Raw genomic sequence first — 61,351 nt, forward strand, 5'->3', positions numbered from 1 at the left:
AGATTTTCACCTCACATAGTACTGCAGATGTAATGCAGCAGTATGCTGCATTGTATACCTTAAGCCACAGCTCTGTGAATCAACCTCCCTTCAGTTCTCTCAGAACATGTTACTTTTTACGTCATGCTTATAATATTTTTGCTCAGCTTGATCAGTTGATAAAGAATAGTAATGTAGTGATCACTGATGATTGCTGCTCTGTAATATGCTGGCTGTTATAATAGTCAAGAAAGAAACTCAAGCCCAGTGTAAAAGAACAACTGTGCAATCTAAAATAATCATCATCTTCAGTATTGCATTGCTGTGTTTTTACACACCACTGCTATACATGGCTACCTGAACGTTGAAAAAGTAACTTTGAACTAGTTTAATTTAATGGGTGTATTGTATAGCGACCCTCTTTTACACTGATTTAGACAAGCTGTAGGAATATTAAATTATATTATTGGTTTAAGATGCAAAAACCACATTAAATCACATAAATTGCAAACCCAAAGACCAAGTTCAAGTCCCTTGCTTAATATCGGTGTATATGTAACACTGCAGCATACAGAAAGGCCTATAGAGGGAGGGAATGGGAAAGAAATGGTTGATGCCTTCAAGTGCAATCCAATAAAGTTGGACTTCTGCGGTTAAAAGGAATCATTTAGTAATAGCTAGTCATTGAAAAAAAGAATAGCCAAATTGAATGTATCCTATAAAGTAGTATTCTGATGATATTGTTGTGTTTTAGAATCAGAGCATCCTAGCTCCTTTGAGCTGTAGAGAAAGGAAAATGTGCAGCCTTGTTGTCATTAATGTTAAAAAAAAAAATGCATGACAGCTCCACCAGCTACCACACATCAAACCTGGGGTCAGGTAGCGTTCCAGCATAGAAAGACTGTGAGGAACATGGAGGTAATAGGGGCCCAGCAGCTCGGGTTGCAACAAACAATTATTTCAATTATCAGTACATCTGTTGATATCTGTTATTAATTGATTTATCATTTAGTCTATAAGAAGTCAAAAAGTAGTGAGATAATAGTTAATGCCTGTCAAAATCTCTCAACATGACATCTTCAGTAGGCTTATTTTTTCAGACCAATGGCACAAAAAAGATATTTAACTGACATTGATATAGAACTAATTAAAATCAATCATCAAAACTGTTGGCGATTATTTTTTTGTTGATGAATCAATTACTCAACTTTTTTGTTTTTATCACTTTAGTACTTTCAACTTCAGAGAAGCTAAATAATCAGAATGAATTTAAACTACATAGAGATCGATTGGGATGAAAACCTGTACACTAGTGGCGGTGGATTCAAAGGACTGACACCCAGAAAATGTTCACTTACACAATTTCATCGTAGTTATGATTTTTTCGGAGGTGCCATGAAGGCAGCATGAATGGGGATTCTCAAATGTCTCGTACGTAAACATCGTTGCGCACCCTACCTACCCACGATGCAGCGCGGTTACATACAACATAGCCATCTTGTCAAGAGTGACTGAGTGAGGGAGGTAACTGTAGGCGCTGTTTAGATTCTCATTTGTTTTAAAGCGTGAAAATTAAGAGCGTTTTCCTCCCTCGGCCGCAATTTGCTACCAAGTAAGTGTCGCCACCGATTGACTTTAAGCTGGTGAAGTGAGAGGGTACAAAGGACTGCTTTCGGGAAGATGTCTCACATACTTGTTCCGACGTAGGGGGAGTGTGCAGCAGCCAGTTGGCTTGACTTGCTAGCTAGCTCGGTGAGTGGAGGGCTGCGGGCCCTCCTCAGCCTAAAGTAGCTCCTGCAGCTGGGCAGCACATTGTGCGAAAACGGCCGTTTGACAACTGCACAACCGGGATATTAGCAGGCCGGTCCGGACTGACCGAAAGCTCTGGATCGATCCTCGGACTGGCGGCTGGTATCCGTGTCTAAAGCCGCATTGCTGGACAAGACGACACGAAGTGTGGCGTTGCGTTATGAGCTCATGAAACGCAACAGGAGAGAGGAAGAGGGATGGCGCAGATTCATCTTGATTACACAGTTAGCTAGGCTAAGTAAATTGATGCAAGTGTGCTGTTTAATATGATCTAATCTTTTAAAAGCTGCAACCAGCTCGTCCTTTTTTGACGGAGGATAAACATAGCCATACGGGACTTGGAATCAGGCAGGCAATATGTCGAAAATGCCGGCCAAGAAAAAGAGCTGTTTTCAGATCACAAGTGTGACTCAGGCCCAGGTGGCAGCTATAGGTGCCACCGACGACACGGAGAGTCTGGACGACCCAGACGAGTCACGGACTGAAGACGTGTCATCGGAAATATACGACATGTCGCGGGCTGAGTACGAGCCTGCGTGTGACAAAAGTTCATCTGAAGAAGCCCTGAATAATGTTGGAGAGCCAGAGGCAATCAGTGTTATGGCCCCATCACACATACCTCAAGCCGGTCAGTTGTCTTCGCTGTCAAGCAATCCCATTGTGGAGTTTCGAAAAGTGGGAGTGTTGGGCTCAGCTCAAGGCGGCCAGCAGCCGCCGGGGATCGGCGTTACAACTGGTTTACCCCTCATCACTCAGCCCGGGGCAATCCAGCAACAGCCTGCTCCAGCAACCAGCGCTGGGCCATCCAATGTGTCAGTAAACACATCCCAACCTGCTGCAGTGACAAGTTCAGCTCCTCCTGCCACCTCCACGGTGAGTTGCACTTCACGCTTCAGGGTCATTAAACTCGATCATGGTACTGGAGAACCCTTCAGAAGAGGCAGGTGGACGTGTACAGAGTTTTATGAGAAAGACTCTGAGGGCTCTGTTGTGAGTAGGACTGTAGATAGCATTAGGCACGCCAGTGCAACACTGGACCCTGCTGCTGACAGAGACAGTGGGCTCGGGCTTACAGGATGCTCTGTGGTTGCCCCGGCAACACACTCAGGTCAGGGCTTGGGCTCCATGGCGGATGCTTCTCTCTCTTCATCCCGCATGCATTCAGTGGAGACACTACCACAGCAGCAGCAACAAATTCACCATCAAAACTTCAGCGCCCGTCAACAGGGTGTTAGTGGGTCGGCCACGCACAGTGCTTTCTCTAGCAGCAAGCCGACAGCTGTCCCGGCTCAGCCAACAGTGGGAGGTCTACAGCCTTCTGCTCCCCAGAGCGTGCTGCCTGCTGGACAAAATGGCTTGCCCCAATCTGGTGTCCACATACAAAAGACCTCCATCATGCCTCCCCCAGCCCAGCCCATCCCTTACCCTCCTCAGCAGCAGCAGCAGCAGCTTGCTATGGGCCACCCCTTGACCAGCCAGTCATCTGGATTGATGCAGAACCAGACAGAGTACTATCAGCAGCAACAGCCTGCTTCCATGCAGCCAGGGCTGTCCAGCCTCTCTGCAGGGCTGCAGCCTGTGGGACAAGGACCCGCTTCGGTCATTCCTCCAACCTCTGGAGGGGTTTCTGTGCCAAGTCAGGTTGGAGATATTTCTGGAGCAGGAGGGGGCTCTGTACCTACTGGACAACCAGCTCCGGGCCTCTTGCAGCAGCAGACTATTGGAATGGGAGGTGTTGGAAGCTCCATACTGGTTGGTGGATCCACTCTGCAGCAACAGACTGTGGGCCAGTATGCAGCCGCTGGACAGCCTCAACCCCACGGCCTCCACCCTACATCGTCCGGTGTACAAAATGTGCCTGCCATCGCAGTTAGCTCCAGTGTTCCCACCACTGTGCCCACTGCCGTGCCCAGTGCCTCCAGTACAGCCTTGCCAAATGTGACAGCTTCCAGTTTGCCTCTGGGTCAGATACCCCACAGCAAGACTCCGGTGGCTTTGGGGGTGCAGGGCTTCCCAGTAATTGGATTTGGACAGGTGGAGGGTGGTGCTGGAAGGAAGTTGGAGGGTCTCGTCAACGCACAGTCTCCTGTTGTCTCTGGGAAGGAACCGGTGAAGCCCCTCATGCCTGAGAGCCTGCAGCTCACAACTCCAGCTGTCAACAGCCTGTTTGGAATCCACATACCTGTCGACGGGGAGGAGGACAGGTAATTAGTTTCTAGGTCTTAAATATTAAGTGTTAGAAAAGTATCATCTCTGCATCTCAATGCCTGTATGTATGTGTTATCGACAGTACACACAATTTGAACATTCACATGTAGACAGTTTAAGGAAGGGCATATTTCAGTGTACAGCTGTGCGGCCGATTGCTGTGATCACAAGAAGGTGGAAAGCCAAAGCCAAGGCGATGACTGTTTTAGTGTTGGTCATTGAACTTTTCAGATGGACAGCATTTCCCCCTTTGTTTCCGGGACATATGGAGAGAAGGAAGAGTGAGGCTCACAAGAAGGATATATAATATTTGTTGTTTCTCATTAGTGGCTAAAGAAGTAAGTGGAGTGTAGCACACTTGAGGAAAAACACCCATGGCTTCCCTAGCACAGGCAACAACTTGTTAAACATACACATGACTTGTGTAACATTGTGATTTCTTGCATGTAAGGGTGTGTATTTGTGTTATGTGTGTGGAAACATTTTGTCGCAGGTCTAATGATTCCAACCTTGTTGTTCTCCCACTTTAACAATCCACTACTGTCAGGGTTCGCTCTGCTTTCTATTAGCCTGAGGCCACTCATGGCCACTCTGTGAATGTGCTGCATGCCTGACCTTTCAATAAGTTAGTTCCTGCTTCGGGAAAGACTTTGTAATACAAACATAATGGAGAGTGTTTGATTTTGTGTTGCCACTTTTATGATATCATGGTTTCTACTTGCAGCCCCATCAGGCTCCCCTCAAGAAAGTGTGAACAGGATTTTAGAGGACTGGCTGAAAAAACTTCTGATTAGCAGACATGGTAGAGGTTCTAAAATTGGGCATTTTTAAAAAAAAAAAGAAGTTAATATTTCTGATTGTTGTTGTATTCTGTATGTAAATGGAAAGATATAACTATACAGATGTGTACATGTGACTCGTCATTATGTCGTTGTCAGTTAGGTGTTGGGACATTTGAGAAAAGTTTTCTCAATTCCAGTTTTAGCTCTTTGTTTCACTTGTAGCAGATGGCACTCATGAGCGGAAATGATACAGTGCCTGAAATCTCTCAGTGGTTTCCATTTACAGTCTCAAAGATATACCAGGATGTAGACCAGACTAGATACGCAGACTGCAGAACACTGGCACTACTTTTCTTCACATGTATTTAAACAGTATTTAGGTTTGTCTCAGCTTGTCATGTGCAACTTTGACACTTTAGACAAAATTTGAGACAACTGAGCCCCCATGAACAATTAATACTAATGAATTTGTCACTTCTATTATTATTATTTGTCTTACTTCTTTTTGGGAGATAATCAAGTTGTAGAACTACTGTTCACATAATGCTTTGGGGATATAAACGGGAAGTTTAAAATTGCTGCGAATTAAGTGAGTTACACTATTTTTTTTCTTGGCACATATTTGTTTACGCTTTGATAAACTGGCACCATTGAAAGTATGCCAAATTAGTTATTAGCATAGCATTTTCTGCTTGCAGTGTATCCATGGATGTATAGAAAAAAATCACTGGTTTGCCTTTAAACCAAAGAAAACATCATGATTTTCAGGCAAGTTGAACTGTGTATCAAAATTGTTGACATTAAATTGTTGATAAGTAGGTAAGTCAACAGGCTAAATTCAATAATGAACATTTTATTGTTTTTAGAACACCAGCATGCACTTGTCCTATTCACCTCACATAGTTTCTTTATCCCCTTTTACGCAGCAATGTTGCACCTTTAGTAAAGCCAAATTTGACCAGCTGACCATTTGTAACTTACTTGACCAGCAGAGTTAGCTACGAGCTGATTGGCTGTTGAAACAGATTGTGTGCCTTTTGAAAACCATCCCTGGTGACTGGACAAGCTGAGTTGCAGGCAATTTACACCACTACAACTTTTCTCTGATTGTTTCAAACTGTTTCGTCTCCAGGTGAATCTTTGGTCTAAACTCGGCATGTGATCCGGGGCAGCTGTATGCCAGGTTTGTTTGGTTCAGTGTACACAAGCAAAGCTGGCATAATGAAGGGTCTTCTTAGCGGCAATCTTGCAGGATCTCTGTTTAAAGGCAGAGGCATTTCACATCTCTCCTTCTGCGCTCATCCCAGGGAGGTGTGCCTCTTAGTCTTTGGAAAAGTTATTTTGTTCCTTAAAAAATGCCAAAGTTTTTATTTTGACAGTATTTATTATTATTATTATTATTATTATTATTATTATTATTATTATTGTTTTATTGTTATTATTGATGCTCTTGGAGCACACAATTTAAGCTTTTGTTAAATCACATACTCCTAATGTGATTGCTTAATTCATTTGTAATAACAGGCCAAATTAGTTGAGGCATACTTTTATGAGAGTTGTGCCATTTAAAACATTATTTAGGTGTGTGACAATGATCCGTGATATTTCTATTTATTTATTTATTTATTTATTCATTCATTCATTCATTCATTCTTTCATTCATTTTTTTCATAGTACCTATGTATTGCTTGTGAGAAGACCCGGCTCCCAGGCTGATAAGAGCAGGGGTCTCTTACGACAGCCAAGCACTATCAGACATTGAGCAGTAGTCTTTCCACTGTGCCCCCATTATGCCGATAAGAGACCTGACAGTGGGGTGTGTCAGCCAACTGTGCTTGTTGTCACGTTGTGACCCTTTTCTTTTGCAATGCAAGCATAGGTTAAATTACTGTACATAGTTTATGGCCTTTGGACGTGGTTAAACACATACCCTAATGTATAGTAGCCATTCACACTCCCTGTGTAAGTCACTCAGAGCCCTAGCTGACTGGAGTGTTCAGCTGGTGTTGTTTTCATAGTATTTGTTTTTTTGTTGTTTTGTTTTTTTTTTTTTGCACTGGTGCAGCATCAGTGCAGTCAGTGCTTTGTACCTACTACCCCATTGAGTGACTGACAGACATGGCATGACAGTTGTTCGTGTACAGATGAAGTGCTGAATGACATTCTTTTGCAGCAGCAACTGTGGTGTGCTCAGAAGAGGTGGAGGAAACTGCAGAGTGAAACTCAGCAGGCATTTTAGCTATGCTCAATACCCCCCCCCCCCCTCCCTCTCGACAGCTTTTTTTGTCTCTTGCTTAATTTCTACATTTACACTGCACTGTTTATTTTGTCTCTTGCTGCCCCACACACCACACAAAAAAACACTTCCATTTTCTCCTCAAGAGGACTACTTCAGTAGCTGATATCTACAATCTGCACAACACAGAAAGATATTATATGTACACGAATGCACCCACTCTTATACACACTATTGACTCCATATTTAAGAGGGTTGGAGACTTAACACACATTGCACAACTTGGCCATTTGGTAGGCCCTAATTTCTGTCCCTATCTTCCTCCAACCAGCAGTTTTCCCTGCAAGTAATTAAAGAAAAAGTAGATAAAGATCGAAGATTGAAGATGTTTTTCTCAATCTTAGACTATTATTTGCTCAGCTTAATGTTTCCCAGATTGCTTCAACAACTGTAGGCGTAAAATAATATTGGTGGATTGTCATAATGTCTTTATTGTACTCACTAAGGAGTTGCTTCTGTTTTGCAGGATCATTTGCATAAATGTATTGCATCTGCAGTCTGTGTGGAATTTAAATCATGCTGGGGAGGTATGGTTTATTGTGGTTTATTGTACATAATGGGAGCTTATGTAAAATCATACTTCTTAAGAGGTAGGAGAAGTGGAGGGGAGTTCAGGTCTGCAATGTAGTGCAGCAGGTATGCCACTGTGAATTGAGAGACTGTCTCTATGTGGGTGGATGAGGGGTGTGTCTCAGCATGTGCTTATGTATGTGTGCACAGCTATATAAGATGGGGGTGGAGGGTTGCTCACTGAGGAGAGTCGCATGGTCAGGCAATACTTTTGGATAGATTCACCACAGACACTAACAGCTTCTTAATTTTAAGTCAAGGTGGAATTGTGTAGGCGTATGTGAGAGAGAGAGAGACACACACAGAGAGACAACATGTACCGCAGGGTTTTTCCCTCCTCTGTGACCTCTGCTTTACTGCCGTATCCTGTTTTCAGTCAGTCCCTCACACTGCTCTCCACCTTCTATTCATTTAATATTCCTTAGCTCATTCCCTGCTTCCGCACTGGGGCTCACTGGTCATATCATATGACATTTTGTGGGCACATTTTATCCTCACAGTGCCTCACAGAGGTAGAAGCACACACATTTTTTTGTTGAATATCTTTGCCCTCAATAGTAATCACAGTTCTAAACCTGGCTGCCACCATTAGTGCTGTAATTGTACCAGATCTAAGATCTCTGCAGATGTAATATAGTTGACTGTCACTGCATTTACCAATAGTGTAGTAAGTAATCTTCTGCTCCTGCCCTGAACTCTTTAACCACTAACTGTGTGTGGTATGTGTTTTTGTGTACACAAGTCAAGTTGTTCCTCCTCTGTGACGCCGGCCTTCTCTCAACCCTAAAGCTATTTTAAAAAGAAAGATGTATTGTCGGTAGGCTTCGCTTCAGTCATCACCTCCACCCCAGGTATGGAGGCCCACCATTGTTCTGTCAAGCAGAAGAACGTCACCATCTCAGTCCAAGAGGGGTGTGGGGTGGTGTACTGTGCTGTATATGAGCTTAGCTGAGAATATCTTTGTTATGTTGATTTTGGAAAGTGGTACCTCTGGGACTTGAAGGACACACTTCTCAGCTGTTTTGTACTTTTGGCTTTTCACCAGCTTGTTCTTATAATTTCTGACTAATTAATTTATTTCATTAATTAATTGACTACTCTATAAAATCTTATAGAATAAAAAAATAATGTTACAGAGGTTATTACAGTTTAAATTTCTAACAATACTTACAATTCTTCTTACAGTAATCCAAAGATAAATCCTGTTATTTGCATGGGCATGTTTGGAGACTTGTATGCCCTTAAACCAAATAATCACAGCGTCTAAACTCAGGGACCAAAACTCCTGGCATCTCAAGTAGTGCAGCGATTAGGCAAATTGGACAAATAACAACGACAGATTAAAAAGCAACTGCTTGGTTTAAGACATCATTTTTGCTTGTGATGAGCCAACAGAGGGATTAGTCTGTGTCTTGCTTTATAAACCGCCAGGATTTTTGAATCATTGTTGCAAAGGGAGGTTGAAAACAGAACGTCAAGATGTCCATTTCAATTTTTTTTTCTTCTCTGACTTCTTCACTGATTTAACGTTGCACTAGTTTAACACTTTGACTCACGATGGACAGTGAAAGGAAAAAAAAAAAGGAACAGAGATATTGTCTTTCTTTCATTCCACACTTGCTTCTTCTTTGTCTAAACCTGGCATCTGCATTACCCATAATGCAACTGAGTAGTCAACAGTCAGGTTGGAGATTTGGTGTGTATTATGCTAGCAGTAGCTAAAGTAGCCAGGAGCCTCAAGCATATATGAGGTCTGGTAAACTCACTTTTTTCTAACTCCACATGCCCAGATTATTTTTTTCATTTTCATATTTGTAGTCTTCAGCGCCAACCGACACTCCACGCCGCTCCCTCTGCGCCAACAAAAGGCCTTATACAACTTGTTTTACATGTGCAGAAGTATTCCCCAACACCTGTAAACGGACGTTGATGTGTGAAAGTGTTGGAGTTCCCCTTTAATTCATCACGACAAAGAAAGAATTGACAAATGGAGTCTAAGTTTCACTTTAGTTTATCTCAATTCCTGTATGGTTTTCCCAGTTTCTCCCCTTCTCACTCTAGTTTTTTAGTTTGGGGAAGTTGACTGTATAACTTGTTTCAGTTAAAAAAAACAAAAGAAAAAAACATTTCTGGTGTTTATATTTTGATACAAGAAACAGTGCTTGCTTTTAACCTGATGGCATTCTGTACACAATAAAATAGCTTGTGTTTGCCAGTTTAAACCGTGCACCCTGTAAACGCCCTGGAAAAAGCGACTTTTTAGGGGAAGTATAGCCCAGGATCAAAAAGTTGAATTAGGCTCCGGGGGTCGTCATGGGGGTAAAGATCCTGGGTCCCCTGCACTAATCTAGGCTAATCTCCTCCAGTGGCTATGCTGTAATCATGCAGTGGCTCAAGGTGCTCCCTGTCCTCCATCTCCCTCGCCTACAACCCATAACCTGCTGAAAGAAACTCCCACAGGGCAGCTGAAATCTAAATAATTTTGACCTACTTCTGCTCTGTGGCAGATGGATGGATGGTGCTGAGAACCTGAAGCGTCATGCGCACCAACAGTAAGAGTTTTCAACGCGCTCTTTCAGCCTCTCCCTTTTTCCCTCGGCACCCCCCCCTGCCAACCGATTACTCTACCTGTCAGTCTGCTGCCAACCCCACTTTGTTGGTTACCCCTCAGCCCTCATTCCTGTACCAACAGCCCCAACACACGAAAGCAGAGTAGAATGAGAGGGTGTGCACTTGAAATGGAAGCTCACTGTCGACGACTGGAAACCTACACAAGCGGCCCAAGTCGGCCAATCATGATAGTTGTGGTTTTTAGGTGGTATCTCTGTTGCTTGCATAGCAACAAGCAGTAGTTAAGTTTTGAAGTCACAGCTTTGGTGGGATGTCTGCATGACGCCTCCACAACACCTTAACACAGAATTAAAAATGTATTTTGACACATTTTGTTTTCTGTGTATTTTCCTCTTTGTACCCTTTTCTTTTCTATTCTTGCACTTCCTTTTGGCAACAGTGGGCTTTCACATGCTCAATGAGTGTGCAAGGTTATTAAGAAGTTCAGCATCGTGAAACTGAACCTTTGACACGGCCACTGGTTTGTAGCACAGGCACACTGAAGGAAAAACCATGTGTCATGCTGCGAGAAGATGTGTGACAGGAACCAGCAAAAATGCACCAAAAGGTTATTTTTGTCTGCTGCCAGGTCATACGTTTGCTTAGGGGCAGCATCGGGTAAAGCCTGAGCATGTGCAGCCATGGTTTTTGTGTCAAGATAGTTTATGTGCTTCGAGAGAGCGGTTTATAAAAAGAAAAGGGGGTTTTTCTTATTTGCACTTTTCTCCTGGGTTATGTGTTTCCTCTTTCTTTCCTCCTCACCCTCCAGACTCTGGGGTTTTTGGGGTAGATGGCACTTTTCAGCACTGCTGAAACACACTGACTATTCTGTTTACAAAGAGGCGCTTTCATAAATGGATATTGACATGTTACATTTTAGACTCACAAAGAGAGCCATTGAGAGCTGAGTGTTTGCTACTTGAAAACAGGGAATGATGACTCCTCCAGTTCTTACCTCATACATGAAGAGGTTTCTGGACTCCAAGTCATCTGACCTCGACAATCTCAGCTGATAGCTCGGTTGTACACTGCTCTGAGTTCCAGTCTCTGTGAGAAAGGGAGGTTTTCTGTGGAGGTGTGCGCTTGCCACGCGTGTGCGGAGGTTTTTCTTGCGCTGTTGCCTGCAAAGTAAAATGAAGCAGGAGGCATGGGAGGAGGTTTGTGAGAGTGTTTAGTCATGAGGTAATGTGACAAAGCGAGTTTGTGCCAAAGATTTCTAGGAAAAGAGCCTTGGCTGCTATAATATTCACACACAAGCTGTAAATCAACTTCCCCTGTGTGTGTGTGTGTGTGTGTGTGTGTGTGTGTGTGTGTGTGTGTGTGTGTGTGTGTGTGGCTGCCTGCGTTGGCTTGCTCCTCTGTGTGCATATGCTCATGTCAGTGTGCATGTACATTTGTGTGAACGTGGGAGAGAAGCGGTTAGTTATGAAAGGCACGAGCTGGGAGCAGATAAAATGAGTGTGTGTGTGTAGGGGTCAGAGCGGGGGGTTTCCTTTCCCCTTCCCGACTTACATCCCTCGGCGTAGAACACCATGTACTTGTAGTTAATCACCAGCAGGAATATAGGAGGTAATGTTAAATTCTATAACGTGACGTTAATTGAACCAAAAGAGTCAAGAAATGTCAACAACTACAAAGAGCTAACGAGTTTCTCGCTGAAAACTGGAGGCTATGGCTTTTTTCTTTTTCATACTGTGTGTTTAGTTGTGAGGAAAACAACCTAAGCATGAGTGATGGCCAGCATACTGTAGGTGAATGGCCTGCGGGAGGCCCTTAAAGTTTATGAAGCTGTCCCCACCTTTGAACATACATTCCTGTGTTTAGGTCAAGTCTCCCTTTCCCCAGCCCCTTTGCTTTGCTCTGTTTGAATGTCCCAAATGTTATAGTGAAAGCTAAGAGCCTTTTCTCCAGCCAAGTTAACCACACAACACAAGCGAAGGTGTTCTCTGAGGTGGAAAGAAGTTGCGTGAGGAAACATTTCTAGGAACTTTAGTCTGCTTTCACTGTTTCAACTCTTCCCTATCTCTGTCTCTTCTCTCTCTTCCCTGAATGTGACACAGGAACCCCTCCAAGGCTTTCTACCAGGCCTTCCAGTCTGGCAGCAGATTAAGGGACTCAAAGGCCCACAGTGATAGGTACCGTACTATACTGGATTGGACTGGACAGGCCTGCAAGAGTGTAACAACATGTGTGCCGTGTTCAGTAGCAGTGAGCTTTGCTTTCTCCACGTGCATGGACTGAGTTTGGAAACAAAGCCTGGCAGCAAACACAGGATTGGCCAATAGATGTTTTCTTTGACCCTCTTTCTGTAACAATATATACTGTTTGTGTCACTTCAAAAGTCTGGTTTGAAAGTTAAAGATATTGTTAACAAGTTTAACCCACCTAGAGCAGCTAATAATTATCATCATCAGTTAATCTGATGAATATTTTATGAATTAATTGATCAATCATCCATCCATTTTCTACTGATTATCCGGGGGCTGGGTCGCAGTGGCTGCAAGCTAAGAAAAATAGTCCAAAGTAGGTGTTGCTCTACACAGCAATGTGTTATAGTTCCTCCTGGAGGATTGACAAATCATTTTGTCTATAAAATGTCAGAAATTTTCAAAAAATGTCCATCACAGTTTTCTAATTTTTCAATGTCTTGTTTTAATCGACCAACAGTTCTAAACCCAAAGATACTCAGTTTACAGTGATATAAAACGGGGTTAGTCTAATAAGTCCCTAAGGCCGATATATTGACTGATATTAGCTAATTACAGATATATCAGTACAGAAGATTTTAACTGAATTTTAAGAAAATCAAAAGAAAATGCAAATAAATATGTACTGATATGAGATAGGATTCGGTTCATCGAGTCAAACAGCTGGTGGAACTTATTCTCCAGTCGATGCCATGAAGCCATGCACAGCAAGAGGGTGGTGCAACAAGATGACATATTAAATGCGTGCTTGTCAAAACTCAAATGGTGAAAAACAATGTAGAAAACGTGTTGGAAATATGAGAATTATGTTTGTTTCATGCATTAATGTGAGGATGGTTATAGTCTTCACACAGATCTCATATTTTTGTCTGCTGCTATTTTTCTGTCTCTCCAGTGGAGCAGAACCTTCAGTCTGTTTCCATCGCACTTTGAAGATGTGCATGGAAACAGGTTGATGGAAACGCACCTAGTTTCTCCATTACAAAGTTGTGTGTGTCTTCCAAAGAGAACTGACAAGTTGATTTTTCAACAGTAAATATCTGGGTCCCAGTTTAAAAAAGAAAATCAAAGGAATCTTTATAAAAATTGTTTGCATATATCAGGTGTTTACATTTAAAAAAACGACTATTGGCTGATATATCGTTATTGGAAAGTTCAAATTCTCAAATAATGAAATCAATATCAGCCTAAAAAATCCAGTATCAATTAGGGTATTACATAAAAATAGAAGCAGGGAATGAGTGGAGTTTTTGACTGATAAACGACTCAAGCAATCATATAATTAATTTTCTGTCGATCGACTTATCTACTCATTAAGTCATTACCCGTTTCAGCTCTTAATTCAATTATCTAATCTAACCTTATTTAGAAGAGAAAACAAAGAACGTGCCCAAAGTGCCCATCCCAACTGGTCTTTGCCTAGTAAAACTTGAAACAAAGTTAAACGTAAGAAAAGCACAAGCGACATGATCAAAGTTGAAGCAGGAAGTAGCGCTTCATACCAATAGACATTTTGAACAGGCACTTTTGATCATAATTGTATCATTCATGCAATGTCTGGTCATGTGATAGCTCATGTCGCTTTAAGTACAGGGCTCCTTCTAGTGATGTTTCTCCTGCATCACTCTCCCCACTGAGTTACTGAGTTCCTGTCAAACCACTATTATTTGGTTACATTTTAAAGTTAAGTCACTGTAGTATGTGAAATCATACAGACACTTACTGACATAGAAAAGCTCCCACCCTGTTGCTGTATTATGAGAAAGTGCATTCAAAAGAGCTGACCATAGATAAATAATGTGTTTTACAAAGGTGAAAAGGGAAGCACAAAAAACCGTATTTGAGTGACAGGAAATGAAACTGTTTTTAGAGAAATATACAGCTGACACACCATCACCAGCCGCTGAGAACACACGCACACACTTAACACACGCCACTTCAGCAGTTAACAGGTAAATCTATATTGAGATGGCATTATCTAAACCAAGATGTTGTGTTATTACTTCAAGACACAATATCTGTTTTACTTTTACTCACTCTAAATGTTTTGCCTGTTCAATTTGCCCAATTCCGCTCACCAATATAGTAAGATGGCACAAATAGTGCTGATATGAGCCCCATGATTCACTTTTTTTTTTTTTTTTTTTTATGCTGTTGTGGATACACTGATCTGCCAAGGGCTGCTTTTGTTTCCATGGCAGCAAAGATAATCAGGGCTTTGTTTAAATCTCTGTGTTTGGTAGATCTTGGAGATGACCTTTGGTCTTGACCCTTAATAAGTCTATTTTATTCAAGTTTATTTGGGATCATGCCTGAAGCAAAAAGATGAAGTCAGAAGACGTGAAAGTGAAAATGTGCTTTAGCATATGTGACATTTTGAGAAAAGAAGACACTGACTTTAAATTTCCTACAGATCATTTTTACTATAATGTAGTTGTTCATAAGGCCCTACATGGAAATGATGTTCTTGATGACACCGCTCCGTGATGGTCAGCTATATAACAGCACCTCTCCTGCAATGTTGAGGAAATGACATGTATAGGAAAGTATGTATATGAAGAAAACCTACATTTAATCAATGTTCCCTTCTCATCTATACCTCCCTAAAGCCCCTTTTCCACACTGATCAAAAACCCGATGAGACCCTCTAACATCTGGCTTTTGTCGTCAAATGGGAAAGGATACAATGGGCATTCACTCCCGGGTCAAATGACTCGCAGTAGTCACTGGTATTTATCGGCTCCGATCGGCAGTGACATTAACACAACACTGGGGTGAACGCGCTAATTTTCTCCCCTTTTCCTGCTGTGACGTCTTCCAGAGCACACAAACACTGTAAACAGACCTGTAACCATCCCAGCACAGTGCTGTTAAACCAGAAACACTGCAGCTACACTGTGGATGAAAGAGGAAGGTGCCACCCTGAAATAAGTTTAAAAAACATGCAATCACCAATCAAAGCGTCTCACACGGAGGCTCTGACACTTGCAGGAGCACCAACCCCGGGGGTAAGATACAATGGGTCCATTTTACGAATCTGCACAGCAGCTCACTCTTTCTCCTGTGTGTGTGTGCGTGCGTGCGTGCGTGCGTGTGCGCTCTGTAAGTGCATGATGACATTGCTCTCTGCAGTTGTCTGTGTCCTCTCTGTCCAAACAAAAAGGCAAACTCGTCTGGCAGTGTAAAAGGAGTCAATCACCTTTTTTTAACAGGTTTACCCGATATTCAAGTCTCCAAGCTCTGCAGGTGCGCAGTACTAGGACCATACTTATGTTTACACTTTTATTTTATATGCAACTAGTGGAGACTCCAGGAAGTTATTGCACCCGACCAAGAAATAGTTCAGTACATGATATATAACTGTAGTTGAATTGTGGTTTCTGCACTTCTGTTTTTAGACAAAGATTAAACAAATGAGATATAAAGTGATCATTAGTGAGCTTTAGAGGTGCTGGCATGTGTATTTTGTTATCTTTAGACAGAGCCCAGCTAGCTGTTTCTGCCTATTTCAAGTCTTTCTTATTTTTAGCCAAATGCTAGTGCTAGCTTCATATTTAGTGTACAGACTTGAGTGGCATCAATCTTCTCATCTAACTTTTGGCAAGAAAGCCAGTAAGTGTATTTGCCAAAATTTCAACTTCAGTTGAGCCACAGATTGACAAAATTTTTAATCTCAAAATAGAAATCTCTAAATGTTCAAAATGTAGGCTAGACTAAACAAACAAGATTTGCACAGACTATCATTGTAAGTAGATCAGCAACAGAAAACATTAAAAACCCCATTATTTTTGCTTTGGATCCCATTTCGTCCATTATCTTTTCCGCCATACTTGCTATGACCACACTGTTATCAATTGCTTCACATAGATTTTCTTATATCTTGTTCGCACAGATCCAAAGAACCTATTAGACCGTCTCAATTAATAATGTATACTGCTCCCTGATTATGCCCAAGTCATGCCCACAGAGAGTTTTGATGCTTTCTTGGTTGTAATTTTAGCACTTCCTCATTTTAGTCACTGCTGGGTAACTGCCTGTGCCTTTCTGCATGCACAGCTGCATAATGTAACATAGACAGTGGAAGTTGTCAGGTCTTGGATGAAATGAAAGTAGATTTATGCTCATCTGAGTGTGAAGATGATATGCTCCGTATACTTTCAGTGTAGATTTTACTGCACTTATGCAATGCAAAGCCACATGCCCAGGTAGAACGATAAGACCCGAGTTTACACTTGAGAGATATCTGTGCATCTCAGATGTCTTGGTATGACTGACTTGTGCACCTGTCATTCTTGGGCATATGATCAGGCCCTCCCTCTTAAGCTCTGAACTTGTTTCATCATGTCTCAGGTCGAATTAAATAGACTTAGCTTTGTTCTTCCTGTGTTGCTGAAGGAAATCTACTGTTCTTGAACATGCCAGCAGTTCTGCCAGAGGCAAGGAATGACAACTATTCGATGCTCAGATGAGTTATTCACCCTCACTGCTCCGCTTGCCCACACTGTGTGAGAGTAAACTTTTCTGCCTCTAATGGACTTTTCATTGACATTCCTATTTTACTGCTAACACTGTATGGGAAATGCCAAACTCTACCCGGAGCTTATAAACGTCAGTCCTTTTAATGTAGAGGGTGAAGTTTACAGAAGTGCTGGTTGCATAATCAGAGAAAGAGTAAGTTCAAGCCCTCATTAGCAGTCTGTTTCTTCTCAGCCCAGTCCTTAGGCCTGTGGGTCTTGACCTTACTTACATCAGTAGATATATAGTGTTTGCTTTGTAACACTGCTAAAACAGAGCAGTTGACTTTATCATCTGTTCAACAGTTTTGTTTTGAAGTCAGGCGCTCAAACAAGTTCTTGACTTCGACTTGAGCTCTAGAGGCTTAAACAAGATCATGTGTGTCAGGAGCCAGGCACACTCGTTCTATTGAGCTCCAAAACACTACTCACTCATGATGTGGTTTGCAAAATCCCCCCCCCAGTGCCAGTTGTTCTTGGAAGTCCTATTTTGAATACCAGATGTTGTCCTAATATGGTTTTGACTTGATTGTTGTTCCTGCTTGCTTCAGTGTAACTTGTACATTTTGCAGCTAAAGTAAAGAGTAGCCACTCAAAACATCATGATTTAACAAAATCATCTTACCCACTTTGACTCCAGGATGCAGAACTACAGTTTATCATCCAAGCCTTGGCTCCAGGTGAAAATTTGTCTTGACTCTTTGAGAAGTATTATTTTGCATTGATGATTTCCAGTCTCCGTAGTTACAAATGTATCACTGGCCGGTCACATGTCCTGACACTGACAGTACAGGGGTGTTTCCTCTCCTTTTATTCTCTTGTTTCATCTCATCTCATTGTGGCCTCCACTGAAGCCAGCTGTTGGAAAACCGCAAGAGAAAATATATCATGGCAGTGAGGTAATTCGAAGTCATTAGGACACGGAGCTCCAACGCAGTATCATTCAAGATTAGATGTCGATAGAGCTGAAACAAAACTTACTCTGCAACAATTTTGATCATTTATTGTTTTAGTCAATTACTGGTTCCAGGTTTTATGTGTTGATTTCCTTTGTTTTCTATTATAGCAAACAGAATATCTTTGGGTTTTGGAGTCTTTGGTCAGACAAAACAAGCAAGATGAATATGTTGAATTGCATCCTAGAAATAGGTGTTTTTTTTGTACCAATCCAATAATACCAGTACTAATAATATCCAAACGATTGAGAAATTAATTGAGACAATCAACGGATTAATCTGTAATGAAAAACTTTAGATGTCATGTACATGGTGGGAGGTTTGGGCCCAAATCTCCCTCCTCAGGTGTACTTTTTTCAACAAAATGGCAACTTTGTTCTGTTGCTCTTATAATCTTAGGAGTGTCTGGCCTTTGTTGCCAACATCCAAAAACAGCCTTGTGTGAGTCCTCTCACAATTTGTGTCTTCAGAACAGCTGCCTTTTATAATGTCTTAACTACTGCACTCATTCTTAATCTGGTTTATCTCTGACCATGACAGCACTTGGACCGAATTAGTTGAAAATAATAATTATTGTGCATTTATTTAAATTTATTTAGTAGCACGATTTCTCCAAAAGTCTACAAAGACTACAAATATATAAAATATAAGACTGCAAATATACAACTCTGAATTGCCATCTCTTATTTATTGTGATTGGTTGGTCTTTTAATTCTTATTATTTCTAACTGGTTGGCTTTAAAAAAAAAAAAAAAATCATGTCATTTCTGTTTCTGAAAACAAGTTGAACATGTGTAAATCTGTAGAAAATATGTCATATGCAGTGTATTTACAAAGTTACCACTCTCCTTTCTAGAAGTATGTAGGTGTGAATCGGCCTTAAGTAGGTTAGTACAACAGATTATAACAGGCCTGTGCTGAAGTATGTGCATGAAAAACTGTGCACAGTATGTTGAGATTCTGTTCTTCGTAGAAGAATATTTTGGTCTCCTGTACTGTATGAAGCCACTGGTAAAGCAACAAGGGTGTAGTTCACAGACTCTATTCAGCATCTGTAGTTTATAGAGTGAGAGATTCCTCTGGGCACAGGCCTGTCAAAAACTCCTGTTAGGGAGTAGAACTATAGGAGGGCCTATGTGTGACGCCTTGTCTAAATTAAACACACATTTGAAGTTGAGGTTGCAGTTTAAAAAAAAAAAAAAAAAAAAAAAAAANAGCCACTGGTAAAGCAACAAGGGTGTAGTTCACAGACTCTATTCAGCATCTGTAGTTTATAGAGTGAGAGATTCCTCTGGGCACAGGCCTGTCAAAAACTCCTGTTAGGGAGTAGAACTATAGGAGGGCCTATGTGTGACGCCTTGTCTAAATTAAACACACATTTGAAGTTGAAGTTGCAGTTTTTAAAAAAAAAAAAAAAAAAAATTATTCTTTTTTACATAGTTATGTAACCACTTGTGGGGGGTCACATAATGTGGTCTCTGAGGGAGAGAAAGAGAAACTAATGAGTGAGTACTGACTGCTGAAATGTGCATTCTTGTTTGTAATTTATTTCTTGAAGAGAATGGTGTGTGTATGTAGCATGAGTGACACCATGTGTATTTTATTCAACACATGTCGGCATCGTTCATTCTGTGATGTACATGTTGTTCTTGTAGCTCATGTTAGATATTGTCATATCTGACAGAGAGATCAAAAGCAGTAGTGTAGGACAGACGGTGTGACTGACAGTGTTTGATAGCAGCAGAGGTATGGGGAGCATTCCTTCACCGATACAGTCTGCTGATAATGATCGACTGAGTGCTTCCGCTGGCCTCGCACACTTAAATTGGATGGTGTGGAGGAACAGAACATTTTGTCCTCTTCTTCTTGGGGGAGTCTATAGTCAACCTGGTGTCTAGTGAGGCACCTTCATACCACATGGTGGCATTGATCTTCATGCCTAAAATACAAGGTGAGCCGTAAACATTCATTTATTTATGTTTTTAGAGCTCGACCGATAGTGCCACCAAGTCCAACACTTTGCAATACCTGTCCAATAGCTGCTAAACTTATTTAAAAGTTATTTTTTCAGGCATTTTGCCACAGTGAGGGAGGGACAGGAAATTTGTGGAGGGAGAGAGAGAGAGAGGAAATGACATGTCGGATTTGGTACACGCTCTACCAGGTGAGCCACCAGGTGCTCCCGATAGCTGCAAAACTTACATTCCCATGTACTTTAAGTGCTATGTGCTAATTAACAAATGTTGAAGAGCTAATTCATTAGAACTATGACTCACTGGCTATAGAGTGCTGGTCTTGTTATTGGTACTTGTCAGTAACTGGAATAACTCTAGCTGCATAAACTGATTTGATCCATCACCACTGTAATTAAGAGAAAAAATTGTTACAAATTGTAATGCAATGTTATTATCCCTCACATTTTAAAGATTAATTTAACAAGACATTAAGTTTAATAAATGTAAATATATTTCTAAATGTTTTTTTTATTGATTTTTTTATTTTATTTTATACAATTGAAGTGTTATGTTACTGTTTGTTATGGAACTACCAACTATTTGCTAATTTCTGAATGGATTGATTAACCGTGTTAAATGAATGAATGTTTGGCATGGCTGGGCCTCCATAGCTCTCCCCCTGCTGATACAGTTCAGTACAGTTACTACAGTTAAAGGTCACTACGTGGCGGGCGGAGCCTGAAATCACTTCAGACACGTCCCCGCCTCCAGTCAGTCCTCTGGTTTCTCCACCCGCCGGTTCACGTTTCATTATTCTAAATGTGGTCACTGTTACCCCATTAAACCTCCTCCGGTTCGCTCCGGTGGCCCTTTTTTCCGCGGACACGGATGTAGCTTCAGCAGCAGTCAGCAGCACCATGCCTTGCACGTTCTCCTTCAAACCTCAGTGCTGCCCCGCGGACCCGACCCGGCACGCGACCCCGCTGCTGTCCTACCGGACACGCCGCAGGTAACGGCAAGAGGTCACTGCTCCGCTCCGCATGCACAGATCTGTACCTGTGTATCTGTCTATGAAGTACCGGAAATACAACTACTTTGTGACGCAGTTAAGAGTCGGACCAACGAAACGGGGTCACCTTAGTTATAGACTGGAAGAATATGTGGGTATTGACCCCAGTGTTGTATATGCCTGTTTCTACCCGTTGGGACTGCTCAGTCATTGGAGACATTACCACACCTACTCTAAATATGGCAGCGTCACAAAATGATGCGTTATTTGCAGTAACTTGGACCTATTGTGTTGCCTGCAGCGAAACCTCTCTCTTTCTTCCTGTGAACTCAGGGAACTGACCTAGATTGGAGTTAAGATGTAAATGGTATGACCAAGAGTGTTGACAGGTCATTTTATATGATCTGTCTTAGATTCCTGTGGTGAGCTGAGGGCCAGCGGTTTGATCATTGAGCACCAGTATCTCATCTGTTTTTCCCAGATTCGGGCTTTTTATTTTATTCATTTAGATTGTTGTTCCAGTATTTTTGTGTTTTTACCATGTGTTGGGGGGAAAGACAAGAAAGCAGAAAAAAGGGGCTTTGAGCTGAGAAATCTCTCTCCAGTAAGTTTGGATCCTGAAAATGACGTGATTAATTCTGACATGACTTTATCTTTCTTTTTTCTTTCTTTCTTTTTTTTCTTTTTACAGTGCCTCTGGAACCAATGTTGTTGCCATTGATAATAAAATTGAACAGGCTATGGTGAGTAATCCATTTACCACTGATTGTACATTTCTCTGAGTAAAACTTTGTCTCACTTTTTAATTTAAACTGTATGAAGTAGTCATTCAATAACATGGAAGGAGCAATATCAGGGAACATAATCCATACTCATATACTGTATTATGTTGCTGAATTGAAGTCATTTGGGTTTGGACCTTTCTTTCTTTTATTCCTAGAAGAAGTTCCTCTGTCTTGACTTATTTTCATGTTTATAATAACCATGGGTCTTTACATGCTGTTTGTATAGATAAACACTCACTGAACACACAGCTAGAATGAATACATGAACAACTTAAGCATTGAGCGTCCTTCTGATGTCCTTGTGTGCTGCATGTGAGAACGTGATAAATCAGCCTCTGTATGACTGGTCTGCTTTTGGTTACGTCCTACATGTTGATGACTATGTAACATATTTCATGCCATGTTCTCCTCTCCTCCAGGACCTGGTGAAAAGCCATCTGATGTATGCAGTGCGTGAAGAGGTGGAGGTCTTAAAAGAGCAGATCAAGGAGCTGTATGAGAGGAACTCTGTGCTGGAGAGGGAGAACGCCGTGTTGAAATCTCTTGCCAACAGCGAGCAGCTGTCTCAGCTGCCCGCCCAGTCGGCCGCCAGCTCCGGTGCCACGCCTCCCCAGCAAGGACTCAGCCAGCCTCAGCAACAGGCCCAGCCACCGCTTCAAGTTCAGCCTCAGCCTCAGTCACACCCCCAGCTCCAGCACCACCCTAAACCCCAGCAGTTCCAGACTCAGCCTCAGCCTGACCCTGGCCAACAACAACAACAACAACTGCAACCCAACGTCACCTCCGCTTGAAGTGCATCTGCCCTGCTTCACATGGGGCAGAAAAAAAAGAGCATCTTCTCTACAACTTATTACAGTTAGTGTATGTGAAATTAAAAAGAAGAAAAAAAAAAAAACTTTGTCTTCTTAGCCACCAGCTTGACCACAAAGTACAGTGCTTGTGTGTGTGAGTGTGAGTGTGAGTGAGAGGGTGAGTTAGCAAACAAGTGTGGATTTGGTGTTGGAATGTTAGTGTGTATGCATCTGTACTGTGGGCCTTTCCAGTGTTAATGCAATCATCAAGAGACAGAGAGACTTGGACAGAGAGAAAGTGTGTGTGTAGAGACAGAGTATCAGGGACGGTCGAGGTGGTTTTCTTCCGTCTTGAGTTGACTGCTGGGCCCAAGCTTCTGGAAAGGATGTCCAATCTTGGACCAGGCCAGAGCAAGAAGGACCTTCGACCAGACCTGAAACCTGCTCAAACCATGGGTGTGGAAAGGGAGGGGTACACCTCGCATAAGGGACAAACAGGAGTGATTGTCAAAAAGAGAGCAATTATTTTTTTAAATGAGATAATTGAGTGGGTAAAGAGTTATTTTTAGCCTTGCTGTTTCATGTTGTAAAGTAAGAAGTGGGAGAGAGAGAGAGAGAGTCTGTTTTTCGGAACGACACACTGCTGCCGTTACTTTTACATCAAGTCCAACTCTTGCATCAGTCTTTTTGAGTTCTACTGTTAAGTGTTTTATTTATTACAGGGCTGCTAATTTCAAAAATGAACAATTTCATGAAAGCTGTTTAACAGTAGCCCAATGACTTGTTCCTCGTTTCTTCTACAGTGTTTCAACAGATTGGCCGCACGTCCCAGGGGCAATGCTTTATATTTGTCAAAAATGTAGGCAAGATGAAATTCTGACAAATGTTTAACACTAACTCAAATTTTACGCTGCAATTGCCAATTCATAGCTCAAGTCAAAATCCTGTATGAATGTACATTTTTGTATAGTATAAAGTATTAAGAGCCTTGATGGGTGACTCTTCACCTGTTGACATCAAATATTAACGTGAACCTGCTCAAGGCAGTCGATGAAGATTCAGTTCTGTTGGTAGTTTATCTGAAAGTGAATTAGTATTGCCATACATGCCCCCCTCCTTACCTTATTTTTTTCCATTGTTTTTCCTGAGGGGGCCAGGGGGAAAAGCTGTGAAATCATTCAACCTACTTTGTAACCAAAGATGCAAAGCTGTGTAAATTGATTATTTTTAAATGCACACATTTATGTTTTGTTTTTTTTTTGGTTACTTCCTCTTTCACAAAATATTTTGTTGCTGTTCAGCATGTTCTGCATGATCTGTAATCTTCAAACCACTTTCTTACCTCATTTTTATTCAGCACTCTTATTGTAAGATAGTCTGTGAACAGTGTAAATGGGGGAAATGATGTGGCACAGAGAGAAAAATAAACTAGTGTTACTGACACTAGTCACAGAAAAATGAAGTGAGCCATGTTTTGTTCATTTAAATGGTGTTTGAATTTCATATGCCAATAGTTTTGTTACATTGCAAATTTTAATGTATTTAAATAAAAGCAATATTCAGATTCCAAAACGTGTCTGTTTTGTAATGAAGCTCCTGATGAATGAACCAGTTTAATACCATTAATACAGATCACACAATGCTACAAATGCAAAACATGTGCTAGTGAACTTTCTACATACGTGAAGTACTTCATATAAAAATGGCAGCACCAGACTGCTGTAACTCAGCAGGGAGATGACTGGGCAGATGGCACTGTGTCATTATGAGATAAGGATGGAGATTCGAAACATGTTAAGCATCAGTGTGCTGAAGACTGATATGAAGCCATACAATTATCAAACCATCAAAGAGAAACTCATTTATTTGCAGAAACATTACAAAACAATTCTCAAAAAAAAAAAAAAAAAGGTATCGAGAACATACGTGCCACTCCAGGAAATACATAACAATCCTCTCTGAAAAATACTTCCAATCAGTCTTCTTAATAGTGTCAACAGTTCTAAGTCCAAAGAGCGGAAAAAAGCTCCTTCCTTCCCAGTATAGGACATCCACAATACAAATAGCTGCATATAATGATATGGACAATGAATGGGAACTTATTTTAAACCAACTCTTCCATTGACACTTGCACACTCGAGTTCTCACAGTCGAGCAGTTGTCCACGTTGTACTCATTTGTCCCACGGTTGCCCTCCCTCCTGCTTATAAAGTCAGCAATTGTTCTCATCCATTAGAAAAGTGGGGATCACTGTGTGGGACTGAGCAGGACAAAAGGAGCTTCAGGGTATTAGTTGTCTCTGTGTTTTTACCAGCTAACCCACGGTAACAAATCGGCTGCCTTTACTGCTTTGTGCTATGGTGGTTCGCTGATCTTTCAGGATACGGAATCGCTCGTTCAAGGTTATCGATGTTTGCTGTGGAAAGAAAAAGTTCAAGAACATCGCGTTAACACTCTTTGTTGAGCAATATCTTTAAAGACAATGTGGAAATATGAATCCTTGTAGTTAAAATGGTCCTACGTCTGTATATTAAAACCATAAGGAAATCTAAAGTAGCACATTCTCACCGGTTTCCCAACACTGTTGATGTCAAACTGTAGAGGCACTCCTTTTGGTATTTTCTTCTCCACCGTGTCCACCTTGATGGGAGCAGAGCTGGCAGCCGGGGGATGCAGGGTCCAAGCAGTGGGAGGCCTTTGAAGGAGTGAAGGAAGCACTTTTTTTGTTTTGTTTTTTTTATACCTGGAAGTGTCTTGTATGTGATGTTTGTATCAACATGTAAAATCCCATCTATGAGTGAGACGGTACCACAATACTATTATACCACAAAAAACTTGTTTATGGAAATGATTTCTTAACTATGTGTAAAACCAGTGTGAAAAGATCCAGCGGGGCTTGTGATGAGTGATACTTACTCAGGCTGAGTCCTGGCTGTGGGGTTGTCAATTGAGACGGTCAAGATTCCACTGCTGGTTGTCGATGTGCGCCACCTGGTGGACAAAAAGATGCTATATCATATGACACAAACACAACAGACATTGACCTTAAAGTGGCAAACAATGGTTCCCATTTAACGGCTTGAGCCAAAACAGACACTGGAGCCTATGACTACTTACTGGCGAGTTCTGACCGGAGCAGATCGAGGATTTGGCTTTTGCACCTGGGCTTGTACCTGCAGAGGACACGAGGAATGAACACAGTGTTGAGTTGACAGTTGGATATAGGGGTAAGTTTAAGTCTTGAAATACCCACATAAAACAGGTACAACTCGTATACTTACAGACGATCCACAACACAGTCACATTAGTCTACAAATATATTTTAGGACTGCACATAAGTCCATAGAAAAATATCATGTACCTTGAGTCCCCTGCGAAAAAGAAATGTGGCCTGGCGTGCTTCCCTCTGAGTCTGCTGGACAGGTGGCAGTGGTCTGTATGAGTGGAAAAAAAAAAAACAGCTGTTCAATCAGCAGCAAATTTAGATTGGTCGTCACTCCCTTATACCCGTTTGAAATCCAACTACTCTCTAGATGCCACCTCTTAAAATTGAGCCTTGTGTGTCATGAAATGCAATAAAATGAAACAGCCCAACATTGAGTCCTTAGACCACAATTTTATGTGTAGTAATACAGAACTATACATTAGAAAAAGTGCACGATGAGACTGTACTTAAGTTGTCATAAGGTGTTCTCACCGTCGTCGCAGCTGAAATGGTCTCCTGACTGGTGTTGCATTCTGAACTCTCTGTGGATCAGGCTGCCTGTACGGCCACCTCTGACCCTCTGGCTTCCTGTACTGGGCTTCAGCGCGTTGAATGAATGGCCTTGTTTTCTGTCTTGTTTTCTGAAGAGGGAGGTGCAGTGGAGGGTCTTTAATATACTGCAGATATAACCAAAGGCAAAGCTTTTGCAGAACTGTATCGCATCTACAATCACACAGAAGGAGAAGATGCTTTTGGGTTTTTGTTTCTGTTTAAAACAACCAATACAAGCAAAACATTCAAGGTCCAGCATTAGTTAAAAAGTTAAAATTAGTTTCTTTTAAGTTAAGTTAAGTTAAGTTCTTTTACCAGCTTAATGACCCAGCATTAAAACTTGTGATCAAAACAGCCCCATCTTTATAAAGCCACTTTTATATGCACAGAAAACAAAACAGCAAAAAAATACACTATGCTGAATTTGTCTTATTTTTAAGTGCAATGAAGCATGATACTAAAAACCTTAAAGTAATGGGAGTGACTTCCTTGAGGTACCCATTTGTTAAACTCTTAAAGCACAGGTTAGCTCAGTGAGTTACAAACCTGTTCAACATTATTGGCGTTGGCATACATTTCTTGAATTTCAACATATGACAGATTAAATTTTGTATGCACTTTGGAATTTAAAAGACAACTTTGATATGAATGAGAAAAAAATGAAATGCCAAAATGAGATGACATAAGCCATTAAGTATGTAAAAACTCAGCTTTAACAATGACTTCCTCAAGTTTGGTAGAAAAAGATAGAAAAGCAATCAAGGATGCCGTGGTCGTTCAGAGTTCACATCTGTCAAGATTCCAAGAGTACATTAATTCTTGAATATCAAAAGCTCACAGTTCTTGAGTAATGGCAAACAAAACTGCAAAGTCTCTAAGATTATCTGGAGCAGGCAATGGGAGGGGCAGCTAACGACACGAGTTTGCTGTTCCTGGAGACCAGACAGCGGCTGCTGATGTCTGTTGCCAGGCGACAGGATGTGGAGGAAACTGCCTCTGGATGTGAACAGGGTAAGGCAGGGCCAGGTCATTAAAGTAGGAGGAGTACAGTCTGTTGGTGTGCCTGCTTTTAGACTCAGCAAGCAAGAGGGGCTTTGGTTACCAAGGTAACAAATACTGATGCACAATTTTCTGAAAAGTATTTATGTCTCTTCTTATCTTTCTTTGACAGCTAGTGCAGACACAATGACTAAAGTTTAACTCTAGACTTGATATTCAGCGTTTGATCTGCAGTAGTACTTCTCTTCTTTTTTCCTCTACTTACTTTTTCAGTGCTTTGTTGTTGTTGTTGTTTTTAACAAAGAAGTTACACGTTTTTACACCTCTCATTTCAGCAGGAGGGAAGGATGTTATTCAACTAAACTAGTAGGGCTAAGACTTAAGAGCTTTAAAATTATTTTCCTATTACACGTTGTATTCAAGAGACAGTGACACTATGCCCAGTATATTGTGAGACTAAACAGTCTTTCTGAATAATATGCCTACTGAAAGACAAGGTCCTCCAACACTGCTTTAGAAAAGTGGTAACACTGCACAGAGTAACTTGAAGTAGGCTGCTAGTTCCATATGCAGTTCCTCAACATGTTTGTCCACTACTACAGACATCTTACACTTACAGCAATGATTCCTACATCTTGAGAAAATGTTCTTATTTATTTCATTCAAATAATGTTATGATCCCACAATAAGATCTGTGCATAAATAGCTAGCAGTCTACAATGCGGTTTCAGGTCAATATTATTGGCTACTATCAGTGGCCTGACACTGGCTTGACACTGGTATGCCCTGCTGTGATATGTCCTCCATTACCTGGTTAACTGGTGCTCTGTTGAGTGTGCCGACCCGTTTGAGCAGAGCCGTTGGCCTCCTGGCTGCCAGTCCTGTGATAACCCCCTGACCCCGTCGTCGACCAGGTAGGGGAGGGACCCTTCTGTTTCTCAATTTAGGTGCGCCTCCTCGTGCGCCACCTCCTGGTAGAGATAATATTAGCTCCATTACACACGCACAAAGTTGGTTTGGCAAAAAGGTTAGTGGTGAAGCAAACAACACTAGCGAAAAGGGCTGCGACACACCTCTCTGGACCGGTCCAGCAGTCCGCGGTGAAACTCCCTTTCCTTGGGTTAAATGGCCTTTCTTCTTGACTGGTCGGCGGCTCACAGTGGCCTGCCTCCTTTTCAGCTGTTGTTCTTTTTTGTTCAACCGAATGATGTCATCTGTTAAATTTATCACATGAGCAGTGATAAATAAGGGCGTCTGAATGCTCAAATTAAATCCATTTAGCAAGCTCGCTAGCTGCTACCTACTGACTCACACCCACCAGTAAGTAGCGTTAGCAAACAGTAGCTATTACTCTATTTTGGTCACCTTATCCACAGCTAAGGAAGACCTTACCTAATGACATGTCGACTTTATCAGGGACGGCTGGTCTTCTCCCCCGACCTGCTGCAAGATCTCCTTTGTTCATACTTTAAAACCACGACAAACAATCCTGAGTAAAACGAGAAACTCAATAGTAGCAGCGAATCGTGCTAACTGTTCGTCCCTTTTGAGGCTACGCTACAACAGACACGGACCTCCTCCTAACGTAAACGGCGTTGCGCATGCCCTGTAAATACATCGATTTGCATTGTGGGAAACGTAGTAGGATTGAACAAACCAACTGTGTTATAAAACACCAACAAGGGTGCTCATGTAAGTGGTTGTGTAAGGGGAAACACGACACGCGCAAACGTGTGCAACAACGATAGTTATATCTTCTGTCGTTTCTTTCGGCCAGCGTCAAATTTCTTTTCCCAGTTGTGCTGTAGCAGCTTCACTCCAGGTTTATCCGCTGTATGTTGCTCTGCATTTGGAGGAGGTAAGTTATCTTCAAAGCGTCATTTGAACGAGGAGCTTCTCTAGGCTTGTTGTGTTATTGGGGTTTTTTTTCTCTGATTTGGTGTTTGACTCTTGTGTCTCTAAATGTGTTTTCTCTTCATAATTAAGTCTGCTGCTTCCATGTTTGTCTTTCAAAGAGTTTTTATGAGTTTTTCACCATTTTCACCGTGGTTTCTTGCAGCTCATCGTTTTCCTCTGCACCAAGGCGGCTCTTGAAGCTTGTTATCCACAGTAATCCGAGGCCCTGTCTAATCAACTCCCTCTTCACCAAGTCATTCACTAGTGAAACCATCATGTCAGACAGAAAACGCAAGGCAACATCTGCTCCTGCTGGAAAGCAGCCCTCTGCCAAGCAGCAGAAGCTGGTTCCCCTGAAGGAGGAGAAGAAGGAGGAGAAAGCTGGGGGCTGGCTGCAGGAGAAGTTGAAGCAGCTTAGGACAGAGAAGAAGGAAATCAAGTTAAACAAAAAGCGCCTCCGTTTTGTATCTGACACTGAAAAGATAAAGCAGGGCTCAGAGGGTGTCCTGTATTGGATGTCAAGGGACCACAGAGTACAAGGTAAGCACACATCCAGCAGTAAAACCATAAGACACCTTGTTTGGCTTCATGTCTCGAATGGCAACATATGTGTGTTTTTCTTCTGTGTCTCAGATAACTGGGCGCTGATCCGTGCGCAGCAGCTTGCTGTGAAGGAAAACCTTCCTTTGCACGTCTGTGTTTGTCTGGTTGTCCCAAAATCAGAACTGTCCACTCTGAGACATTTCAGCTTTATGCTGAAAGGTCTGAAAGAAGTTGCAAAGGTACTGACTTTATGATTCTTTTGAATGCACTGGTTACAGCCATATAATCAAATCCGGTCAGTGCACTTTGATTGACAGGAATAGTCTTACATTAACATACAGCCTGTACATTCAAACGATCAGGAAATACCTCTGAAATATTTCAGGCTCTTCAAAAGTGTATTGTATTTTTATTTTTATTTTTTTACAACATAATTATAAAATGAACACTTTTAGTTTTAAGATCGAGATGGCCATTTACCATTTAGTTTTAAATGTAGAGCTAAAACAATTACTCAGTTATTTCATTCACCAATTGGCAGAAACTTAATCAGTAAAAAAGTTGAAAATCTATTAATTGTTTGCGTCTGTTATCAAGCAAAAAAGCTCAATATTCTCAGGTTGTTTTTGTTTATATGATTACAAATCAAATATCCATGGGTTTTTATGTTCTTGGCCACACAAAATAAGCAATTTAAAGATGTAGCCCTGACTTTGGGAAATGGTGACAGGGATTTTTCAATTTATTCTGAAGTTTAATTGAAGAGACATTTAATTGGGTACTTGAACAAGGTATTTATTTGAATAATGGAATATGAAAATTGTTGCATCTGTAGTTAAATGAGTAATAACTAATTTAAAAATCAATCAATAGAACATTCACAAAGTCTACGGGTGGCATATGTAATATTAGATGTGTTACAGGAGAAGAATGGGGCCATTACATGATCAAGTCAAAGACATTGCAGAAAGATCTGGTACTTTAAGTGGTATCTGGTCCACATTGTTAAAGCCAAAACACACTGTATGAGGCTTAACTTTTTTGTTCTATCTTTTATTAAACAGGAATGTAAAGCCTTAGACATCCAGTTCCACTTGCTCCATGGTTCAGTGGGGGAAGTTCTCCCTGGCTTTGTGTCTGACCGCAGCCTGGGGGCAGTGGTGACAGATTTCTCCCCGCTCAGAGAGCCACTACAGTGGTTGGAGGATGTCAAAAAGAGACTTCCAAAGGACATACCCCTCATACAGGTAAAAAAAAAAAAAGAAAAAGAAAGAAAGAACTCGGTCTCAAAGAGGTGGTTTATGGAGAGAGGATGCTCTGTGTTGAATAGTGTTTGCTGAGTTGTCCCCTGCCAGCCCCTGATTATGTTTCCTACTTTATTTATCGTCGTCATTATGTTGCTCCACAAAGAAATAAACATGAAAAACAATGTAATTGACCTCATTCTCGTTTTATATGTATTGACTTTATTTGTGTCCATGTCACTGTTTCTTCATTATCTGATATATGATTTAAAAATCCAATTTCCCTTTTTATAGGTTGATGCCCATAATATTGTTCCGTGCTGGGTAGCATCACCTAAACTCGAGTACGCCGCCAGGACCATCCGAGGAAAAATCACCAAGCTTTTGCCAGAGTTCCTCACTGATTTTCCTCTGGTAGAGAAACATCCCTACACAGCTACAAGAACCGCCAAAGTAAGTGCTGCAGTGACAGCGAAGGGCACATTCAGATTACTGTGGATAAAAGTCAAAATGCTATCGTAAGGTGGAAAAAGAAGTCAAGTATTTGTTTTTATGTCACACACAAGGACGTTTGGCTCGGTTAAGACCACGCAAACATAATTTGTCTTTTGGTAATAATATTCATTGCTTTGGAAGTGTTTACTAAGATCAATACAATAGGAAAGCAAGCTGTCAGAGAGCTCATTGATGGGGAGTTTGGAAGTCAAACTGCTGCAATAAAACACTTCCTTTCAACCTTCAGCTGTCTCCTCTCCTCTGCCCATTATTTATTGATGGGTGAATATAAACAGTCGACTTTTTTTTTTCGACTGTGCAAAAGTTTAAATTCCTTCCTGGAGCTGTTAAAGCTGCAGGATGTGATTGATATGCCGATCAGTGGTTCAAGTCTCCTGATAATGTGAGGTTAAAGGCTCAGAACTTTCCTCACTGCTTTTGAAGTTTGCAGTTCACGATAACACAGTGTATATTTTAGCTCAGCGCTGCCAGCTGTGACCTCTACTGAGTCTTCCTCTCTTCTCCCTTCTTCACCTCTCAGCCAGTAGACTGGGACAAAACCCTGGTCTCTCTGCAGGTTGACAGAACAGTAGGAGAGCCGGAGTGGGCTACGCCAGGCACCAAGGGAGGCATAGCCATGTTGGAGTCATTCATTGATGTGCGCCTTAAACTGTTTGACATCAAACGCAACGACCCGAATGCTGCCGCCCTCAGCCACCTCTCCCCCTGGATCCGCTTCGGTTGGTTACAACACGAAAAAGCTAGTGGGCTTGAATGTAGTTAACGTCATGGGAAAAAAATAAGATGTGGTTTTTGCAAAAATCTACAGTAACCAGCAATAACAACTTCCTCATTTATCACCACTTCTCACATCTTACTTTTACACTTGTGACCTTAACACCTATTGTCCTCGTTTTGAAGATTCTACTTAGAGCTGTTCAGAATCCAGACTGTTGTTGCTGATGTTTTAAAATCAAGTTCCCCACCTGATCGATAAAAGGTGACTCACATGGATCAATATTGCCATTTGCTCTATAGATGAATAATGTTAATTTTCCAGCTGAACATCGCCACATTCATTTTTATGCTTACGATACCACCAGCCTCACTTCACACCGGGACTTCTGCAGGTTACAGTCTGCGTTAACGCTTGTTCTAAACTCCAAAAAGTCAAATCGTATGTATTTCACAACAGTTCTGATGTTACTACTTTGATCTGTAAAGCATTACAAATACTTAAGGATTTGATTTGATGGCAGATTCTCCAACAAAACTCACACTAAACACCTCGTTTAAAACATTTTAAATATTTCAAATTGGACTGTTGCACCAGAGCAGAGGCCGTTTCTCTCAAAAGAGAGAAAACATAATACAGCCCACCATATTATCTGCACTGGATTATAAAACTATCCTGTACACTCATGCTGCTGCCACTACCTTCAAACAATTGGACACCACTAAACACAATACCATTTGATTCATTACTGAAAAATATCTATCATACTCATTACTACTTATGAAAAAATCTAGATGCTCTTCACTCACTGTACACCCAGAGGGCAGCAGCATATCTGTGTCTTCATTTGCAATGCTTTGCTTTCTAAGCTGCATCCTCAGATGAGATCAAAGTGAACAGCAGTGACACCAGGTCACAGGACACTTAAGCTTCCTCGTTCCTTATACCAACTCTGAACTGGGGAAGACATTCTCTTCTATTTGCCCACTGATTCTGTCCACCTTTAAATACCTCTTTTCTTATTCTCTTCAACTATGTCTTCTCGCTCCCATCAGGCCACCTGTCAGCCCAGCGTGTGGCGCTGCAAGTTCAGCACAGCGGGAAGAAGGCAGGTCAGTCCGTCTCCTCCTTCATCGAGGAGCTGGTGGTGCGCAGGGAGCTGACAGACAACTTCTGCTTCTACAACAAGAAATACGACAGCGTGGAGGGTCAGTTGAAATCTCATTAAATTGCATCCTGTTCACTCTGTTGTAATAAGTAAGTGTCCCATACTGTAATTGACATCATGCAGATGAGTGATCTGCTCCCAATTTGAATTTATTTATCTAAATTAACAGAGCGCATTTGAAATGATTCAGCTCCACCTTTGTGTTCTGATAAATGTTGTTGTGTTATGTGCATGTGGTACCTAGGTGCGAGCGAGTGGGCTCATAAGACCCTTGAAGCTCATGCCAAAGATAAGAGGCCGTATCTCTACACGCGTCAGCAGCTGGAGGAAGCAAAGACACATGACAAACTCTGGAACGCAGCTCAGGTACAACGTTCAGTCTAGGTCAGGTCTCACTGTGTCTTTTTTTTCTCCAAATGTTTTTGATGCAAACACTTCTGTCGCTACTCTGCACTGTGCTATTGTCTCTTACCAGCTTTTATTGCATGTCTCTGTTAGTACCAGATGGTCAGTGAGGGGAAGATGCATGGTTTCTTGAGGATGTACTGGGCCAAGAAGATTCTGGAGTGGACTTCGTCACCAAAGGAGGCGCTCTCCATCGCCCTGTACCTTAACGATCGCTATGAGCTGGATGGCCAGGACCCTAATGGCTTTGTCGGTACGTGCATAGATTAAATTCTCCACATTCCTCTGACACAGATTCACTCCATTGTTTTTCCTCACATTTGATCCCCTTCTGCTGTTTTCTCCTCCTGTAGGTTGTATGTGGTCTATTTGTGGCATCCATGACCAGGGCTGGGCAGAGAGACCTGTTTTCGGAAAGATCCGTTACATGAACTACAAAGGTTGCACTCGGAAGTTTGACGTAGCCCAGTTTGAGCGAAAGTACTGTCCCAAAAAACTCTGAAACAAACTGCTTTGAAAGATGGGAATAAAATGCCTGACAGCCTTCATCTCCCACATCTTCACCTCAGGGAGCATTTGTATAGCTTCTGATTTCTATTCTTCTCCTTGTTCCTCGCTGCTTTCGTCATGTCCAAAACATTCAGTGTGTTATTGCTCGGCCTGTTTTTTTTACTGACTATTCAGACATGTTGACTGTATGACTTTTTTTTTTTTTTTTTTTTTTTTTTTTTTTTTTTTTTTTTTTTTTTTTTTTTTTTCTGGTAGTTTGCTATAGAGTGCGATGTTGCTTAACTTAGTTTGTGCTTACTTAGCAAAAAGAGTTTGCTCTGTTTTTATATTACATTATTTTTTTTACTTTTGGTTTTTACTGTAAAAATCTTATTTTACAAAGAAGATGCTTTGTTTGGGGTCACAGTGGTCTTCTCATATCAAACTCTAAGTAAAATATTAAAGTCTAAAAAACTATTTCCTCTTCACTGTCTTTATTCATTTACAGTTCTCCCACTCTAAATTATTTATAAGACCTAAAATACAGTTTATGTTGCCGTTAATAGACTCGTTTGAATACCTTTCACTGAAAAGCCACGACAATCATAAATGTAACTCAGTGACGTACAGCCACACTTTGAAGTATTATCCCCAAACTACTTTCACTGATCAGTGACCTTCAGAATAATTTAATGAAATAAGCACACAGATGACTAAAAATCATGCAGATTAAAGAATATGTTTCTTAATCCAACATAAGAAACAAAAAAGACAAATATGCACAGTGCTATGTGCTTGTATTCGCAGGGACTGAGTTACATCACAGTTGCAAATGCGGTTTTATCAGGCACTGATGTAATTAAAGGCAGAAACAAAAACCACTTCTACCCTCCTTAATTAACTGCACCCTCAGTAGTGGATAAAAACATTCCCTTCAGGTGAGAACACACTTAACATCGTTTCGCAAAACAATATGAAGCCTCCTCTTTGCTAGGAGCTGTTTTATTGTGTTAGTTCATTTCAGGGGGAAGACATATAGTCTGTGCTAATTAGCTGAAACCAGTCACAGTGTGTTTATTGGAAATAAGAATTCCAGAGTGATGTATTTATCTATTTCTATCATGTTTCTATCATACTGGCTGTTTGCATTTACTGCTGTTGTCCATGAAGAGTTTGGTCTTGAGAAGAAATAAGATGTGTTGCATAAACCCATCATGTGGTATAAAGAACAAAACACAATCATGTGTTAGCTGTATATTGTTATATTCTAATTAATTCTGCATCCTACAAGAGAAAATGTAACATACATTGATGTGATAATGATGTGTGGTTCAATTTATTGCTATTGACATACAGGAATCTTATTCTATGTGCTTCTTAAACCAGACCAATAGATTCATGCTTATAATGCAGATCAGCGTGAGTGTACAAACTCACAAGGATGTCCATATTTGGATGTTCTTCTAGTGCAGCTGTAAACAGATGTTTTATGTGAAGAGTTGTTTAATCCAGTGCTGACACAATAGGCTCACTGCAATTTCTATATTTCATTTAACACACGACACATGAGCACTGACTCAAAGAGGATGTTGCCTGTAACCTTTAAGGTTTTTGTTGCTATATGAAAAAGATCACGGCAGACAGAAAAGTATGTGAAGTCACAGCTTTGTTGCACAGCTCTTTTTGCGTTGTGGTTTTAAGGTGCAGAGATGATTATTGTATAATTTTGTTTCTGATGCATCTGAATCTTCTAAGGTTTCACAGTTATAAAAATTCATTAAAGTTACAAACCTAAAATTAGCTGAGCTGTGTAATTTTTGTGCAGAATGGAGCAGCTTTCCACTAAAAACTGACTATAAACTCTGTCTCTGAACTTTGTGTCGTGCTTACATTGTCCCTTCAGTAGTTCTATTACCTGAAACATGGCTTAATGCTTTGCTAAAAGTGACAGAGCCCAGTTGTTTTAGGTAATTACTTTTTTTTGACAAGACTAAGAGTCTACAGCCATGCAAACAGCTCCATTAGGATGTACTTCAGCACAGCAGTGCTTAAAGCTAAATGCTAATGACAACTTGATAACAACAACAATTAAAATGCTAAAAACATGCAGATGTTTACAGTATTCACCACAATAATTTAGTCTGCAGCAAGCTAACACCTGCTTATTAGGACTAATCATAACTCTGAGGCAAATGTGATTGTGTACGGTTGTTTGTCTCTATTTGTCAGCCCTTATAGACTGGCGATCTGTCCAGGGTGCACCCCGCCTTCGCCACATGGCCGCTGGGGTTGGCTCCTATAGGGATAAGCAGTATGGATAATGGTTGGATGGATAAATCTGAAGCAGATGCGTGTCATTAGCTTGCAGGTCATAAACCTTCTTGGACAAAGTGGCAATCCATAGTTGCTGAGACAGTTCACTGAAAACCAAAAATGTGAACCTCATGGTGGCGCTACAGGAAAGGTTAACCCATAGCAAAGCCAATGGGATTCATCCTCTGGAGACCACGAGTGTCTACAAATTTTCATGGCTGAAATACATCAGTCTTAGTTGTGGACTGACATTGAGCCATGCTGCTAGCGTGGCTAAAAACGTATATTTCTCCTGCTCTCCTGGGAAGTTTCTCCCTCTTTACTTTGCAGGTGTATCAATGCAGCACAAGAGCATCATTGTAAGGAGAATGCAATCACAGCAGAACTCCTGCCCTGGGACTTGTCTTTGGTGAAATAGCTTGTGTGTAAATTGAGTGGAGAACTAATCTCCGCCGCTAAGACTAGTAAAACACGGAGAAAATGAAAACAGTGAAGCAGTGCCAGAGTTTAATCAGTGTGCTGCTGATATCCTGTTTCCCTTTTATCTACCAATATTTACAGTCTGCAAATTACTTTTTGCTTACACTGACATCCACTCAAGCCTTGTACATATATTTTTGTGCACGTGACCTTGTTTTACTAGTTTCCCAGCTGAATAATGTTGTGCCTCAATCAAATCGTGAAAACTAATTCCTCATAGGCCAACATTTTCTCTGGAATCTGTGGTCAGGCATTAGTATTCAGGCCACAACTATTTTCCATCCATTCGTTCTTTACACCTGCTTATCCTGTTCAGGGTCGCAGGAGGTGATAGAATGCACGAGGTGACGAGGCGATGCATAGTACACTCGTTGTTGAATTTTCTAATTAACCTAACCTGCACGTCTTTGAACTCTAGCATGACACCCACGCACAAAGAACCTAAGGTAGGTTTGATTAGTGCTAAACACTGATTCACTGTGCATGAAAATATATTCACTTTCTTTATATAGTTGTTGCACAAGAGCTGGAAAGAGAATTTTTATGGCACATTTTCTAAAAGCTCCACCATTGCTGATGTGTTGCTTTTGCCACACAGCCAGTGTAGACAAGCTGCTCTAAATCATATATAAATGTAAAATACAGAACACCGGCACGACATAACATCAAAGTGTGAATCTAGAAAGATATGATGGCTGTTTGGGGATCAGCTCATGATTTAAGGATGTGAGGGTAAAAGGTTGGACAAATCTGAAGAGGGACTGAGGAATGTTATACTTTTCACTGAGTTGGTGTAAATTAAGGGAAATTTTAGCCTAACTATTGATGTCGGAACTGAATGTCTGAGTTTAAGTCTTTAAATGAACCAGTGCTCTGCCTGTGTAAGATCATAAACCCATTATCTGTCAGTGGTGGCAGAAATGTCTAATGAGAGGGCCTAGAATTATCTATAAAATTCTAAGCCCATTAAATCATTCCCAAATGTTTAAAACAGTATTAACTACATTTTTTTGGCCACTTGGGGGAAGTGGAACAAGCTGGAAACACATATTAGCATCATAAAATAACAGCTGCTCATTTACACATCCAGCAGTTATATAGCAGCATTTATAAGGCGTCACTTTTCTGGCAACCTGACAAATGTAAGTAGATCCAATGTTCACTCACCCTTTAGCTCTGTTTTAGCCCCGACCAACTCTTGAAAAAAATATCTGGCTCTCGACGTTTTATTAAGTAGATGCTCCATCATGATCACCAGCTAGTTTTTGATTATATGCTGTTTGGTGCAGGGGTTATGGTGTCTACATTAACAGAGTGTGTATGCTGAAAACAGCTGCCTGCTGCAGCAATGTTAACCAGGTTAACGAGAGCAGTGATTGTGAACCAAAACAGCAAAGCTGTGGTCCGTAAAACCAAAACAATGAACTGAGACAAAACAGGCTAAAACCCTCCGTAGAGCTGAGGGAAACTGCAGAGGCAGGAGATCTGTGGCTTCATCCCTTTCACAGTTCACATATGCATTTAATCCACTGTTAATTTAGTCAGACTAAGAGTGTACAGCCATGCTAGCAGTTTTGTGAGGCTGTGCTTAGGTGCAGTGGGGCTTTGAGCTAAATGCTTAAACTAACATGGCATCATACTCACAGTGTTTAGCACGTTTAATGTTAACCATGTTTGCCATTGTAGTTTAGCATGTTAGCACGGTTACCACAATTAATACAGTTCACCCTGAGACGGACATGAATAACTGTACCACAATTCATGCTGGTCCACTCAACTGCAGTCAAGACCTTTCCCTCAGTATCATTAATGTCAAGGTGATGGCACTAGAGCAAAAGTGAGGAGATCACCAAACTCATTAGGAGACATCCTCTGGGAATATCAACCCATCCAACAGTTGTCGAGTTATTTGTGTCTGGACCAAAGTGGTAGACCGTCCAAACAGCATTGCATCCCTACAGCCTGAATGAACATATTGATTAGCGCACCTTAAAGTGGATTTTATGATATTATTCCCGGCTGACTGTTTTCGATGCTTCACTCCGCTGCTGGATGTTGGGTTTTGACTGTACAACACTTCATCCACAGACTCCCTATTGGTGCTTGAACTGAATGCTCAACCATGGTGCTGGTGTATACAGCTATAGAGCCACAGCCAAGCGCCACTGCTCTCTGTTTAAGACATCAGGTCAAGGATGTAGTCTCATGTCTTCTCTGGCTTTTTCTCAGCTGCTCCTGTTAGAGTGACCTTCAATCTCACTGTCAATCACACCACTAGCGTCAGTCCCCATGCTCACCATGCTATAGGCTTAATCTCATCTCATTACGAGGCACATCTCCCCCCGCATATCCTACTTGTCTCTGATATGCTCTTGTGCTTCTACATATTCTCCTGTCCCAGCACGAGGAAGCACATTGCTGAGTGATGTGGCTGCCAGACCTTATCATCTGCTGCTTTAATAGAGGTGATCTATAAGTTTTCAATTGCTCCGACTGACAATGAAGTTTCTAAATTAAAAAACTGTAACTCTCTTCTTTTCATTATGTTGTGAATCAAAACATTTCAGGATGATGCATGTTAATTACTTACAGAACTTTACACGCAGGTTGGGTTTGAACTGATGAAAAAAAGTGATGTGAGGCCAAAAACTTTTCTGCATTTCCTCCCTCTCACCGCGCCCACTGAGCATTACACTGACTTTTTATTGTTTTCAATTCCGGGTTTTTACGGTTTTCAACATGTAGAATTTTCCAGATCTCTGCACATTTCTCTGAGTGAAAGTCAAAATGAAACACATCATATTTCTCATTTGGGTTGTTTTGCACTTTAATTTCATAGCTCCCGAATTCGGCTCACATAATTCCTTACAGTTAAATGATACCGTCTGCCTCATAATGTTACATCAAAGAGCCATGGGTGGTGATAATAACCATGCCGCTGAAACACCATTACTTGAGTGATACTGTGATTCAAGCTTTTAAATGAGTCTATTTGCAGAGGCAGTGGGTAAACAACATATTGTGTTATGATGATGGAAGTTGTGGGTATGCTGACAGTCATTAGTGCTGGTGTGTCACACTGATAACACTGTGCCATTACACAGTGATTTGTCAGCATCCATCATTTTACTCATTTCTTTTCTTGTGTCCTCCTCCTCCTCAGTCATCTCGTTAATTTTTTCCATATTACTGACCTGGTGACATCATAGCCTCCACTCCGCATAATTATCATCTCCATGTGTACAAATTACCTTCTCCCCTGCACTGCGTGTCATCCAAAGCTGAGATGAGACAGCACAGTGGAAAGGTTCTTGTGGCTCCTGGCCCACCTCATTACTCATAAATAACTTGTATTGTTCGGGCACTTAAACCACAATGTTTAAACAGAAGACATTTCTGTCCTGGAGCTGGTCGCTCTGCAGCCCACGAGTCTGAATATGAAAACAAGTGCAAAGGCTCATTATACTCATTTTCTTCCAAGTTAAACCAGTGATAAAAACAATAACACTGCTGGCACATCTTACCGCTGATATTCAAAAGCAGGTCATGGAATCATAAATACTATTTCAAGGGTACATGCTGAGAAAAACATACATGCTTTCATTAAATAGAAGAGAAGACTGCATCAGACCCTGTGCATTAATAAAAGAGTTGATAAATATTCACATGTCCTATATACAGGTAATCCAAAATATTAATTGATACATTAAACAACAATAACACTTACATGTTTTAAAATCAGGAAAGCAGTAAACGAATATGGTACTTTAAACCAGGATATAACCATTTCTAAAACCATGATGTATATTTTGTTAATTTAGCTTTAAGCAGTATGTGGACTTATTAATATTGTGTATCGTATGAGTAAATATTATAAGTATCAAAGAAACGTGTGAGAACATGGCAGTTGGTGTATAAAATCATTGAGCCTCATGTATTTTCTGAATATAATTCAAATACTTGGAAGGCACTGGTTATAAATACCATAGTCAAACCATCTTATGGTTATTCCACCCTTTCCCTTAATTAACTTTCATTTTCACCTCTGATTCATTCCCAGACAAGTGTTTGCTGCTTTTAAACAGGAGCCGTTATGCATTCATTCTTTGCTTTGTCAGCGTTGTTGATGTTGGCACTCGGAGCTGTGCAGCGCTAAATAGGCAAGCCTGGAAGTGTTATGCTTCACATTATACAGTAAATACATTAAATACAGTTCACAAATAGAAATGATTTACTTGTCATACAGATGATGGGTTACATTTTCAATCCATAAATTGTGCCATTTATATGATAATTTCATCGTTCATCTAAGCAATGACTTTGTCATCTTTTCACTTCATTCAGGATGTTGTCTTATTGGTCCTCTCTCTAAATAGGATTTGAATTACTGTAGATATTACACTCAGGGTGTGTGCAGCATGCAGGCATGCTTATTTTTGTGTGTGTCTCTTAAGGCTTGTCACATAGCCTTTGGTCACACAGTATATCCTTCACAACATCTGTTCATCCCTATCACTCAGAGGTTAATATCCTTCCATTTGAGGCCAAGACCTTCCCATTTGAAGGTGTTTGGCTGCCACAAGATCCTGGGACAGCTTAAATGCTCCTTATCAAAGATTTTTATTCTAAGTCTCTTAGCTCTCTCGGACGGACGATCAACATTCTTTCAAAAAATATTCCCTAATTTGGTGTGTTGATGATGGAGGTGGTTGGTCCAAAATCTCCCTTGGGTGTTCATTTTGGATCAGGTCTAGCTTCTGTGTAGGCCACAGGGCATCGAACCATTCAGTGACACCCCGTGCCCTGTATTTGTTGCATTCTTCCACTAAATTTTTATTTAATTTGTCACCTACTGTATCTGTCTTTAATGTTCTTGGACTTTCTTTGACTCAGAAGTCCTTAAGTCCATTTCACACTGTTGTTGGGCGTTTTCTCGCTCAAGGTGCTGCGTTGGGTCATCTGTAAGCTGGAGTGAATCGGCCAACTGTTCGTATAACACGTCATGTGACTGAACATTTCTCTAAATCTGGTGGACATGAGGTTGTAGATGACGGGGTTGATGGCGGAGCTCAGGTAGAAGAAAACACCGGAGACGATGTGGACGTGCTCGAAGATCTGACGGTGCTGGTCGGACGAGGTGTTGATGTAGCTCCACACCAAGCGGTCCACGTGGAAGGGAGCCCAGCAGAGTCCGAACACAATCACCAGCACACCTGGACCAGATGGACAAATTACATGAGTCATACTCGACCCCGGACAGACAGACTGACAAGAGGAAAACAGAAGCACACACACCATCGGTCCAATCACCAGGATTTGACAGACGACAAGACAAAGCTGAGACAGATGGGCAAATTAAATTAAAAATAATCTAATGGAAAAATAACTAATACATATGGGAACAATGGGTGTTAACACAGTCAATTTAAATTCTGTTTTTGCAACTTGGAACAAACATAACTGAATTGACACCTACACAGCATTTTGGTGACTTGCACGTTGCGTTTGCTCAGCTTCTGCTTGTGGGACCTGGAGAGACTTTCCGACCCAAAGCGACACCTGTTGTCCACCATGGTCGTTAACTTCTCTCTGCGGAGCTGCAAGCCAATGAGCAGGTAGAGGACGCTAATTATCAGCATTGGGAGCAGGAAGAAGACCAGCGTGGAAATCAGGATGATCCGGTTGTATATCCAGGTGGGCTGGACCACATCTGAGGATGGAGATGTAACAATGTAGAATAGCACAGATTTGTTAGTAGAGATCATGGTCCCAGGTGTACCATGGGTATTATTACTTCATATGTCACTGCAAAAACCTCTAGAGATGACAATGTTGGTCTCTCAGCCCATCACTTTGATCCAGACTGAAATATCTCACCAGTTAATCAATGGATTGTTGTAACACTTTGTACAGACACTGTTGTCCCCAGGGGTGAATCCCACTGACTTCAGGAGCATTAGCATGCTAACAGTTTTGGTTTTTAATTAAAATTTCTTGACAAATATTGGATGGATTACCATGAAATTTGGTGCAGATAATCATGGTGCCCAGAGGATGAATCCTAACAACTTTGGTAATCAGAGACTTTTTTTCTCCATCGTCACCATGAGGTTCATATTTGTGTTTTTTTAGTGAAATGTCTTGGACAACAATTGAATGTAGTGATGTGACATTTTGTACAAATATGTTCCCTTTGTAAATGAACTGTGTTCATTTTTTTTCTTAAATCTAGCGCCATCAAGAGGTCATCATTTTAATTTGTCCAATATGTCGGTGTCTGACCAAATAAATGAAAACCAATGATAGTCCCATCAGCCTCAACTGTACTGACAGGCTAAATTAAGATGGTAACCATTGGTAAAGATTATCCCTGCTTAACATCAGGATGTTAGCATAGGCATCGTGAGCATAGCATAACATCCTCATAGCACTACAAGTGTGGCTGTAGACTCTTAAAAACAATAAGAATAAAATCTAAAATGCAAACCTACGGCAGATAGCAGATCGAGGAAACTGTCGTCCAAACCTCGAAGGCAGAGCCATAATCCCATGCAGACTGGTGTTTGGCACAGCACACAGCATGGACAGGACCCACAGCATGAAGATGACCCTCTTGACATGAGCACGTGTGGCCATGTGTTTGACCTTTAGGGGGTGGACCACCGCCATGTAGCGTTCCACGCTGAGTGCGGTGACATTGAGGATTGAGGCAAAGCAGACAGTCTCAAACAGAAAGGTTTTGAAGTAGCAGCCCCACTCCCCAAGCAGGAAGGGGTAGTTCTGCCACATGTCGTAGAGCTCTAACGGCATGCCCAGCAGCAGCACCAGCAGGTCGGACACCGCCAGGCTCAGCAGGTAGTAGTTGGTGGGCGTCTGCATAACCCTGTAGCGTAAAATGACTGCACAGGTCAAAAAATTGCCCAGGACGCCCACCATGAAGATGGTGAGGTAGGTGACGCAGACGGGAAAGAACACAGGAGACCTCAGAGGCCCCATGTGCCTGGCCAGGTACTCCTCCTCGCTCAAACACGCGTCATCCAATTCTTGTTCAGTACCATCCGCCAACAACCAGGAGATATTCATCCCACACACCACAGCCGCCTCAGGGCAGCCTGCGCCGCCGAAAACTGTGGCACCAGTCGTGGAAATGGCTTCGAGGGAACAGTTCAGCTCTGGCATATTGGTGATTGGCAAGAAAGTTACTGCGTTTCTAAACCTAATGGAAAGAATAAAAAGGTGAATTTTATAGGCGCACCTTGAATTTTGATCTGATTCAGTATGTTGTATGTTGTAATCACTTGGTGTCGTCAAAAGGAAGTGCAGTGACCTGCACATCCTGCAGTCCCGCTGCTGAAGACAAACAAAGTCATGAGCTTGCCAAGGATAAATAAACAGTAGACAAGCCAAAGACTGGATGGGCGATATCATGATTCTGATATTAAACCAATAGGATGTGCTTTCACCATGTGTTTGCTCAGAAGGAAATCGTGTAAAAGAAGTTGTACTTTTGACAATTCTTCAGTTGCTCTGCAGACTAACTCAGGTCTTTGTGATGCTAATAAAGACCTTTACACCTCTGAAGACTTGCCTGTGATGCTTTGATTTGAAGTCTGAGTTACAAACTGGAGGTGCTAAGTTTGAATGATATGTGAGTGAGTGAAAGATACGAGCCAATAGGATTGTAGGATTTACTTGGGACTAAAGGTTGATTTTGAGCAGTGACTGCCTCAGTCTTATGGAAGTGTAACACTAAATCGCTTGAATACCCCTTTTCAGCTAAGGAAGTAGAGATACATTATGCTTGTTGTACACTGAATAAAATGCTTGACTCGTATCTGGAGAATCAGATTAATTAAACTCAGAGTGACACCCACTAGAAGGCAAGTGTGATCTGGTGACCATGTGATTATACTGGAAAACACATGTTTATTTTTCTTAAATATGTTGAGTGTACTCACCGGTCCTCACAAAAAATATACTTAAAAACAAACAATGCTCTCACCAGGTCTGTTCTGTAGAATACAGACTCCAGAGAGGCTTTTGTTTGGATTCCCACACTGGATTTATTTATTCATTCAACATGCAACTGTTATTAAGATAAAAACAAACAAACAAACAAACAAACAAACAAACAAAAAACCCACCTGCAGCTTAGGGCTTTGGGCTCCGTGAGGGCTTTGTCCTCTTCTTATTCACAAGATGAACAAAAGATTTGAAGAAATGTGAGAAGATGTGTAATCGCCATATTTCTTTGCATCCTGGACTTAGTTTTTCTGGTACTTTATCTTGACTGCTTTGGTGCCTCAGTGCGTCACAGCTGCCCGACTTCCCGTATATATATGAGCGCTGGTGTTCACCCCACCTCTCTCTCTCTCTCTCTCTCTCTCTCTCTCGTCCTGTTTGCCTCCACTATTAGCCGCCTTCTTTATCTGTCTCTCCTCCAGTTCAACTTCATTTCACCTTTTTCATCTTTCATTTTACCACACACACACACACACACACACACACACACACACACACACACACACACACACACACACACACACACGCACACACACACACACACACACACACACACATTATCTTTATACATGAACCTACAGAGACTCTATACCTTGCCATCCTCTGTTCTATTACTTTCCCCATTGAAAGACCTCATCTTGCACCAATGAGAAAATGAAGGTTGAGATTGCCTTGACCTGTGGCTGGAGTGTGTGTATGTGGTGTGTAGATGTATTTCTGTTCATTCCAAGTCAAAGGCGAAACAAACAAATCCCAAATCAACAATAAAATCAACAAAAAAATATATATGAATGAATTAATACTAGAAAATAATAATAGAAAATTGCTACTGTTAAATTTTAAAACCTCTGTCAAATAATTTTTTCTTTTGAGAATTCTTCTTTATATCCTCTTGTACAATGTGACTAACATTGATGGTCTCCAGAGAATAAATCCTAATGACTTTGGTAATTCCCCTAATTTTGATGTTATTCCTGATCAGTAACTATGAAAAACTGTTTAATAGCCCTGCCTGGACATTATGTTATATTTCATTCATTGCAAGACTGGGTCAAAACCTGGTATATGGCTGGACCATGAATGGTAAATGTGCAAAATTTGAGGGTGTAGTTGAAAACATTTGTGGAAACGCTGTATATGACATCAACTAACATCATCGCCCTCTTATTTGCATTCTGTCCACAGACAGCTGGTTTCTGCTCTTTATCTGTTTCTGTCTCTTCTACTCTCTGTGCTCACATACAGTATTTTAATATGGCCAAATTCCCACTAAAGCTGCTCTCATTTACATGTTTCAGTTGTCAGACAATGGAACAAACATGAAATAGTGACTGAAACACGGCCCATTTCCAAGCTGCTGCTCTGCACGGCTAAAATCCTGATTTTATAACCACGACGTCGTCTGACAAAATCCCCAAACACATAAGTTAAAGACAAAAACTGTGCTGTGATTTCAGCCATATTTACTTCTAAAATGATCATTGAGAGAGAAAATGAGGAACTACAGAATATCTTATTTTATCTCCCACACAGTGACAAGCGGCTGCCACTCACTGAACAGAGCAGACACAGGGACCGTTGTGCCTCTCGCTTGCGGGGCATCACTGGAGAGCCTCTTCTATGCTAAGCGCCTTTTTTGAAAAAAAAAAAAGTCTCTAAATCGAGCAACAAATGCGCTGCAGGCTGTAAACACGCCCCTACTAGAAACTGTTTGTGCCAATTCATTTTGAAAGCAACAGCCAATGAGGGACAGACCTGCACTCGGCTCGCCAACCAGTGGTGTAACTTCATGACAGTCATGTGGCATTCAGCTGACCGATAATCACTCTATCACTCAGTCAGTCACTCGTGGACATTAGCAGTTATACGGCTGGTCCTGCTGCGACCTCACAGCCAAGAACAACCACAGTGACGAACCTCAAGCAACAGATAAATTTGAGCTTGGTTCAACTTTTTAGCAGACTTCCGCACGTTGGGATCCCAAGACGGACCGGCTCCATTCAAATGAATGAGAGGGAGCGTCTTTTCCTGCAGGGCGGCTGTCGGGAGCCTCACTGAACTGACAGCAGTTAGCGAGGAGGTATATTTGCAGCAAATAGTGACCAGGAATCAAACCAGGCAAACCTACCCCTCCCTTTAGAATCTCTTTTCTCCTTCTGCTAAACTCATGATGAAACAAGTCAAAATACAGGAATCATTTACCATAGTAACATTCTTGTACATGTGTTACTATGTGTTTTTGTTATTATTTAGATTTTTTTTAAAACACAACATATCCTAATCTAAGCAGCTCTGCGTGATCAACACTGTCTCGTTACGTCTTATTTCATCACATCTGCAGTCACTCGTTGCCAGAGAATCAAAATCTGGCTGAAATTTATCTCGATGTGTGAGCAGATGCTTTCAAGTGACTCATGTTATTCAGTGTCTGTCTGTGTTAAACATACAGCATGTGAGTCATCAAGTGTGTTATCAGGTTGGAACATCAGTCAGTAAAACATTTTCATCCTTAAGGCCCAGATGAGTATTTTCCCCATTGCAAAGCAGAAGATTAATTAAAAAGACACTTTGTAAGGATTTTTCTGAATGTCAGGGGAGAGCTGAGGAAATATTTGATATGCTGAGCACTGCTCTGCTAATAGTCAGCCCAATGAGAAACATCCTACGCAGTGCATTTACAGGACAGGAACAGGGAATTCTGCGTGCAATAAATCATCCACAGAGCTTCAGTCAGAGGGCAGAGAATTTGCAGTTTTAGCCAACTGCTCACGCTCTTATGACTGTGTTGTCTATCCCCTACCTCTCCCCATATCTCTGCCTCCCTCTGCGGCGGTGTCTAATTCAATCACGGCTTTTAATCCCGATGCAGGGGCTCCAATACTTCCCTGGCAGGAAACTGACATGTTCTCGTTGGTGCCTCCATTTAGTCAAGCTTTAATTGGGCTTCTGTGTCAGAGTGACTAAGACAAAAAGCTTTGATTGTGAGACTCCCTCAACATGCCTGCCAAGTTAACACTGCCTTTTTCAGGCTCATGGTGAGAGTTTATTTGTCCTTCAGAGTGACTGATTATTACAGTTTTCCCCAAAAGCTTTGACAGATTTCTAATGATGTTCAGTTTTCCAAACTGTGACCTCAGAAGACACTGGGATCTGTACAAACCGATTTATAGTCACAATAGCACATACACAAATGTAATATATATACATACATGAATTTCCATGTATGAAGTTTATATACAAATGCAAAAAAAACACATATGTATTGGAAATTGTTACAACTTCATATATTGACATATATATATATATATATATATATATATATATAGCCCATATGTGTGTTAATGTGTGTATGCTTATAGACATATATAGATATATATATTTCTGTATGGGTATTTTCTTGGCATTTTCTGACTTGGTGTCCATACAAGCTTTGGTTTTATTTGTCTTCCAGCTTCTCATAATTGTGTCCATGTGTCTCTGGACAATCCAGAGACAGTCAACAGATTAACAGTTTTCATTGGAACTAGTTTTAGTGGAGGAGTAATTTTTCACTGTGAGCAGTGAAAAACAAAATTCCATCTGCCTCCATTGTGTTGGGCAGCAGCCATAATCAGTCAGATAAATGAAAATGCTGGCCAAATAAAACCACAACTATCTGCATGCATAAACACCACTAGAGCAATTGTAAAACAAGACAGAAGAAGCCAACATTTTACTGCTGTACAAAATTCTGTTCATTTGTTCTGCCTTTTTTCCTGAAATGCTGTAGATTTTTTAACCCCAGTTACTCAAGAATAGATGAAGCCAAGTGAACTAAACAAATATATATCAATTAAACCACGACTAATCTGAATGTCCAAAATGCCCTCCTTTGTGTTGTCTGCCTTAAATAAACTGGATAACCATCAAAACTTGTTACTGCAGTGAACCAGGGATTGTATGGTTTTACAACCAAACTGCATTTTTAACTAAGCAACGTCTGCATTAATCTATGGTGTATAAATGATGTGATGTTGTGACATAAATTACACAATATCAGTTTCTTGTAGCTATTTTTATGCCTTTATCAGATATAAACGGGACAGTAGAGAGGTGTCAGGAAGTGAGGGGAGAGTGAGCACGAATGATGTGCAACAAAGACCAACAGTTGGACTCAAGCCGTGGACTTCTGGATGCTGCATTTCATGGTCAGCGTCTTAACTCTTAGATCACGGGGGGAGGGGCACTCCTTAAAGAGGACCTATTATGGCCATTTTTATTGTTAGAAAATAAAATCGTCTCATGACCTCAGCGTGCTGCCTCTGGTCAGGTTGAGCCACAGGCTTTCATACATCACATGCGGTGTTGGCCCTGTCAAGGAAACATGTGCAGCGTGGAGAAGGTTTCCCTGCTGATATTAAATCTGTCATATCTTCCACTGCCTTGCTACAAAACCCTTCTCAGTGTGTTTGAGGAATAGCACACAGATTTGTGATTCTAGGACTCTGTGTGTGTGTGTGTGTGTGTGTGTGTGTGGTGTTGGGTATTGTTGACTGTATGTAGTAGTGTAGTAGTGGACAACAGCAGTGTGATGTTAAAAAAAAAAGTCCCACATAACAATGTGGTTAGACTGCCGTGGTTGCATGTGCTTCTGCTCTTGTTGAAATAAATTATCCTGAGGAGCATTAAGGCAAACCATCATATGTGAGGTGACAGGGTGGTGGAGGAGCCCCCGGTGGCTCATGGTGTGACATTTCCATCATGCCAGCACCGTTTTGTTTGCAGCATCATATGAGAATTGATACCGGGAGGATTTCTGTCTGGAGCGTTTATTTTAAGTCTTCACGGCTCGTCTTGGGCTCCACATGTGTCAGCGGAGGCTGCATGAAGGAATCACGTCTCTGAGGAAAAACCCAGTCTGGACTCTGAATGTTTTTCATCTGCTCTCTGACTTGCAGATTCAATTAACTAAATGTGAAGTCTTAAAACTGTGAACTCAGTCCATGAACAAAGAGAGCTGCTATGAGCAGCTCCTGCAGGCGCTCTGCTGTTGTGTGTATGTGTGCATATGGAAAACAATTACAGTCCTTTGGGTTATAAAAGCTCCACCTCTCTTCTTTAAGCACCATTAAGCCAACCACCAGCTAATCCATTAATCTATAGTATTTTCATGGTTTACGGATGCCAGATGCCTGAATTTCATTATAGTTAGAGTATGCAATTGTGTGCTGTTTTGCAATGAGAGCTTAATTATATCCGCATCATATTAAACCCAGTTTTAAAGTATCAGTGCTTTTATTAAAACTGCTGCCTTGGAAACAGATACCAACTCACAGGGTTCATTTTCCAGTAAAAGGAAGGAGAACAAAAAAAAACAGTTACAGACAGCTTTTAATGAAAGGTCTTTATTTATACACAGAATGGGAGTGGGGTACTTAGGTGCTGGCATTTTTATAGCAGCGAATGCAGCCACTTTTGAACAAATCTGACATTTATGAGCACTCTCTCCATGTTGCTAATTGCATCTTTAACATACATTTGTAAGTGTGTGAGGTTTGACTGTTTAATGAGTAAATCTAATAAAACGGCTAGTGGAGATGCTCTCTGTTTTTACGTCCCCCCTGTGAGTCTGTCCAGTCCATTATGGATGGAGGCACAGTTAGAGAGGCTGCTGGAGTTTGTCATGTATCACATTGTGACTAGTGGCTCCTGCAGTCCTTCACCAACATCCATATCATGTGGATATGGATGTAGGTCTCCTGTCTCCTGTCTCTCTGGAGAATATTTCAACCTAACAATATAAGAAAAAAGTGACATAGTGCTTTAAGTCTCAAACCTCATCAAAGTTACTTTTTCAATCTATGGAAAACTCCTCCAGAGCCTCAGAGGACATTGCCTCACTTATTTTCTCAGGTTCAGTATTACTCCTAATAATCAGTAAATTGAACTTCATGCGTAAAATGAGGGGATTGCTTCTTTAAACACTGCACACACTAGAATCATCCAATTCAGTCATTTTCATTTTAGAGACAAATCTATGCAAGCTATGTGCTACAGGACAAAATAGTTGTAGTGATGAGTAAAGACGACTTTCATTACAATCACCTTGCTTCTTGCAAAAGACACTGTGTTTTATATTTCATTCAAACTTTGTTGGGCCATTTTATTTAATAAACAGACACACACACGCACACACACACACACACATGCACATGCACACACACACACACACACACACGCACACATGCGCACGCACGCGCACACACACACACACACACACACACACCATCCCCACAGCACTGCTACAAACCTGATAATAGTGATGGAAACGACAAAAGAGCTGAAAGATCTTTGGTCATGTGATTTCGTGGGATGACTGCACGTCCACTTGTGGCCTAATGCACTGATAATGGTGATCTTTAACTTCTCTTGAAGGACCACTTGCCTCTGCTTACAGGACATGGGAAAATGCAGCGGCTCTTGTACTTGTGTAAACCTTTTAAAACTAGATCTGATCATTCCTCACAAACACTGCTCCTGATAGTCGAGCTCAAACAACGCTGCTGTCTTGGTTTCTGAAAAACAACACGAGTACAAAATGTCAGCTCAACAACAAGAATGTGTATATGAGAGTATGAATTATATATTTCATATTCATGGACTGCCAGTCTTACACTGTGCAACACTGCTGGAGTTATGCGAATGCATGGCTGGCTTGTGGTTGGTTCATTAAGCAGGACTGACGAAAGACTGTGTCTGTATTCAAAACAGAAATCTCAGCACGACAGTGAACAGGATGATTTCAGGATGACCTAATGTTACCTCAGAGTCATGCAGGGTGTATATATACTGTAGATAAATTGCTGCAGTATGACAAACTGGTGGTGCAGTTCAGCTGTCTGTCCTCTGCAAGAGCTCACAACTGTGTACATGTAATCCATAATTATGTTTATCCCTGCTTTTGCAGATGTTAGTGTTAGGCTTTCTGTCATTGCTACTGACTTCGTGGAATGGGCAGCAGTGACACTCTGTCATACTACTGCTTCTCCAAACATGGATAGAGGCTTTTTTTAGATTCAACCACAGTTTACAGAAGAGTGTGGGTGCCAGTTATATCTGCTCCCTTCAAACACTTCAGAGGATAGGTGCTTACTGCAGGGTAATTCTTCAGAAAAATCTTTCATGGACCGCTCATAAAAGAGAGCCGACAGTTTAGCTGGTCACTGGTTGTGCAGATGCCTCCAGCTGTGGTAAAACAACATCATGCAACATGATAAACAGGACGCACTTAATCAATCTGTGGGAAATAATCAAGAGATGAAGATCTTTTGTTTATTAGTGTAAACAGAGAGGAACCAAATCAAGTGGTGGTGGAGGATTTTGCTGCACAGACATTCAAGTCAGCGTTCTCACGTTCACAGTGTGAGCGTGACGGCCTTTAAATAGGCTGCCAAATGAATACAGGAAGAAATGCCAGGTGCTAAACACCTGCCGCATGACTTACAGTGTCCTGGCAGAACTAATTTACTTTTTTGTATAAATCAACAACTGGAGTGTATTCAGTAAAATACTTGTAATTCATATACGTCCTGTATTTTTCCCTAAATGTTTCTTTCGACATTACAGGGCTCAGTCGCCTCCATGTTCTACAGTCATCACAATAACGTGATGGCTTTGTTTACAAGCCCACTTCTCAGGGGACAAGAACTGAAGGCTTTATTTTCAGCCTGTGGCTGACTTCATACAAAAAAAAAGAAAAAAAAGAAACAAAATCCCACATTTTAACTCTGTCACCCATCTGGTCTTTTCACTGTTAGTTGAACATGGGCAGCTGCCACAAGCCAAACAGCTGTAGTCTGAAAACAGTCTCAGGCAGTGACTGAATACTGAGGTTAGTACACGAGAAATGATTTGATGTTTTGTTTTGTACCATCAGGAAGTGATACGTGTGTAAATCATTCTTACAATGACCTTCAGGTTTTTGTGCTTTAGTTTAAATCTTTTTTTAAATTGTAATGGGTAAATTTCACACACACAAAACAAAGTTTTCTAAACCCTCTGCCAGTATGGATGAGTTTTCTTTTTGATATAATTTGATATGAATATATATTTTTGGAGACACATTATCATGAAAAGTAATCCAGTAATTCCCCTGAATTTAATTAATTTATCCTTATCACTTAATACTTTCATACTTTTAAATTATTTATTATGTTTTTTTTTTGTTTTGTTTGTTTAATCATTTTTATTTGTGTATGCATTTTTATCATTTGGCTGCAGCCAAGATAATAGAAAATACTGAGGTTATAAATCAAATTTCACACCCAACTAAGAAATCTTCAACAAGCAATAAATCTCTCTCAGATTTATTAAAGAAATACTTTAGTTAGTATACAGTATTTTCTGTAGATTTATGGAAAATGTAAATGTAGGCAATTATAGCAGAATAGAGTAAATTATTTTCATTTTAATCTCATTTGTTTAATATAATGCCCGAAACAATAAAATGTTGTCTACTTGAGAGTACCAAGGATATGAACTCGCTGTCCTTAAAGGTGGCTACAGCCCTGTTTGGATGAATGATGTTTCTAATTACAATAATGCACCTTGCATGCAGCCCATATATTATATCTCTCATTCCCACAGAGTTTTTGTTTGCCAATTAAACTTCACAAAGAAACTGTTTCATTATCAACATCATCCACAATTTCTTTTCACATTTTACAGCTCCTGTGTTTACGTTGTGCATTGCATTGTGGGACAACAGTGAACTTTAACAGCACACTCAAAAATATGAAAAAGGGAATTTAGTATGCAGAAGTTTTTGAGTACACTTAATAGTCACTTCCTCAGCCTGGATGTATGTATCATTGCACTTCACCTTTTGGACAGTAGGAGGCGCTCGTGTTCCATGAGTGAAGGGTCCTCCACTGAAAGCATGAGGTGTATACCTACTGAAGCATATAGCAGGTTGCATCATGATGTGATATTTCCTGTGTCCTCATGCCAGATAAAATTACTGAGTCTCCAACCCAAATTTCACTTTGTGTAACAACCAGGCCTCTCCCTCTCCTCACCGTGTCGCCGGGCGTCGCAGGGACCAGGAGGAGGGGAGGGCTCGGAGGGGGCAGACGGTCACAAGTGCTCATCATCATCACTGCTACCTTTAAATTTGGCTGTGGAGTCATTTTCAGCGACATGCTAGTTGTTGGAGCCAACAATAATCCCAGGGGTTTGTCCAGCTAATCGGCTCAAACATCTCAAGGCATTTGACTCATACACACACACACACACACACACACACACACTCACACTCAGACTGGGAACCCGGCATCACCCTGACCTCATTATGAAAAGGTTTCACAGAGTCTTCAACCCACAGATTGACTTCTGGGCTCTTTCCTCCAAGCTGCGGCTCATGAGGTCATGCTAGGTGTGTCTCCAGGGGAAAGTAATGTCTGTTTGATGCACAGCTCCTGCTGTTGCTGCAGGAACGACTTATTCTAAACACAAGACAGAAAACACCAAGCTAATACAAGTTTACGGAAGGTGAAACAGACTATTGTGTCTGGTTTGTGTTCATGAAGAAAAATAACAAAGCAACAGAAAGTGTTGCGTGACACGTTAAGTTCCTTTCTTTTATAGCCTCATGGGGAAAGAAGTTTTCAAACTATAGTATTAACTGCATAAAAAACAGCATTCCTTCAGGTACAACACAAGTCTGATCTGTGAGCAAGCGCCTGTTTGCACCAACAACCCTGTTGTCAGTGGGACCAATTAAAGATTAATTTTAATAACAATGATAATAATGGGATGGATAATAATATGGGATGTATGGGATGAATGTGGTATATAAGCTGTGACCTATTATATTCTGACAATGATTTAAAAAAAAAATCATTTAATATCAGGGAGAATCAGTGTGTGCCCTCTTTTGACTAACAAGATGTTGCCTTAATTATGAAAACCTAAAATACATCAAAGTGTGCGGGTAATTTGGGGTTAAAATGCTCATCAGGGTTCTAACAGAAAAGGGCACAGGACTCGGGGGAACACATGAGCAGCCTCTGCAGCAGTCTGCTCAGCCTGCGTGATAATTCTCGTGCTGGAGTAGAACCTGAAGTGGAGGGCGCTGCTGCCTGACTCACAGCGTTTTGCAGGTTGTGCAGGGTGAGAAAATGCGTCCTGTTAAAGTGTGGACCTTTAGCTGGAATGACTGGGACAGCGTCGGGTGCTTTTTTACTCCAAATGAGAAGAAGCAAAACCGTCTGACACCAGTTACTCCACCTGTGGGAGGAAGTGGGAAAGCTGTTGGACAGTGCAGCAGAGATCACTTACCTGGACACTTGAGGAGGAACATTACATGTGATAAATGGGTCAAAAGGCTTCAGCTTTTCCTAATAATAGATGTAGAAACAGCTGTGTGTGTCTCTTTTCTCAACATCTGTATGCATGAGAGGGACCAGGGTGATCTGACACACCTCTGACAACCACAAGCTTGCACAGAGCGCTTCACTCTGACCTGCAGTGGCTGCAAAGTGTGAGCCTGCTTCTCCATCTAAAGCTATAAAAAAAAGGGGGGGGGGGCGAGCATTCATTAACAACCATCTCATGGTTAAAACCACAAATATGTTTACAAGGCAGAAGCAGAGGCGGAAACAGCAGGCGCGCTGTCTTTCGCTCTCCGTCCTCTCTTATCTAATTTGTCTCAGTCCTCTTTGATCGTGTCCCTGCTCCGTCTCAGCTGATGAAAAACAATTGTCTGTATTCATTTTCTGCCTCCACTATTCCCTCATCCTCTCCTCTGCCTTCCTGTGGGAGCCCAGTTGGCTGCACTCTAAGCTGGTGAGGGATGTGAACACAGAGAATTAGCAAACACGCCAAAGCTAGTAATTGTTAAATTGCAGCAAATGGACCCCATGTGAACCAGGCAAATAAACTCAGAAATCAACAGAGCCTACCCAGACCCAGTTTATCTAAATTCCAATAGTATGCTCAGTAATGGAAAAACACTGTAGAAATGCCATTTCAAATAGACCCCAATGTAATCCCCAGCCCACTGGGGTCCATTTAATCAATGCTACAGACATGAGCTTAGAGGAGGAACAGTCTGCAAATGGAAGTGGAGTTCTGAGTCAGCTCACAGGAGATTAAAAAGTAGAGGTGGATGAATAATGGAGGAGGAGAATGGTGGGAAAATTGCCGAATGTGGCGAATCATCAATAACGCCTCCTGTGAATAATTCTGAAGGAAAAAGACTTCTGCTGAAAAACTGTCTGTGCCCACTAAAATGGAATTGTTCTTAATTAGTTTTTGCTGTGTATTGCCTCACTCTCCGGATGAGCACTCATTATTTCACAAGCAAGCTTGTGCTCATTTGCACCTTAGATTACCTGCAATCCTGAAATCTCCAGCTGAAATCCCCCCGTTATGCAAGCTCCTGTAAAATAACTGGCAGCTTTCCGCTGATTAGCTGTTGAAGCCGGAAAGTCGGAGGAAGTGCAGCTGGAGTTTGGTGGAGCTCTTGCACACCCCAACCCGGAGCTGTGGGCTGACACTGACAGCTTCATGAGAAGAGTGGATTCTGTAGCAATTTCACTCAGACAAACACGACAGGCTCCTCCAACCAACACCCATTCCTGTTTAATCAGTTAGTGGTGCACAGAGCAACATGCTGACAGCAGTTTGTGAGAAGCCCAGCAGTGCCCGTGCCCTTAAGCTCCAGCTAACAGCCAGCTCCCCGTCTGAACATAATCATGTATCATTACTTCTCCAATCAATGAAGCAAAACGCCACTCCTGCAGTATTTCATGTCTCGTTTCAACGGTGCTCGTGAGGAGGCTGAGCTCTTTATTTAGGCCTTGTTAGCAAACAAGGAGCTCAGACTGGCAGTGACAGAAATGTAATGCAGAATCATGTGAAAACTCTTTGGGAAAGGTCTGTCCCTGATTCTTCCCCCTTCATTATCTGTCAATGTTGACCCCCATTAACTTTATCTCCAGTGTTTGGTGACAGGTCATTCTCTGGTTTTCTCACATGAGCAGCCCCATGAGTGAAGAGAGTGAATTCTGTGCTAATATTTTCACTGTGTCATACAGAGGCTTTAGCTTATAAATGAAATAAGCTATAACTATTTTATTTATACTTCTTGGAAAACACTCTTATTCACTCTCGCTGAGAGATAGATGAGAAGAATAATACCACTCTTCTGTTTGTGGAGTAAATATGAAGCTATTTTCTTTAATAGAGAGGAAAAGAAAAATGTTACTGTACAGACGTGAGTAGTATTGATCTTCTCATCTAATTCTCAGCAAGAAGAGAGAAAGTGTATTTCCCAAAATGTCAAACTATTCCTTTAAATTATAGGTCATGTTTAATTGGCTTGCTGCAAGCATAACTAAGCTTTAATGTTCAGCTGAAGGTCAGAGTTCACTCTCAGCCAGTTGTCAAAACATTCTCATTACGAGGTCTATTTGTCTGTTGTGGACCTTCTGATCATATCACATGATCTTCATCAGGAGATGGGGTTTGTCCAGTTGTCATGGTATTCTAGATATTCAAATTTCCACTGAATAGAAGACAAGAAAAATGGAAATATCTCTACAGTCCCATAATCTCTAGCTTCTGGTGAAGATCATGTCATATGATCAAAAGCTCCACAACAGACACTAAATGGTGGTGAGATTATTTTATCAATTCAGTTGAGGTCCAGTTTTTATACTGTAGATTGTAAGTGAAATAAGTCTCTTTTTAAATCTAAATAACAAGTTTTCCTTGATTATTCTTTCATGGATTGAAAGAGAGTTTTTTGGAACGATTCCTCTGAATATCTTACATAAGCCATTTGTTCCCTGCTGTAGGATATTATTGTAAATTATGCATCTAGGAAGAATGTGCTGCATAATAATTATGGTTTTTTAGTTTTTTATTCTTGACATTTTTATCCTACTGAGAGATGTTTTAAGTGTAAAAAGAAAAAAAGATATATACAACATACACAGAGCATAAACATCAGTGAGGAACTGGCTGCATTCATGTGAAGCTAATAGAAAAATGGCTGCTTGGGTCTAACATAAATCTACAAGTACTACATATGCATGTATGTATGTGCACAAGTTCTGTGTGCACATACATGTTTATCATACAGTGCGCTGGACTGGACAGACTCCATAATTCACAAGTAGCTTGCAGCAGACAGTCTGGCTTCTGTCATCCCTTCTTGTCAGCTTAACACCGCTGTCCCACAGAGCTAATTTTCATTCCCTCCACCTCATCCTTGACTCTTCATGTCTCCTCTCCATGCTCTGTAAAATATGTATTTTTCCCCCTGAGCCTGAGAACTGATTTCTCATCTGCAGCAGGATGGGAAGACTCTCCAGAGCAGCAATCCCTTATTCCACCTGTCGCAGCAACAACTGAAGCACACACAATCCCGGTCCAGTCAGCAACTGTAAAGCTTGGGATTTGACTGCCAGTTCATCATGTCGGACGGGGTGAAAGGTTGCACTGGAACAACACTTGAGGTGCAGATGAACTAGAAACGCATGACTGCATGTGGTCTCTTCTCAGTCAAACAGATACAATCAAACTCTTTTTTTCTTTTTTTTTTCCTCCACAGAAGGAAAGCAAACATAACAGGCTTGACACTCTCTGCAATCCCCATCAGTCAAAAGTAGGCTTGTCAGGATATTTCAGAATAAGAAGAAGAATGAACATGGCAGTTATATTGGATTTTTTAAATCCATTAATAGGTTGAAATTCTTCCCTGCACTGTGTACTTTAAGATACTGGGGGAATTCATGACTGCTGCAAAGCTGAATTCACGAGCAGATTTGTAATTTTTTCCTTAAACACTCTCTTAGTCTCAGAGGAGCCTCTTAAAAACACACAAACAAGCAAGCTTTGAGGGATGTTTAACAAATAAGAGCCACACACTAGCAGCAGCAGAAGGAGATGATTTCTGCTCAGTAACGTGCCCTGTTGATGATGACTGTACCGATGCTGCCGTGAAGGACACTGTCTGTCCTTGTTTCTTGGTCCTTTTTGTCTTAGTTTGAATGTAGCTGGTTAAAGAGAGCTGTCCATCACTGGTTTCAGTAGTGGAGGCTGACCCAAGCCTGCTGGGAACTGAACTGTAGTTAATTAGTGCACAAAGCCTGGGGGACAAAAGAAACTTCTGGGGGTGGAGGTGATGGGGGAGTTGCTTGGAAGTAGGGGTGTGTGTGGGTGAAGATTTCGGGCGTGGGCGGGGGGTCTTAAGTTTGCAGCACAGAGAGCCTTTTGGGGGGAAAACTTTGTATGTGTGTGTTCCTGTGCGGGCATGGGGGGGTCTGGGGTGCGCGGTGGGTTGGGGGGGGGGTGCTTAAGCAGTGGGAGTGGGGACACACAGACGGATGAATTAGCAGTGTGAAGGGGAGCCTTGTCCCTGAGCTGTGAGCTACTACCAGCCAGCACACACACAATCTCAGCTGGAGGGACAAAAGGCAGAGTGGGTCTGATGGAAAGGGACCTAAAAGGAGAGACTGTGGGACAGAGAGACTGCAAAAGGTCAAAGTATGGCATGAACTAATGAGGGCAGGCAGTCTGTCCAGACACTGCTTTGCACTGAAGACATCACTCTGATGGGTAGTAAACTGTATCGTCTTTCATAAACCTTCCCCACGGGAAACCTACTGTATGTTCCAGCAGTATCCCTGTGGGGCTCGGTGTGTCTGTGCTATGAGTATTGAGTTTTCAGTGGTATTACTGTAGGTCTGCCATAAGACTTTTATTGTGAAATTGATCAATTGGCTCTTACATTTTTTTGCATGGCTTCCATCAGCATGATTCAGTTAATTAGACAAAGTAAAATCTGTGGATTTGCTTTTTGTAAAACCACCATGTGTAACTTAAATTACAAATGATTATTATGCAGGATCAGCCTCAAAGGGCAGTCAGTAACCCGCGGGAGGCGCTGTCTATGAATTTTTATCAAAGCTCGTATTGATGTTCTCCGCCAGTGCGACCACAGTCCATTTAATGCCAGAATTGATCGGTACTCAGCGGCGGTGAGCTCCAGTCCAGGCCGGTGTTACCTGCTGCCAGGACGAACAAACACTGCTTCAGTCTGCTGGCCAACCAACCAGCCGCTTCCTCCTCCTCTCTCCTCGTCCTCCTCCCACCTACTCCCTCTCATCCACCGCGCCCCCCCGCCAGCTGCGTCAAACCAAACATAAACATCCAGGAGAAAGGCGGTAGTCTGGCTGTTTTGACTTCAAAATAAAAGCATAAAGTGTCTTTTGTGTGTGTGTGTGTGTGTGTGTGTGTGTGTGTGTGTGTGTGTGTGTGTGTGTGTGTGTGTGTGTGTGTGTGTGGTGTGGTGTGTGAAAATAAATAACACTTGATTACTAATAGAGCTCATCACCCTAGTTAATCAGTGATGTCAGACTTTTACTGGTGATGTAAAACAGCAGCTGTGACATCACTGGTAGGAATGAGGTCATCATCAGTCAGAAAGCAAAACAGATGCTGTTTTCTTGTAGGTGTGACTCACCTGGCCCTTTAATAAACGTTTTAACGGAAGCAACGTTTCTTATATGATAGCAAACCTTGTATTGTAGGCTATTCTAGTAGTTTAATTCTATCGAGAAAAACATGCCTTGTAGTTGGGTAAATTGGCTGTATTGAATCTAATAAAAAAACAAACAAAACACAAAAAACAATCAGTTAAAATAATGATTTATCATTATAAATCATATTAATTCACAACAAGAATTAATAAGAATGGTCATTATACTGTAGAAGCAAAACGGTCGTGTTTACAGGTTATCTACTTTCTAAGTAAAAATAAAACGAATAGATGGTTCGTATAGACAATATGCACAAAAACTACAACATAGTATAAGACTAGCCTACATACAATAAGAAGAAGAAGAAGAAGAAGGAGGAGAAGAAGAAGAAGAAGAAAAAAAAGAGAGAAGAAGAAGACGAAAAAAGAGAGAAGAAGAAGAAGAAGAAACAGAGAGAAGAAGAAGAAGAAACAGAGAAGAAGAAGAAGCAGCAGCAGCGTGCTATGAACTTGAAAATCTTGACCGGAAGCTTGAAGTTGATTGTGTCCGCTTTGACGCTGCCTGAGCTCCCAGCCCCCTCCGTGTCTCTGTCCCAGTCTTGCCATTCCGACGCACATCTCTCACAGAGGAGCAACAGCTACACGGAGTTGTTCAAAGTGGACTACACACCTCCCCTGCGGACAGAGGCCACTTCACGCCCGGGTTTTCATCCTGCGCTCGCGGAGGGCAGCAGCAGCCCAGAGATGCGCCCCTGGACAGAGGTTCGGTGTCGGTAAAGTCAGATAAAGAGAATGGGACTGAGGCAG

At 41.4% G+C, this 61,351-nt stretch overlaps 4 protein-coding genes across 5 annotated transcripts; 2 read left to right on the forward strand and 2 right to left on the reverse strand.

The window, feature by feature from the left end:
* The first annotated feature begins 1,482 nt into the window (after positions 1-1,482).
* Positions 1,483-24,037, forward strand: LOC111228753 (TSC22 domain family protein 2-like). 2 transcript variants are annotated; one of them, XM_022754776.1, is made up of 4 exons: positions 1,483-3,992; positions 12,315-12,389; positions 21,587-21,638; positions 22,100-24,037. In XM_022754776.1, exons 1-4 carry the CDS (start codon positions 2,146-2,148, stop codon positions 22,469-22,471), a joined length of 2,346 nt encoding a protein of 781 aa, XP_022610497.1. In that variant the 5' UTR covers positions 1,483-2,145; the 3' UTR covers positions 22,472-24,037. The 2 variants fall into 2 exon arrangements, with proteins under 2 accessions (XP_022610497.1, XP_022610496.1); XM_022754775.1 differs by lacking the exon at positions 12,315-12,389.
* A 351-nt stretch (positions 24,038-24,388) lies between these two features.
* On the reverse strand, positions 24,389-28,789 carry fyttd1 (forty-two-three domain containing 1). The gene is made up of 9 exons (XM_022754778.1): positions 28,620-28,789; positions 28,301-28,441; positions 28,038-28,198; positions 26,169-26,317; positions 25,833-25,905; positions 25,589-25,644; positions 25,388-25,462; positions 25,040-25,166; positions 24,389-24,887 (listed from the first exon to the last, which is right to left on the reverse strand). The coding sequence occupies exons 1-9, from the start codon at positions 28,690-28,692 to the stop codon at positions 24,786-24,788; spliced, it is 957 nt and encodes a 318-aa protein (XP_022610499.1). The 5' UTR covers positions 28,693-28,789; the 3' UTR covers positions 24,389-24,785.
* Positions 28,790-28,942: 153 nt separating this feature from the next.
* On the forward strand, positions 28,943-34,649 carry LOC111228755 (deoxyribodipyrimidine photo-lyase-like). Its single transcript, XM_022754779.1, has 10 exons — positions 28,943-29,085; positions 29,287-29,663; positions 29,757-29,905; positions 30,731-30,913; positions 31,205-31,363; positions 31,947-32,145; positions 33,197-33,349; positions 33,554-33,675; positions 33,808-33,967; positions 34,068-34,649. The coding sequence occupies exons 1-10, from the start codon at positions 29,063-29,065 to the stop codon at positions 34,214-34,216; spliced, it is 1,674 nt and encodes a 557-aa protein (XP_022610500.1). The 5' UTR covers positions 28,943-29,062; the 3' UTR covers positions 34,217-34,649.
* Positions 34,650-41,895: 7,246 nt separating this feature from the next.
* Positions 41,896-44,175, reverse strand: LOC111228905 (neuromedin-U receptor 1-like). Its single transcript, XM_022755017.1, has 3 exons — positions 43,488-44,175; positions 42,473-42,706; positions 41,896-42,209 (listed from the first exon to the last, which is right to left on the reverse strand). The coding sequence occupies exons 1-3, from the start codon at positions 44,173-44,175 to the stop codon at positions 41,896-41,898; spliced, it is 1,236 nt and encodes a 411-aa protein (XP_022610738.1).
* Positions 44,176-61,351: the final 17,176 nt, after the last annotated feature.

Source organism: Seriola dumerili, unplaced genomic scaffold (genome assembly GCF_002260705.1).
Source record: "Seriola dumerili isolate Sdu_G_001 unplaced genomic scaffold, Sdu_1.0 BDQW01000226.1, whole genome shotgun sequence".
NCBI lineage: Eukaryota > Metazoa > Chordata > Actinopteri > Carangiformes > Carangidae > Seriola > Seriola dumerili.

What these genes read in the sequence shown, in the direction of transcription:
- LOC111228753 (XM_022754776.1), top strand. Translation starts at nt 2,146, where the DNA reads ATGTCGAAAATGCCGGCCAAGAAAAAGAGCTGTTTTCAGATCACAAGT. An exon ending in GTCGACGGGGAGGAGGACAG is followed by an intron (nt 3,993 to 12,314) that starts GTAATTAGTTTC and finishes AATGTGACACAG; the next exon opens with GAACCCCTCCAAGGCTTTCT. An exon ending in ATAAAATTGAACAGGCTATG is followed by an intron (nt 21,639 to 22,099) that starts GTGAGTAATCCA and finishes CCTCTCCTCCAG; the next exon opens with GACCTGGTGAAAAGCCATCT.
- fyttd1 (XM_022754778.1), bottom strand. Translation starts at nt 28,692, where the DNA reads ATGAACAAAGGAGATCTTGCAGCAGGTCGGGGGAGAAGACCAGCCGTC. An exon ending in ACAGAGCACCAGTTAACCAG is followed by an intron (nt 26,318 to 28,037) that starts GTAATGGAGGAC and finishes CTCCCTCTTCAG; the next exon opens with AAAACAAGACAGAAAACAAG. An exon ending in GCTCCGGTCAGAACTCGCCA is followed by an intron (nt 25,463 to 25,588) that starts GTAAGTAGTCAT and finishes TTTGTCCACCAG; the next exon opens with GTGGCGCACATCGACAACCA.
- LOC111228905 (XM_022755017.1), bottom strand. Translation starts at nt 44,175, where the DNA reads ATGCCAGAGCTGAACTGTTCCCTCGAAGCCATTTCCACGACTGGTGCC. An exon ending in TCCTCGATCTGCTATCTGCC is followed by an intron (nt 42,707 to 43,487) that starts GTAGGTTTGCAT and finishes CTCCATCCTCAG; the next exon opens with ATGTGGTCCAGCCCACCTGG. An exon ending in GCAAGTCACCAAAATGCTGT is followed by an intron (nt 42,210 to 42,472) that starts GTAGGTGTCAAT and finishes CATCTGGTCCAG; the next exon opens with GTGTGCTGGTGATTGTGTTC.
- LOC111228755 (XM_022754779.1), top strand. Translation starts at nt 29,063, where the DNA reads ATGTTGCTCTGCATTTGGAGGAG. An exon ending in AAGGGACCACAGAGTACAAG is followed by an intron (nt 29,664 to 29,756) that starts GTAAGCACACAT and finishes TCTGTGTCTCAG; the next exon opens with ATAACTGGGCGCTGATCCGT. An exon ending in GAAATACGACAGCGTGGAGG is followed by an intron (nt 33,350 to 33,553) that starts GTCAGTTGAAAT and finishes TGTGGTACCTAG; the next exon opens with GTGCGAGCGAGTGGGCTCAT.